The 70,544-nt window shown below is 36.1% G+C and overlaps 8 protein-coding genes and 1 pseudogene across 11 annotated transcripts; 5 read left to right on the top strand and 4 right to left on the bottom strand.

Annotated features, from left to right (window-relative positions):
- Nucleotides 1–551, top strand: part of LOC116160841 — a 3,109-nt pseudogene extending 2,558 nt beyond the window's left edge.
- An 11,891-nt stretch (nt 552–12,442) lies between these two features.
- Nucleotides 12,443–14,575, bottom strand: LOC116159755 (protein ALP1-like). Its single transcript, XM_031472833.1, has 3 exons — nt 14,186–14,575; nt 12,794–13,265; nt 12,443–12,681 (listed from the first exon to the last, which is right to left on the bottom strand). Exons 1-3 carry the CDS (start codon nt 14,429–14,431, stop codon nt 12,443–12,445), a joined length of 957 nt encoding a protein of 318 aa, XP_031328693.1. The 5' UTR covers nt 14,432–14,575.
- Nucleotides 14,576–20,314: 5,739 nt separating this feature from the next.
- On the top strand, nt 20,315–21,779 carry LOC116159745 (THAP domain-containing protein 1-like). The gene is made up of 5 exons (XM_031472824.1): nt 20,315–20,619; nt 20,990–21,227; nt 21,285–21,585; nt 21,645–21,708; nt 21,764–21,779. The coding sequence occupies exons 1-5, from the start codon at nt 20,549–20,551 to the stop codon at nt 21,777–21,779; spliced, it is 690 nt and encodes a 229-aa protein (XP_031328684.1). The 5' UTR covers nt 20,315–20,548.
- A 3,716-nt stretch (nt 21,780–25,495) lies between these two features.
- Nucleotides 25,496–26,694, bottom strand: LOC116159737 (putative nuclease HARBI1). The gene is made up of 3 exons (XM_031472815.1): nt 26,480–26,694; nt 26,136–26,422; nt 25,496–26,064 (listed from the first exon to the last, which is right to left on the bottom strand). The coding sequence occupies exons 1-3, from the start codon at nt 26,692–26,694 to the stop codon at nt 25,496–25,498; spliced, it is 1,071 nt and encodes a 356-aa protein (XP_031328675.1).
- A 4,032-nt stretch (nt 26,695–30,726) lies between these two features.
- LOC116173205 (protein ANTAGONIST OF LIKE HETEROCHROMATIN PROTEIN 1-like) lies at nt 30,727–38,307 on the top strand. 2 transcript variants are annotated; one of them, XR_004145887.1, is made up of 5 exons: nt 30,727–31,241; nt 31,542–31,943; nt 31,989–32,227; nt 37,924–38,113; nt 38,260–38,307. XR_004145887.1 is itself a non-coding variant. In XM_031490546.1 (3 exons), exons 1-3 carry the CDS (start codon nt 30,770–30,772, stop codon nt 32,222–32,224), a joined length of 1,110 nt encoding a protein of 369 aa, XP_031346406.1. In that variant the 5' UTR covers nt 30,727–30,769; the 3' UTR covers nt 32,225–32,259. The 2 variants fall into 2 exon arrangements, 1 of the variants encoding a protein (XP_031346406.1); XM_031490546.1 differs by lacking the exons at nt 37,924–38,113; nt 38,260–38,307 and having other exon boundaries at nt 31,989–32,259.
- Nucleotides 32,280–33,272, bottom strand: LOC116173215. Of its 2 annotated transcripts, XM_031490566.1 has the most exons (3): nt 33,093–33,272; nt 32,973–33,041; nt 32,280–32,925 (listed from the first exon to the last, which is right to left on the bottom strand). In XM_031490566.1, exons 1-3 carry the CDS (start codon nt 33,244–33,246, stop codon nt 32,318–32,320), a joined length of 831 nt encoding a protein of 276 aa, XP_031346426.1. In that variant the 5' UTR covers nt 33,247–33,272; the 3' UTR covers nt 32,280–32,317. The 2 variants fall into 2 exon arrangements, with proteins under 2 accessions (XP_031346426.1, XP_031346419.1); XM_031490559.1 differs by having other exon boundaries at nt 32,973–33,272.
- A 4,087-nt stretch (nt 38,308–42,394) lies between the features above and the next one.
- On the top strand, nt 42,395–44,583 carry LOC116173176. The gene is made up of 3 exons (XM_031490497.1): nt 42,395–42,892; nt 43,117–43,411; nt 43,494–44,583. The coding sequence occupies exons 1-3, from the start codon at nt 42,770–42,772 to the stop codon at nt 44,516–44,518; spliced, it is 1,443 nt and encodes a 480-aa protein (XP_031346357.1). The 5' UTR covers nt 42,395–42,769; the 3' UTR covers nt 44,519–44,583.
- Nucleotides 44,584–45,524: 941 nt separating this feature from the next.
- LOC116173194 lies at nt 45,525–47,849 on the bottom strand. Its single transcript, XM_031490530.1, has 2 exons — nt 46,833–47,849; nt 45,525–46,750 (listed from the first exon to the last, which is right to left on the bottom strand). Exons 1-2 carry the CDS (start codon nt 47,014–47,016, stop codon nt 45,726–45,728), a joined length of 1,209 nt encoding a protein of 402 aa, XP_031346390.1. The 5' UTR covers nt 47,017–47,849; the 3' UTR covers nt 45,525–45,725.
- An 18,551-nt stretch (nt 47,850–66,400) lies between these two features.
- LOC116173183 lies at nt 66,401–69,652 on the top strand. 2 transcript variants are annotated; one of them, XM_031490510.1, is made up of 7 exons: nt 66,401–67,518; nt 67,642–67,887; nt 68,013–68,174; nt 68,230–68,453; nt 68,807–68,959; nt 69,344–69,476; nt 69,530–69,652. In XM_031490510.1, the coding sequence occupies exons 1-7, from the start codon at nt 67,236–67,238 to the stop codon at nt 69,574–69,576; spliced, it is 1,248 nt and encodes a 415-aa protein (XP_031346370.1). In that variant the 5' UTR covers nt 66,401–67,235; the 3' UTR covers nt 69,577–69,652. The 2 variants fall into 2 exon arrangements, with proteins under 2 accessions (XP_031346370.1, XP_031346380.1); XM_031490520.1 differs by having other exon boundaries at nt 68,807–68,966.
- The last annotated feature ends 892 nt before the right edge of the window (nt 69,653–70,544 follow it).

Genomic DNA, 70,544 nt, shown 5'->3' with positions numbered 1-70,544 from the left:
AAAAATTTAAGTTCTTTTTTACTCTAAAAGAAAGTTCTCAAGAACAGTTGATTGAAAGTGCCAACTACCTGCAACAATGTTATAAGGACGATCTGGAAGATGTATTTGCAACAGAATGTTTGCATTTCGCGGAACTTTTAAAAGAAACAGACACGAAACACGAAAAATGTACCTTATCAAATATGCTTTCATACATTCGATCTCACAATTTAGAAGCAGTTTTCCCCAATGTTGAAATTGCCTTACGTATGTTTGTTACTATGGCGGTCACAGTTTGTTCAGCGGAGCGTTCATTTTCAACACTTAAACGTTTAAAAACATACTTAAGAACAACAATGCAACAAAACCGTTTAAATGCATTGACAATTTTGACAATAGAGTCTGATATAACAATAAAGTTAGATTTTGATAGTCTTATAAACTCATTTGCGTCTATAAAATCCCGACGAAAAATAATATAGTTGTGATAATAAATAGGTATACAAAATTTTATAATCTAGTTTTATTGCTCATACTACCTTACCTACTAAACTGAAAGCGGCACTTTTTGGTTAGCGTAGGGCGGCAAATTGGTAAATCCGGCACTGCATGTTTGATGCATTGTCAGTGTGCGACCGCGCTTACGGCGGCGTAAAATTATGAGGCAATGTTGCCGTTAATCAGTCCTACAGTTACACGCGCGTGGGTGCAGTACTTTTTAATTTATTGGGAAATTACTTTTTTATGGTCCTCGAAATTTTTCAAAGTGTTTTTCGTTGTTGAGTTATTTCACTTAAGGTAAGTTTTAAGTAGAAATTTAGACCACTCATAGGCAGATATGTATTCCGAAATGCACTTAACCTCGAAAACGCTGTGTTCAAGTAGTTGCATTTCAACAGGATTTACTGGTCCATCTATCCTTCACTTTTAGGAGAGACGGACCAGTACACTATAGGTGAGATGGACCTATATCGTGTTGTTCCAGGATAATGCCGAATGAGTATACGCGTAAGCAGAATACGCCTAAAAGGGGTTGTTGGTCCGCAGAAAATTTTGTAGTGGTAGGTAGTTAATAATAAGTAGTAGGGGAAAATAGTGCTAGCATGTAAGATTAGAATGTAGGCAGTATTGAATATAAGTAGTATTGTAGAAGTAGTCAATAAATATCGACTGGTCGCAGAAAGTGTGTTTCCTTCGGACTCCAAGCGAGTCCGAGCAAGGGGAATAAATCCCGTAATATTACATGGCGACCGTGACAGTGTTTTTGTAAGGAATGCTGGCACCGTAAAAATGTGCGGCTCAAAATACTCAAAAAATCGCGAGGATGTCGTTATCCAGACGGCCGGTGTAGGGACTAACACCGCGATTAAAGAAACAGAAAAAGAATTGGCGACGACTGAATGGCTGTTGATTGCAATGCTGGTGTTAGTAGCTGTCGGTATCATATATTTCTTGTTGAAAAAATTACAAAAGAGCATATTACGAACAGTTCGTAATGAAATACAAATGCACGAACTAAATGTATCAAGAAATAATATCGACGGTAACTAGCGTGCAGACCCCAAAAAATTTTTTTTTCATCTGGACCCAGGACAGGATTTCGGCAAGAAGCAGCACCGCCCCGGTATAGCAACTTAGGTGAAGTGTCGTGATAAAGGTCATAATGGTAAATTTAGTGATGTGTGGAGTGAATATTAGGGAATTTGATGGAAATTACACTTAGTAACTTAAACGACAATATTAGAACTTTTAGGGACAATTTAAAAAAGGACAATGCAGCACGACGCCAAGATGCGGCGCTGACGGAACGTAAGTTGAAAGAATTACATAAATTTAGGCAAAATTATGAATCTGTAGTAAAGGACGTGCATATTGCTGTAAAAAACAAAGAAATTTTAGCGGAAAGCATAGGTTTAATTAATAATGTTGTTGCCCGCATTAAATTTAAATTAGAGGAGTGTCTCAGTATTTTACAAGCACGCACCATTACTAGCGATTCAAATCTAGAAAATAAGGAACAACAAAAATTAGACGATAAGGTAGGGGTGAGTACTGTGGCGGTGCTTTCTTTTTACGGATAAACACAACCACCTCAGGTACACGTACCCGCTTCTCCCTTCTCTCCTCTCTCACCTCATCAACCCTTTTGGATAGCTTATCTCACCAAAATTCGCTAATTCTTAATAAAATCACAAAATCTTTACCTCGCTTCCGACTAGCTCAAATACTTACACACAAAATTTCTACTGTCTTACTTCCATCGAAAAATCAGGTATCTAATTCACTTTTTACTGGTGTTAATTACTCTACTTCTCATCTAACTTCTCGTTGAAAAATCATCAACTCAATGGCCATAATTTCATTCATTTATTTTAATGCAAAATCCAATGCATTCCAGAAAATTGCGATCTTTACAATCAATATTATAAAAATTGGGAACTATGACTAAAACCTTATTAAGCTATCAAAAAATTTGAATATTATTAGTTCTGTTGGCCAACTCACAATATGTTCTTTCCCTTGAAGAGGTGAATATTATTTTTTATACTGAATTTTCCTTGACACAAATTCCACTATTTCAAATATAATTAATTACCTTCTTTAAGGAAATTGATTCAATAAACAATCGATTAAAACATATCATAAAACATATAAATACACACAAATTGACTTTATTTTTATTACAATGAAAATATTCAAAATAGACTAACCTTTAAAAATCCAGGACTTCGATGAAGATTGGGAAGCCCTTTACATGCTAGTTGATTGATGGATGGGGTAGACTGCAACTTTTGGAATGCCAACTTTACGTCGTCGATTGTTTTTTTTTTTTTTTATATAGCTGATGATTACAGTTGAAAAATCCTTGGCTCGCTGTTGAGTAGGTTATTTTCCTTGTAGAAGGTAGACGAGATTTTCCAAAAACATGTAGTTTTGTAGGTATAATCCCACAGTGAAATTTTATTGATGTAAACACCTTATCTTGCGTAAGTTCGTGAATTAATTTGCCTGATTTTTTGGTCGATTTAAAGAAGTTTTTTCATAACAAACTATTACATTGAACTTTTAAAGCACATTACTTTGATGAAAACGGCTATCCACACTTAAAAAACTTTGATGGTTATATTCCAAGGAGGCACAATAGTAAATTTTAACACAACGGCAAATGGGTGAAACGTTCAAATTTGTTCCGTCGGATAGATGCCAAAAATGCGCTCGTATTATTTTCCTTTAAGAACAATGGTTCATATCACACAGCTATTATCGCTCGAATTTACTTAGCGCTTTATATTTGATACGTAATGTCCACGTCTAATTTTAATTTCAACACTACGTGGATGATTTCCTAGCACAATGCGCTTGACAAATTTTTAACTAAGATTCCGCGATTTACTTTTTCTCTTCGGGCGTGAAATTTACCCAATGGAAATTTCACGTTTTAACTAATGGTGCAAAACTGTACTTAAACTCGGACTAATATCGACCGTCACTTAAACGGAATCACTTATTTGGTGCTTAATGCACGCGATTGAAAATTTACGATCTCTTCGGCCCGGCTATGCAGTACCAATCTTTTTTAAAAATTTTTTCCTCTTAACTCTCTCCTAACAGATTCACGCCCCTTAATCGTTGCAAAATGGCTGATCTTTTTTATTACTGGTACTTCTCATACAATGGCCTCCATCTAAACCAATTAACTGGGGAATACTTATCAACTAATTTTTTCAGCGTTTGCAGAACCAGCTTTCCCAAGCTTGGCTGGTGACTCAATGATAAAAAACTTATCTAAAGAAATCCGATATTTATTCGTTATCTGCATCCTGTTTTGCACTGAGAATTTTCTGTGATCCCATTTATTGCGAATCGCGGCACAAGGAAGTTTAATACAATGAACCCAACATGATGTCATACTACAATAGTTACAAAGCGAAAAAAGTTTTATCCCCAAAAGGAAGAAAGGTTTATCCAATTTTAGTACAAATCCAAATCGATATCCGAAAAATTTGCAAAATTTCGACCGGCCATTACTTTACCCGTTACAGTACTAGCGTTAGCGATAAGAATTTAGCAATAAATAATTCTGACGAAATGGTGGACAAATTTGATTTCAAAATTGCTGTAAATTTACTACCAAAGCTGACGGACGATATCGAATCTATATACCAATTAATCGAAGGTATCGAGTTGTACGAAGCAGGTTTAAATGCAGAAGGTAAAATTGCTTTAATTAATTATGTACTAAAGGCTTGTGTGCAACGTCGTGAAAGAATTCGTTTGCGACAAACTTACACCACAATAGACCTTCTAATTACCGATCTAAAAAAATATTTTGTTCCCAAACAAACGTCAGGGATTCTCGCGAATAGGCTACAGACCATTAAACAAGGGAATTTGAGTATAGAAAAATTTGGTAAATCCGTAGAGACCTTGATGTCAGATTTAACGTTAGCGCAGGCAGAAGATCAGCCAAACTCTTTGGAAACGTTTAAAAACGAAAACGAAAAAATCGCTGTTGATGTTTTTAGTCGAGGTTTGAAAAATTCGCAGACCCGTACAATTTTACAGGCACGTCAGTATAAAACTTTACGTGAAGCTATTGTAGGTGCCACGGAATTTATCCCGCATGAATCCGAAAATTCATTATTTAGTATGCGCGGTTCTTAATATAACTATTCTAGAGGTAGGAATAGGGGTAGAAATAATCATTATCGTTCCAATTACAAAGGCAATCGAGGATTTAACTATAACCAAAATCGTGCGCGCGGTACCTTTACTTATAATAGGCCAGGGGACGCTCAGCGAAATAATACTTTGCGGAGGAACATCAAAATCAGAGGCAACAGGATAACAACGAAGCTTCGGATCCTACACAATTTTTTCGAGGCCAATAGGGAAACTTCAAGTTTTAATACTAGTAATTTAAATTATATTGAATTAGAATACGGACAGGATAAGATAAAATTACTTTTAGATAGTGGCGCTTCTATGAGCGTTATTTTTGAGGATAGCGTAATTCAAAATTTACAACACATTAATTACGACAATAAGATTGAGATTTGTGGCGTCAGCGGAAAAGTAACATCTTTAGGATCAACTGAGTTACACCTAAGCGCAAATAACACGGAGTTTACTCATTCATTCATAATTTTAAAATCCTTTACAGAGGACGTAAATGGTGTGTTAGGTTCAGATTTTTTCGAAGAGACGGCAGGAGTTATTGATTACGAAAAGTTTGAATTTTCATTTTATGTTAATAATGCAAAAATTTCATTACCAATGCACTCGACATATCAAAATAATATTACTATTCCACCGCGATGCCAGATCATAAAAAATTTTCCCTTAAATGCAAATTCCGAGGTAGTTGTACTTCCGGAAGAGGTGGCCAATGGCACGTACGTAGCCGGTGCAGTCACTTCAGCATGTCAGCAAAATACCTTTCCGGTATTGTTTCTCAACATTACAGAACGTCCTGTAATATTGAAGAATTTTCAACCAAAAATAGTCGACGTTAGCGAGTATAATATCATTTCCTTTGGAGAAACTGAACACAAATCGGTTAATCGAGTTGATGAACTTTTGAAATCAATTAATATACAACATCTGCCAAAATATGAACAGGAATTAATTTGTAGAATATGTGCGAAATATTGCGATGTTTTTCATTTACCCGGTGATCATTTAACTGTTACAAATATTTTGAAGCACGAACTTATACTAAATAAAGATGCGACACCGAGTTATTCCAAACCTTACCGAATTCCAAACGCACAAAAAGGAGAAGTTGACAAGCAAATTAGTAAAATGTTAAATGACGGAATTATAGAACCAGCGAAAAGTCCTTGGAATGCACCGTTTCTTTTAGTTCCTAAACGGCAAGATAGCCAGGGCTCAAAACGTTATCGTATCGTTTTCGATTTTCGAAAGTTAAATACTAAGCTTACAGACGAGAAATTCCCATTACCGAATTTGACAGAGATTTTTGATTCATTGTTCGGCGCGAAACTATTTTCACATTTAGACATGGCGCAAGGCTACCATCAAATTGAGTTAACTTCAGAATGTCGACCTTGTACAGCATTTAGCACCGATAAGGGTCAATTTCAGCATACGAGATTGCCAATGGGGACGAAAGTTTCACCATCGGTTTTCGCTCGGACAATTGCCATTGCTTTGTCTGGTTTGCAATACGAATCTTGTTTAGTTTATTTAGACGATATAATAGTTTTTGGAAATAATTTAATTACACATAATAGGAATTTAATTAAGGTTTTAGATAGATTGCGTAAGGTAAATTTAAAATTAAACCCGGAGAAGTGCGACTTTTTACGCCAAGAAATAGTTTATCTGGGGCATGCCGTCTCAGGCAGCGGCATCGCTCCGTGCCCAGGAAAAATTGACAAACTAATGAACTACCCTGTACCAAAAGATGCACAATCAGCAAAAAGATTTGTGGCTCTTGCAAATTATTATAGGTCTTTTATTCCCAACTTTTCAGAAATTGTAAATCCGTTACACAAATTATCGAGAAAAAATGCTATTTTTAACTGGTCCAAAGAATGTCAAAAAGCGTTCGAGATTTTGAAAGATAAATTGTGCGATTATCCAATATTACAATATCCTGATTTTTCAGAAAACAATAAGTTTATTTTGAAGACCGACGCATCGAAATATGCGTTAGGTGCTGTATTATGTAATGGTAATAACCTCCCAGTAGCTTACGCAAGCAGGGCATTGAACAAGGCAGAGTTAAATTACTGCGTTATCGAGAAAGAATTACTGGCAATTACGTGGGCAGTCAAACATTTCAGACCTTATATTTTAGGAAGAAAATTCGAAATTCAGACCGACCACAAACCCTTAATTTATCTTTTTGGTATGAAAAATCCGAGTAGCCGACTTACGAAATTTCGGTTAACTTTAGAGGAATACGACTTCAATGTAGTACACATTAGCGGCAAAAGTAACGTCACCGCAGATGCTCTCTCACGTATAATTTTGACGTCAGAAGAGTTACGTTCGATTGGTAACCAAAATAATAATTTACATGTACTCACTCGCGCTCAATCTCGATTGAACTTGAGTGATGTCAGGGATAAGGATACCGCATCAGCTAAGGTCCGGGAGACTGATCAACTCACGGTCCGACAGTTGTTAAAGCGGCCTAATAATGCTACAGAAATTAAACCGGTACTTCCAAAACAATTACTAATACTTTACAAAAAATTCATAAAAGAAAAGGTTGATGACATTTATACATGTGGCAATAGAATTATTTTTAATGCAAGCTTGCAAACGATGTACATAGCGCTAAACAACGACGAGACGGATTTGAATCCTGAACTTCGGTCAGCTTTAAACGTCGTCATCGATATATGTAAAAGAGAAAAAATTGAGGAATTAGTTCTGTGCACAGAACAGACAAATGATTTGCCACAAGTTTTACTTAAACATTTACTCTCAATATCCAAAGAATTAAAAGTCAATAATGTAAAACTTTCTATCATTAAAGGAGTTGCTAATATTTCAGACCGTGAAACTCAACAGTTAATTTTGAACGACTTCCATTTATTGCCCAGTGGAGGACACTGTGGTATTTCGAGGATGTATAATAATATAAAGAAGTATTACTTTTGGTCAGGATTACACCGCGACGTAGAGAAATTTGTAAAAAAATGCGATGCGTGCCAAAGGTATAAACACTCAAAACCCATAATAGAACCAATGGTAATTACGTCAACATCTGCGTACGCATTTGATAAAATCTTCTTAGATTTGGTGGGACCGCTTGAAACGGATGTCAGTGGAAATAAATACATTTTAACCATACAGTGCGATCTTACCAAGTACGTAGAGGCATACCCGATAAGAAGTAAGGATAGCTTAACAGTAGCCACAGCGTTTGTAAATAACTTCGTTTTGAGATACGGAGTGCCAAATACGGTTGTGACAGACAGGGGAACCGAATTTTTAGCCGAAATTTTTAAGGATACTTGTAAATTATTACAGATTAAGCAGCTAAATTCTACAGCTTATCACCATGAGACGCTAGGTGCGCTAGAAAATTCACATAAAAATTTGGGCGCGTACTTAAGAATTCAGGTAAATACATTCAAAAATGCTTGGAGTTCATGGGTACCTTTTTGGTGTTTTGCTTATAACACAACGGTGCACACAGAGTCAACGTATACACCTTTTGAGTTAGTTTTTGGACGAATTGCGAAATTACCTTCCCATTTAATTACTAATTTCGATCCAGTTTACAATTATGTCGATTATCCTAAAGAACTTAAATTTAGGTTACAGCAAACCCACGCAGATACACGTGAAAAGTTAATCAAGTCAAAAAATTTTAGGAAGTGCGTCTATGACAAGCGCACGGATAATTGTAACGTAGGAATTAAGTACAGGCCTGGTGATTTAGTATTAGTAAAAAACACTCCGGCCAATAAGTTACAAGAACTTTTTAAAGGTCCATACGCGGTTGTGGAGGACCATTCTCCAAATTTAGTGTTGAAGGTTAAAGACGGTACAGTGACAGTTCATAAAAATCGTGTTAAGCCATACCTAGATTAAGTTAAATTCTAATTTCTTTAATTAAGTTTGTAAAATTAAGTATGTAACGTAGGATATAAATTACAGTTAGACTAAGTACAAAAAAAATCAAATCTTGTAGAATAGATTTTTTTTCCCTCGCTATGGAGGTGTAGTGGTAGGTAGTTAATAATAAGTAGTAGGGGAAAATAGTGCTAGCATGTAAGATTAGAATCTAGGCAGTATTGAATATAAGTAGTATTGTAGAAGTAGTCAATAAATATCGACTGGTCGCAGAAAGTGTGTTTCCTTCGGACTCCAAGCGAGTCCGAGCAAGGAGAATAAATCCCGTAATATTACAATTTAACTGATGCCGTTAATGCGGTAGTGTACGGTCAAATGGGTGTCAATGAAGCAGCAAAAGCGTTCGGCATTCCAAAAACCACATTTAAACGCAGATTTGCAGCTAGTAATCTGGATAAAACCGACCGATTGGGCCCTGGTAGTGTACTTGGTAGAGAAGCAGAAATGAAGCTCTCTACCCACATAAAAAAATTGCAGAAAAGTGGTTTCGCACCCACTAGAGGGGAAGTGCGCGTTATGGCATATAATTTAGCCGAACGTCTTGGAATTGAACACAAATTTAATCGAGAAGAGGGTGAGTTACATGAACTCTTACTTGAAATTTTAAAACTTTGTAACAAATTGTTGTGCACATTTTTAGGTAAAGCTGGTAATGTATGGCTGCTTCAATTTTTGAGACGAAATCCAGATATTACAGTTCGCAAAGCTGAAAATACCTCAATAGCTCGAGCGTTGGGAATGTCTAGAAATATTGTAGAGAAATATTTTAAAGAACTCGATGCTGTACTCTCTCAAAATAGTTTATTTGACAAGCCTGGCAATATATACAATACAGACGAGACAGGACTACAGCTGAACACGCGAGCAGGTGCTGGCTCAGAAAGGATCTAAAAGTGTACCTTCAATTAGCCCGTGCGAAAAAGGTGAAACAATTACAGTAGTTGCCTGCTGTAATGCAGAAGGGGTTTATTTGCCTCCTTACTGCGTGTTTAAGGGGAAAAATGCTAAAGCAGAATGGGCTGACGGAATGCCACCTGCCTCACGTATTCGCATGTCAGAAAAGTCGGCATACGTGACGTCAGACATTTTCCTGGACTGGCTACAAAACCACTTCTACCCCAGAAAAGTACCCGGGAAAGTCTTACTAATAGTAGACGGACACACTTCTCATACAACCAATCTTGACACGTTGCAATTTGCCGAGGACCACGATATAATTTTGTTTTGTTTGCCTAGCCATACAACACATTATTTACAACCGCTGGATAGGGCATTCTTTAAAAGCCTGAAGGGGCATTATTATGAATCGTGTAGGAGGATGATCAAATGCAACCCCAATAGAAAATTAAATCGGTTGCAATTTGGCAAACTTTTAGGGGAGGCTTGGGGCAAATCGGCTACAGTCAACAATGCCGTATCGGCCTTTCGGTCAACAGGAATTTGGCCTTACAATCCGAATGAAATTCCCGATCACGCTTTTCTAACCCAACCTCCAAATGAGGCTGCAATACATGCAAGAGAAGAAGAGGAACAAACTGGCTCTACAGCAAAATTAAGGGAAACTGAGACCCTTTCTCGCGATGGTGACTCACCTCAACCAGGCCCTTCCGGAATGCACCTTCCTCTCTACCATGAATCGCCTCAACCAGGTCATTCAAAAAAACAGTTGGGAAGTGTTGAAGAAGAAGAAACACCTGGGAAGCTACTTCAAGAACTTTCACCTGTACCCCAGATAACCCCAGCTATCAGAAAAGCTCGTGTCAACCTAATGGGTGACTTAACTTCACCCAATCACAAAGCCCTTGTTCGTCAGAAAAAACAAAAACAAAGCCAAACACCTCATCCAAAGGGACAGAGAAAGGAAAAACCTTCCAAAAACAAATTACCGAAATCTACAGATCAAAAGTTGCAGAAGAAACGCAGACACGAGTCTACTTCTTCAGAATCTGATGGAAACGTAATCTTGGATGATTCATCTAGTGGGGAAGAAACGTTGGATGATATCGAAAATCAGTGCGTCGGGTGCCTCGAAGACTATCGCCTTACAAAGAAAAAGGAGGAATGGTTACAATGCATTGTATGTTCCAGATGGTTGCACATCCTACACCAACACATGCCAACGCTGCGGTGCCGCCCCCACTTTAAAAAAAGGGACAAAAACCCTAAATTAATGGATGGTCCATCTCTCCTTTTCATATAGGTCCATCTCTCCTATCCCCACTAGGATAGATGGACCAATTACGATTTTTAGTTTTTTAGAATTTATAATTATTTGTCAAGTTATATTAACCATTAAACTTTACCAAAAGGACCACGAATGTTTATGTTAACGTTGTACTGTTTTGTAGACTTATATTCTTATAAATAAAGAAGTTATCGAAAAATGTTTAAAAGGTGGTCCATCTCTCCTCGATTTACCCTATACAAGTAAGTTTGCTATCGCATTTCTTTTTTGGATGCCTTGATTTACATTATCGTGTGGTTCTATATTGCCATCATCTGGATTATATTTTATTTCGATGTCTAACGGGTGGTCATTGGGGTCATCATCATTTTCCCCGTGTATAATAATAAAATTATGGAGAACACAAGCAACTATAATTATTTGAGTTCCAAAGTTCACATCTCCGATGTCTAAATATTTCAGTCGCCTAAATTTTCCTTTTAGGCGACCAAAAGCACGTTCTATGACAGATCTTAAGGTGGGTTTATGCAAAACTTTTAAGCATTTATTTTAATTTTAATTTTATTTTAAGAAAGTACAATGTGCAGAATTTAATGACGCGTTTTATGCCAATATTTAAGAATTTAATTTTATTTTAAATTGTAAGGAAGTTGCCCAACTTTTAACTTCTTAAAATAAAATATGATAAAATTAAGTGAAAATGCTAGTGCGCATGTATTAAGTGGGTATTACACTGAGCGTTTTACCCATGGGCAAGACGCTGACTTCAAACCCACCGGCAAAATTATAAGTGTAATCGAGCAAAACTAAGTGGGTAAGACGACATCGTCAAACCCAAGCAATATCCGACTTGTTGGATATTTACGCTGCCGCTGCGATATGACGGCAAGTGTGATAGGTTTTGTGGGCAAAACGGCGCCTTTTTCTGTTTTGCGCATGTACCTACAATCAGCTGACTGCGTGTTTGAGTTATTCGTAGCGCTAGTTTTCTTTTATTTATTGCACGTGTGCATGTAAATTTCATATAGTGGTAACGGTAAGTTTTCCATGATGGATTTATGCAAGTAAAGAAATTAACATGAATATCTGTGCATAATCGTAACTTCTACTTGTATAAATCCGTAATACAATGCTCTGTGTCAATTATTTTTACTGATTTGGAAAAATTTCAGAGTTTGAAATGTCTGATTTACGGGGGATAACCAAGGAAAATTTGGTTGCAGTTATAGGACTGTATCGCAGCATGCCGTGTCTTTGGAAAATAAAAAGTAGCGAATACTTAAATAGAATAGAAAAAGAAAAGGCTTGGGATGAGGTACTGAAAATGTATAAGGGGTTTGATAAAGAGGCCACCAAAGAGATAGTTATGAAGAAAATAAATTCTTTAAAAAATTGTTGGCGAAAAGAAAATAAAAAAGTGAAACAATCCCTGAAATCTGGAGCTGGTGAAGATGAAGTGTATCAACCTAAACTGTGGTACTTCGACCTTTTGCGATTTTTAGACGATCAAGAAACTCCGAGGGAATCTATCACCACTGTGGATGAGGTAAATATTTCACGCGAAACGATATATGAAAATATGTATTGGTCTACAAGGAAACACTTTGTTACACAAATGCGTACAGCACTACAAATAAAAATAGACCAAGGTGCAATTATTTATTTTGAAATCAGCTGGTAATCAGGTAAACTTATTTTGAAAATGAACAGCACCTTCGTTGTTGAAGTATTGAACAAAATTGTCTCTAACTTCTTTTGCTTCAGTTGAAGGATTTCTATTTGGTCCTGATTGTAAATTGGCGAGGTTGGAGTCATCTGCCACCAGTCCTGTTCGTGTTGTTCCGTTTTCAGTATCCTCTGAATAGATAGCATCTCTAGGTAAATACTGACATCCAGATCTAGAACGGAGAAAATTATGTAGAACACATGAAGCCATCACTACTTTTTCGATATTGTTTAAATCCAAATTTATTGCAGTGTGAAAAATTCGAAAACGAGAAGCCAATATACCAAACACATTCTCCACTACTCGTCGTGCTCGAGACAATCGGTAATTGTAGATTCGCTTTTCAGTTGACAGTTCTCTCACATTAAATGGCTTCATGAAATTACTTTTCAACGCGAATGCTTCATCTCCCACAAATACATACTTCAAGTCCCGATTACCAACTCGTCTGCAATTTGGAAGGTTGAGTTTTCCGTCGATAAGTTTTTTATAAAATTTGGTGTTTTCAATAACGCCTCCATCCGAAACGCGTCCATTTGTGCCAAAATCTACCATCAAAAATTTATAGTCCGCATCTACAACAGCTAGAAGGACTAAACTGTCGTAGCCCTTATAATTTCTGTAGAAAGCACCACTGTTTTTAGGAGGTGTGATACGAACATGCTTGCCATCAATTGATCCAAGGCAGTTGGGAAAGTTCCACCTGTCTTCGTATAATGAGGCAACCGAAGCCCATTCTTCAGTAGTTTTTGGGAACTGAAATGAACCAAACAATAATATAGCGCAATTGATAAACATACTAAGACACTTATCAGTTAATCTCGACAAACCCCAAGTAGATATGTAGCATGTAATTATTTTTATGTTTATAGAGCGAAGAAGAAAACAGTCAAGAGGATGACAACGAACCTTCCACTGAACACCCTGAAGATGGGATGCGATCAAGGTCGCCAGTTATATTATCACCAGGTACTCCATCTTCGGTAGCGTCATCATCCTCCATGACAAACAGACAGACAGCGCGTCTACAAAAGCGCAAATGTGCTATTGAAAAGGACAGTGCTAACGAAGTATTGGGCATTATAAAACAACGTTTTTCCCAACCTCCCCTACAAGACCCTCAGCTAACGCGATATGATCATATTGCACGGAACTGGGCCGAAAAACTTACAAATTTGAATGAAAGGCAAAGAATCATAGCGGAGAAGCTTATAAATGATGTTTTATATTCAGCCGAATTAGGTACTCTATCACCTAATCATGTAACGGCTATAAGCAACGTTATGTCATCTGGACCAGAACTCTCACCCTATCCCGTTTCATTTAACCCAAATTCCGTCCCACAATCCACATTTTCGACGCCTAGTTCCACGGCAGGTTCGTCGCATTATCCAAACTATTCTGGGAATTCTGATCCAACTCCCACCCCACATCATTCTTCTATGGTACATCAAAATTCAAATTGTTCAAGCTCATCGTATGCAAATTCAACCGAACATTCCGCTTACCCGTCATATCTAGAATTAGCATCTACATCACAACCACAATATCAAACTTTAGTTTCACGCGGACAAAATGGAAAATTTTGTTAACAGAACTTGTGTTCCTTTGACTAGCTATCCTTGGTAATAAAGTATAAAAACCTAAGATCTTTTATTTCGATCTCACATTCTCACCTTTATAACATCCTTGAGTAGGACAGAACATATTGCTTCACAGGTTTCTGGTATAATAATGCTGAGGGATGGCTGAGAGATTCCACACGTAAACTTTAAGTCTGTGTAATTCCTCCCTGTCGCCAAAAACCTCAACGTTGCCGTCAGTCTCTCATGTGCAGTGATCGCTTTTCTCAATTGAGTGTCACATTTTTGAATCCTCGCGGATACAAGACTTAAAAGATGGGTATATGTATCTTCGTCCATACGAAGATAGTTCCGAAAATCATCCGCCTCTAATTCGGGCAAAATTGTCGTGGTATGGGAAACTTTATCACGTTTAGACAGAAATTTTCGCACCCATAAGCGTTTCTTCTTCCTTTTCTTGCGTAATTTTAAAATACTGTATAAACCATATAACATTAACAAATCATCATATTCGCGTTCATGCATTGTGACAACTGTTCAAAAACTGACAGCGGTGTCGCTGTGTCTTTCCCACCATCGAGCACCACGTTAAGTCTAGATGCAAAACGGTAAATGTAATCATGATTTAAAAACAGCGTTTTGCCGGTGGGTTTAAAGTCAGCGTCTTGCCCATGGGTAAAACGCTCAGTGTAATACCCACTTTAAGATTTCTTCCACCAGCTGTTTTTGTAGTCACGCGACCATCAAATTTATTGTTTACTGTTTTTTGTGGTTATGTCGTTTCACGTTTGCGTAATTTTGTATTTGTTTTAATTTCAAATTGCTGTTTGTTTACTTATTATGGACAACGCACTTCTAATTACTTTGGTAGAAAAATATACGGCTTTGTATAATCGAAAAAGTGAGGACTTTAAAAATAAAACAATGAAGGCAAATGCATGGGCCACCATTGCCAGCGTTTTGAACGTATCACGTAAGTGTATTACATTATGGAGTTCCTCAATTCCATTTTACTTAAGCTGCTGATGCAAAACAACGATTCCTTACCCTACGAGCGAGGTATAATATAGAAAAAAAAAAAATGCAAAGTAGCAGATCAGGAGATGCAGGAGGCATTGAAAAGAAATTGGTGTTATTTGATGCGATGTCTTTTCTGGATACATTTATCATATCCAGAAGGTACGCTAACACACTCGAGAGAATATTATACTAATGTTAACAGAACACATGGTAACGTACCCCCTATGTCATCATGTGCAATACCGTCTGCAAACACGGAGATGCAGGGAATGCAATCCCCTACAACCAGCCAAAGCCCGGAATTACAATCTCCATTGTCGCCAGAATGGGATTCGTATTCACAGATAACACAAGACGAGCACCTTAATTGCAACAGTTCTATTATGGAGGAGAGTGAGAGGTCTCCATCAGTAGACATTGCACCCAACAGCCCTCAGCTAGCACCCAATGTCCCTCAGGTAGCACCCAACGTCCCTCAGGTAGCACTTCGGGTAAAGAAGAAGGCAAAAAGCACATCTCAAGAAATGATGCAAACCGCAATTAGTAAAGCGTTTACAAGGTTCAGCGCAATAATGGAGAACACACCAACGGAAGAACTTGATGAAGACCAGTACTTCGGCAAAACCATTGCTGCATCATTACGGCACATAACTGAAAGAAAAAGGAAAGCTAGGGCAAAAATCCAACTTTTGGAGGTATTGGAGCAATATGAAAATTAAGAAGTGCTTACCAGTTATTTTATTACTACTTTGAATTTAATAAAGTTATACAATCATACACTAATTAATTTGTTAACATTTATGAAGGTAGACTGCCCTCAAAAATCTTTTCCATTTGCCATGGCACACTTCCTACATCGGACACAAAATAATCTGCTAAATTGTCTCTATTTTGACCCACTCTTCTTGTAAAATTGTTGCTACCAATTCTTCCCATCGGTTGCAAATGTGGCTGACGATTTCTCCAGTGACCTTCATGGATATTCCCTTGTGTGTCCACATAATCTCCATATCCATGTGGTAAATACCACTTCGCATTTGCAGAAGCCTTATTTTCATAATCAATTATGAAGTTGTGTAGTACAACAGTAGCCTTCACAATTTCCTCGCATGTTGTCACGTCTCCAATGATAGTTTTTCTTAATATTCTCCATCTTTGGGCCAAAATGCCAAATGCATTCTCTATACATCGACGAGCTCTAGATAATCTATAATTAAAGATGCGCTTTGTTTCCACGAGATGTTCACCAGGATATGGTCGCATTATATTTGCATGTAGAGGGAATGCTTGATCCGCCACTACAAAATAAGGAAGCACAAAATCACTTCCTGGAAGTGGTTTTGGATTTGGTATGAGAAGTGTCTGATTCAGTAGTGCACTACCGAACCCAGACTCCCGGAAGACAAGGCCATCATGGTTCGAACCTGCAGCACCTATATCTACCATGTTGAAACGATAGTTGGCGTTGCAGGTAGCCATTAAGACGATACTACAAAATAAATTAATCTACATTATTTTTTCTTTAATAAGTTTCATACCTGAATGTTTTTTTATAGCTGAAAAATTGGGAGCCAGTACGGGGAGGACATTGGATGGCAATATGTTTACCATCTACTGCTCCAATGCAGTTCGGCATGTTCCACTTTGCGTAGAAGTCCAATGCAATTTGTTCAAAATCATATTGTGATGGAACTTGTAAATATACCCACATAGCACAGAACATCTAATGGATATTGAATGGAAGCACCAGTTATCCACTGGTAATCCAGACTATTATTGATATCTAATAAACGTCCATTGGATCTTAAAAAGTAGCCATCGGTACAAAATTTATAAACAGTTAATTATGAACCCTATTTGGTATTTTGATATTACTTAAAGGTGCTGCCCACTGTATAATACCTAGTAATGATTTTTATTTTTCTACCGCCTATAATACTCTGATATCCATTAGATGTACATTAGATATCCATAATCATTATTTTTTCATTATTTCGATCTATGATCTGATAAGGTATGTAATTCCCTTAAAAGTGTTTTTAAATTTTGCATCAGAATGTACGGTCTAAATTTCTAGCGCCCTCGGACACGCCCTGTCAGGGACTTTCTGAGCGTGGTGCCACTGTATGTACCTATACTTTCTTTAAGGCTGGAACCCCATGTACGGAAAAGCGGAAACACGTATTCCGCGTATTTTTTACGGAACGTCCCTTATGAACTCTGCTTTATTTTAAAAGCGCAATAATAAACACAGCTTGACATAACCTATGTTTGTTTTCTTATTTTTATCTGTTGTATGAAATAGTGATAAAAAATGAATACTATCAATAGCAACACTTTGTTGTCAGTAATTGGTGCAGTTGTTGCCAAACAAAGAAAGTCTCCTTTATTCTATAAAAATGATAAAAATCGCAAAAAGTTACTGTATTTATATGTACTATACATCGAAAGGCAACAGGATGAGAAAGTCACTAGGAGATTTTGGGTTAGAGACTTTTTGAAAGAAGAACAAAGATATTTGCAAGGAGCTAGTGACAACTTAGTAAAGGAAATGTACAGCCATGATCCTGAAAAGTTTTTTAACTTCTTTCGGATGACACGAGAAACATTTGATGAATTGTTAAGATTAGTTGGTCCAAAAATTGAAAAACAAAATGTCATACGTGAATCTGTTCACCCTTCAATCCGTTTACAAATCACCTTACGTTATCTAGCTTCAGGAGATAGCATGATGTCTACCTATGCATTATATGTTTCGTGTTGGGAAAAATACTGTATCACAAATAATAGCAGAGACTTGTCAGGTGATATGGGATACCCTTAAACCAATTGTATTTGTTGAACCTTGTGCCGAAAACTGGAAGAAGATTGCTAGGGAATTTGAGGTGAAATGGAATTTTAAAAATTGTATAGGGGCAATTGATGGGAAACACGTAGTTATGCAGGTAGAACTATATTTTTGGCTTTGTCAGCATCCATAATATATATATTTTATTATAGGCTTTACCAAATTCCGGGTCCACGTACTACAATTACAAAGGCAGTCATTCGTACAATTTATTAGCAATAGCAGATGCTAATTACCAGTTTGTCATGGTGGATATTGGTGGTGAAGGAAGACAAAGTGATAGTGGTATTTTTAAATGTAGTGCAATGGGACAAGGTTTTGACCAAAAAATATTCAATTTACCAGATCAAGATGAAGTACCGTACGTTTTAGTGGCCGATGAAGCCTTTCCTTTAACGGAGTACATGATGCGACCTTATCCACGTAGAGGCCAATTAGATATGCGTAAAAAAGTGTTTAACTATAGGTTAAGTCGCGCTCGTAGGGTTGTGGAAAGTTCTTTTGGATTACTGGCAGGTAGATGGAGAATATTTCGCAAACCAATTATAGCAAGTTCTACAACAATAAAAAAGATTATACAGTCGACTGTCTGTTTGCATAATTTCATTTTAATGAAAAATGAGGCAGATTATAATATTCGTGTGACAGAAAATACGGGAGACATTGTAATGGGTAATTTATGCGAGATTAACAGCACTGGCAGTAATACTTATAGTCGAAATGCTTCAACAATCAGAGAAAAATTTGCAGATTATTTTTCTGGTTTGGGAGCAGTGGAGTGGCAATGGGAAAAAGCATTGCAAAATGATTTTTAAATATCCCAAGTAGCACAGATATGTATAAAATAGATATAAAACTTATATAAAGATGTATTATGAATAAGTCTAGCATTTGTATCTGTTTTATACCTTCAAAAAATGTATTTTATTTCTACAAAATATATATTGAAAGATACATATTTAGTGTTAGTGTAATACATATTAAATGCCTATTTTGTTACTCTTTGAGAAGGTATTTAAAAGAAGTCTATAATATATTTTTAATACCTTTAAGATATACATTTGATACTTATTTAACACCTATTTTACATATTTAACATAAATTGATTTAATATCTAAAAAATATATTTTTTGAATCTTGTTTTGAATAATATACAATACTAGAAGAAGAAAATCAGGGCTTAAAATGTAGGTAAATGAATTAATGAATAGAAGAATTAACATTTTCTTATCTACATGGACCTAAGCAGGAGAGTTTTTGTATTTAATGAGGGTTTAATGGTCGGGTCGCGATAAGAATTGCATATTTTTGTATTTCTATAACAACAGTTGACCTATGGCAGCATGCCATTAAAAACAGGATACGTTTCTCTGGTTTGCGTAAAGAATTAAACAATGGCGGGGGTGGCTCCTACCCTTAAGCGAACTCTATTACAACCATACATTTCGGCAGTGGCGTAGCTATCGGGGTAGTAGGGGTTGCAATTGCTACCCGGCGCCAAGTACCGAAAGGCGCCGCGGTTAGTATCGTTTATTGGTTTATTTATTATATTACTTACATTTACATCGCGGTTGGGATTAATCAGAGTAGCAAAAATTCAACAAAAATAATCTTACAAGATTTAAATTTAATTATCTAACTGTGATACAGTAAACCTGTATGCTTATGTATAAAAGAAAGACCTTTATTTAACATAAAGGCCTATTGTATCTCGAAACTTGACAATATCACATTTCAACTAAATGAAGTCATGCGAGGTGCACGTGCAAGGATGCGATGCGAAGTATTGAACGTTATCATTATTGCCCTGCACCTGCATGTGTATGCGAGTTATCTTTATTTTTTATTTTTGGAGAAAGGCGCATTAATTGTTTTGCTACCCGGCGCATCGTACTCTAGCGACGCCACTGCATTTCGGTTTTACCATTTACCATTCGGAAGTTTGCTCTGCAAGTAGAAATAAATTGTTTTAGGGCCGGTTTATTCAACTACCCAACAAATCTTAAGTAACTACTGGTTAGTTAAATTTACTTATGAAAAGTAAAGCAATTCTGTCTATTCATGTGCTACTGGCTGTTAAGTAGATACTGAAAAGGTTGGTATGTTTTTAACCGAATAGTCACGCACACCAGTAGGTGAGCGTCAACGTTTTTAAACGATCTGTAATTCTTAGAGAGAGATGCGGCATACGAATGCTAGTATTAAACAAAGATAGTGACAACGTTTACGTTACTTTCTAAGGTGGTTTTGTTAGGTTATATACCGTTTGCGCTTTTACCATAGAACTGTATACGTAGTAACTGGAAAGGACTCGCGTATACCTACGCTCGCGCGAAATTGAGACAGGGGCAACAGACAAAGACGGGGCTTACTTTAGGATTCTCGTCTCGCTTGCACTCATACTTTTATATGCAAATTAAAAGACGATTTCCCTTTGTTTCATGTTGTTTCACCTAATGGGCATATATTTGACTTCGAATGTGTTTGAATCCGTTTATGTACAAATCATTTATTGTAGTGACACTTGTGATTATGAGTCATACATTTGTTTTTGTTTGTAATCAAGTGTAGAACTTGCAGTAACCATCATGGTGCTCAATTGTGTAGTTGTTGGATGCACCGTTGTTCACGGCACAAATAATCCCATTTCTTTTCATGGGTAAGTATTACATCTTAAAAATTACAATTTATTTTTATTACCTAAACCAGGAATTTAAGTTTTAGAATTAGTTTAAGTCATGTGTACCTAATTACTAAGTATAGTTAAGTGTGTGACTAATGATCCTTTCTACCAACAAATTTAAGCATATTTTACATTCGTGGATTAAGATCCATAATAATAATTGTTGGAACTTGATTTAACTTTTTTTGGTACAAATGGTAAAAGGCATTAAAAGTTAAAGTTGCGGTTTCTGCAATCGTACTGCATATCGTGATCAACATACAATTGACTTATAATAAATAATTAGCAACTAATTCGCAAATTTTGTACTTGTACCATACATGACGCGTTTGGTTTTATTTTTTAGATTTCCATTTAGGAATCACGAAGTTTTTGAACAGTGGGTTCAGGCTATTAGAAGAGAAAACTGGACACCTTCAAGAACCAGTAAAGTATGTAGTCGGCATTTTAGAGAAAGCGACTATAAAGTCAGGCCAGGAGGAAATCTAAAGTTATTAAAACCAGATGCAGTTCCAAGTATTTTTCCGGAATACCCAAAGCATTTAATAAAAACATCTTCTGACCGAAGAGTCTTAAAAATATCAGTAAGTTTTTTTACAACATAATGTCTCCCAACCACTTCATCAAAGATACATTTGTAGAAGTCTACTGACGAACCAATTCCTTCTACTTCCGTTTCAACAGATATTGAGATAAGCATGGAGGTGGATAGTCAGTTAGATGAAACTAAAACCAAGCAGGAAACATGTGAACAGGCAACTCAAACATCTTGGAATGTGGATGGAGAATTGCAATTCCTTCGCAGAAAAATTAAATCCTTAAAACAAACGGTAAAACGCAGAAACGTGAAAGTTGCTAATGTGAAGGAACTCATTCAAAAACTGAAAGACAATTCATATATAAATGACGATTTAGAAAATGTTTTGAGGCACCACTTTGAAGGTCAGTATTTCAACTGTGACAATTTCAGTTGACTAATCACTCCATTGGTTTCATTTTAGGAATGCCATTAGAGATTATACTTCACGAGAAAAAATTTAAAGAAGTTAATCAAACACAGCGAAGGTACAGTACTGCCATGAAACAGTTTGCCCATACGTTATACTTTTATTCACCAAAGGCATACAATTTTGTAAAGCAACATTTTATTTTGCCTAATGGACGAACCATACGTAAGTGGTTGACCAACGTCAATTGCCAGCCAGGTTTATTGGATGAAGTATTCCATTTTCTAAAAACAAACTCCAAAGAAAAACCGTACTTGAAAGATTGTGCACTAATATTTGACAGCATGTCAATTCGAAAACAAATTATTTGGGATGACTGTACAGGGAAATACACAGGTTACATAGACTACAATGGTATTATAGAGTCCGAAAGCCAGTCTCCAGCAACTGAAGCTCTTTTTTTCCAAATAGTTAGCTTAAGAGGAAATTTCAAATGCCCTATAGCATATTTTCTCATCAATAAATGCGATGCTAACGTACAAGCACAAATAATAACAGTATGTTTAAGGAATCTTTTTGATGTAAATATTAATGTAAGATCAATCACTTGTGATGGAACTGCCACAAACTTACTTACATTTAAAAATTTAGGAATGAATTTTTCCTCCGATAACCATAAAAGCTATATGAAACACCCATGTGCTAACTACAATGTTTATTTTATACTTGACACCTGTCACATGCTAAAACTAGCACGAAACACTTTTGCAGACAAGGGTCTCCAATCTGAAAAAGGTATAATTAGTTGGAAATATATTCAAAAATTGGATCAATTGCAAGAAGAGCTTCAGTTAACATTTGCTAATTCTTTAACATCTAATCACGTACTTTTTAAAAACAAAGTAATGAATGTGAAACTTGCAGCTCAAGCGCTTAGCAGTGGTGTAGCTGATGCTTTGCAATTTTTACAACATAGTAATCATAAGGATTTTGTAGACTGTTCAGCGACAATCGAATATATACGAATAGTAGATAAAATATTTGACATACTAAATGCAAGAAATCCATTTGGTAGAGGGTTTAAATCGCCAATCAGGCCAAACACATTAAACTACTTTCGTACTATTTTTGAAGATACTATAAAGTATCTTTCATCCTTGTATGTCGACAATATTCCAATTCTAAATCATCCCAGAAAGACATTTGTGGTAGGCTTTATTATTACAATGAAAAGCACTCTAGCGTTGGCTAACGATATGTTTAATTGTGAATCGCCTTTAAACTATTTACTGACGTATAAATGTTCGCAGGATCATATTGAATTATTGTTCTCATGCTTGAGAAGCCGTGGGGGACGTAATAATAACCCAAATACGCAACAGTTAAAATGGGCGTTACGCCAAATGTTGCTTAAAAATTCTGTAAAAGCAAGTCAATCGGCAAATTGCATAGATTATGACAGTCTTTGTTCTCCAATTTTTGAATTTCAGTCAGAGGAAAGACGGTTGACTGAAAACATTGGTATGGGTAATTCTACTTCGGCCAATGAAAGTGATGCATTTTTATATCAACTTGGTAATGTACAATTAAACTACTACCATGAAAATATTTTGTACTATATAGGTGGATATGTAGCTAATAAATTACTAAAAGAAATAAGATGTGTCGCGTGCGCTGAAATATTAACACATCAAAGCTCAGCCCATGTAAGGGATCACAATTATATATGTTCTTCAGAATCTGAGAAATTCTTTACCATTATAAATAGAGGAAACCTATGTAAACCTTCCAAAATTGTTGTAAATATTATTACATTTTTGGAAAAAAATTTTCGGGTCTCTACTGTAGAGAAAATTAACAAATTAAAAATTAAAAATTCCACAGTAAGATATTTTAGTGATAAGTTGCTTTTGTTTATACCGCAGCACCCCATTGTTGAAGAGTTTATATCAGAGGATTTGCATGAATTGCAATTAATTAAAAAAATAGTAGATATCTACATGAAGTGCAGGATGTATCACCATGCAAAAACTATAAATCTTAAAATGCATGGCAATGCAGCTCCTATACGCCATAAATTAACCAAAATGGTTTTGTTCAAACATTGTTAAATGTAAGTACTTACATTACCTACCTATGTGTTTATTATGATTCACTTGTATATTTAATAAATGTTGACATTCTGTTTATTTATTACCTAGTATATTTTCCAAACCCAAGTAAGTATAATTAAGCTCTCATTGTAGTAGGTACATTTCTTTCGCATAATTAACTACAATTATTTGCTACATAGAAAAAACGAAACAGCTGATCCTTAAATGAGTAAGAGCGCGATGACGGTGGAACTTTAACCTTTACACGCATTAAATAGTATAAACTGGAAGTAATTTCTGCGTATACTTTGTCGTGATAATACCTTAAAGTATTTAGATAACGTAACAAACAAAACTAAAATATTTCTACCATTATTTGGTTAAGTAATTATCGATTTTATCTCGTGACGCAACAACACTTCCATTAAAGCGCTCGTGTAAAAGTGAGATGGGAATCCTAAAGATTAACGAATTGCCTAAGCACGCGACTTGCCTCACTTTTCGGTTGACGCGAGTCCTTTCCAGTTACTACGTATACAGTTCTATGGCTTTTACTTGTTCGGTATTAGCATTGAATAAAAACACTATATTCAATGGTATTAGTTATTCTACGTACCGGTACCATGGATGCAAATACAGGTAAGTTTTACCAATTACGGAATATTCACTACTATTACAACATCTTTTTACAGCTAGTGATAACAAAAAACGGGCACGATCTTCGAATTTTACAGTGGCTGAATCAAGGTTACTAGTAGACGAAGTTTGCAAACGGAAAAAAATTATTGAAAATAAACAAACTGATGCTGTGACATGCAAACAGAAAGAGGACGCGTGGATCAACCTCGAAAGTGCATTTAATGCAAACAGCGGATCCACGTTTCGATCAACTAAAATGTTAAAAATAAAATACGAAGGCATAAAACGAAGTCTCAAGCAGAAACGTAGTAAAGAGAAGTGTGGATTATATCGGACTGGTGGAGGCCCTCCCGATACAGTGACCTATACTGACTACGAAGAGAAGCTGCTAGCTATTATAAGTACGCAAGTGGACGGATTACACACGCAAAATGATTGTGATAAAGGTAACAATTAAAAAGACCCTATTACATTATTTACAAAAGTGCTGCAGATTTAGAAATTCCTGTTATTCCACCACCAGAACCAGTCGAATGTACTCAACCGATTGTAATCGATGCACCAATGTCGACAGCAGAACTTAGTGAAGATGAAAGTAATTTGTGGTAATTACAAAGGGATAAATAAGACCTGTATACTGTATATTGTAGGGTGTAATAACATCACCAGAGCTACATCTCATTTAGAACCCGTTGCATATGTTTTGGATATCCCCATCGAGATAGATATGCCAAATGAAGAAGCAACTCCAATTGAAGCAAGTGCAAGTGATGTCGGTAAGTGCTTCCTTTCATTTTAATTCCTTAATTGAAATGAGTATTTATTGTATCTAGCAACAAATGCAACTGGTTGGCAATCGTGGACCCCACAAAAAATGAAAGAACCACCTCACAAAGCTTTGCAACAAAAAACAAACCGTAAAGCAAATCTAGAACAAAAATTCAGTAAATTAGCAAACAGTAGAGAGGAGCTGGTTAAATTGCAGTTGGCAAATGTGGAATTGGAAAAAGAAGTGCGACAGGAAGAGTTACAACTCATGAAAGAAAGGCGTGAAAGGGAAACAGCAAAGCATGAGTTAGAAATGGAGATCTTAAAATTGAAACAAAAATTATTACAAAAGCAATTTTGTTTGTAAAATTTGTATTAAAATTCAGTTATTTTATAAAGTTACTTTTAATTTCTATGATTGTACAACTGTTCAAAATATTCTAATAACTCTCTTCTATGATGGTGGTTATCATTGTCATTCCTAGGTGGAGGAGCCAGTACATTCTCTATTAGTGGGTCATCCTCCAAATCGTCAATGGCATCTCTCTCTTGACGTGCAATGTTATGTATTACTGCTGTGGCGACAATAATATTTTGTGCTAATTCAACACGACACCTCATTCCTACGGATAGTATAGGGAAACGCCGCTTCCAAATGCCAAAAGTTCTCTCCACTACAGTTCTCGTGCGGATTAACGATTCATTAAACAGGGTCTCTATTTCACCTTGGGGATTGTTAATAGGTGTAATTAGATACGATCTGAGGGGGTATGCACTATCGCCTAATAGCAGTCCATTGCCCATTTCCCCATTTTCAAATTGCATTCGAATGAGTGAATTATCAAATATATTTGCGTCATGGCTTGATCCAGGCCATCGAGTGACAATATTTCGTATGTAGTGCTTTGCATCACTGATAACATTTAATGAGAAATATCCTTTCCTATTTCTAAATGTCTCGGCTTGTTGCCCACCTGGTGAAAAGAAATTATGTATGTATTATTACATGTAGGTAAGTAGTTAGGTACTTAAACTTTGATCATACCTGGTGATTGAATCCGGATGTGGGTACCATCAAGGGCTCCAAGAACTCTTGGAAATGCTGCAATGTTGCAGAATTTTGCTTTGACATTATGTTGCTCTTCTGGATCTCTTGGGAAATAGATATAGTCCCGGCGTAATTGACACAAGGCAGTTACGGTTCTCTTTATTATTTGTGCCGCAGTACTCTTATGTATTCCGCCGAAATCTGACACGGTTATATAAAAGCTTCCACTTGCAAAAAAGCGAAGCGTAAGAAGCAACTGCTGCAATGGAGCTATGGGATTGTTCCTGACAAAAAACACGTAATTACATACCATCATCACAGATGTATACTTTTGCACTTACCTGTTAGTACGAGCCCGAATATCACCTTGTATTAACTCTAATACTACAAGGACGGAAGCTTTAGACAATCTAAACCGTCTTACAAAATCAGTTTCATCCCACTCGTGAAAGTTATCGACGTGACGAAATGTATTAATTGTATTATAGGGTCGCCTTTCAATGTTATTAATAATATCCATTTCGTTAAATAACAAAATATCGTCGATAACGTCCATTGTTTACATACAATACAAAGTGTGAGATTAGAATAACTGAAGTAACACCTTACTGGCGCATTGAAGTAGCCTATAAGTTTACTTTACCAGTAAGCTATTTACACGCCCCTGTAAATTTACTTGGCTGTGAATATACCAGATGTCTCTCTTACTTGAACCAGTAACTTACTTTGAACTTTACTTGAGCTTGAATAAACCGGCCCTTAGTGTGTGTTTTTGTGCAATGAGTATGAACAATCTCAGTCAACAGGTAAGTCCAAAATTCGGATGCATTTAAAACTACAATTCTTATTTCCAATTCATGATATCGCTTTCTTGCTTTGATACCTCGTTTGATACCCACTAGGGAATGCAATACCGAGATAGCGGGATCCCGAAATACCGGGATCCCGCAGCATTTTTGCGGGATTAATCACGTACATAAATGGAGCGGGATCCCGCGGGATTGAAGAATTTGTCGACCAACGGGACGACTCTGTTTACTTTATTAATGAAACGCATAACGAAGAAGTCATTTTCAAAATAATCGTTAAACTTTCTTTTGTTAGAAATTTATTATGATTTTTGTGTTTTACAAGTAAGGTTTTTTTGAGTTTTAATTTAGGCTGAAGGTACTTTTCTGTTGAACTTTGTGTAATAAGCGATTTAATTAAATACAGAAGTTAACCGCACAAAATTGCTTATTTGGCAATTTATTTAAAATTTTGCGGAATCCCGCAAATACGACCCGCGGAATTAACATCGAACGATCTCGCAAATATCGGGATTGAGATTTTGTTGCGGGATTGCATTCCCTATACCCAACCTTACATTTTACTCTATTAGCTTTAGCAATATCATTGTTTAAATACCTACTTTAAACAATTGGCAATATCTACCTAGGTAATTTAGTAAATAATTATTATGAATGCATATTAATTATGGACGTGTAGCGGACGAAACTTCCGGAATTAACCTCTTGTGATTACGTTGCACAAATGTGCATAACACGCTGAACCGACAAGTAGTTTAAATATTAAGGGTATATTCTTTAACCGACAAGGGTGTTATTTACGAGTTAAGAAATAGAAGCTTTCATATAATTCATGACTTCCTTGGAGTCATCCGAAATGTAATTTGCTGCACATGTGGTACACAATCGGTAGTTTCGGAGAGTAGGTATACACAACACTTGTAAAGATAAGGCGAGTTCGGTTCAGCGATTCATAAGATACATTTTTGATTCTAAAATAAATTATATTTAAGTATTTATTTTACTTTCACCCGTATCCACAACACAAACCACAGACGTATAAACTTTAGCGTTAGGATTAGTATTTTGTGACTAATACCTATAACCTGGCTTTGGTAATAAGAATAACAAACTGACCAGCTCAACAGGTAGAATGTTTCGGGGGAATATTTCATCATAGTCGACTCTTTCAGATTCTCTTTTAATAATGGATAATAAACGACTGACACAACCATACCATTTATTATCAAAATCAGGGAAATGGAAACGCTTAAAACGTCAAAGCGATAGAAACTACCATACGGAAGATTCGTCTTCGTCTAGTAGTGAAAATAGTTCATGTTCCCATTCACCATTCCATTACAGTAAATCTTCTCCTGTCCATGATGTTTTTCCTTCTTCATCCGAAACTGACCCGAGCACAACCGTAAATGAAATATCCACTGCTATTCATGCCGATGAGCTTAATACACCATTTTTGTACAGTAGTGATAGTGATACATCCGAGGATGCAGGGCATAGTGGTCCCCTTGATATAGCTCCTTCATCTGATGACGATTATAAATCAGAGGAATGTGGTAATGCTACTACAAAAGCAGTAATAAATTTTCTTAGGAACTGGAGTTTAGAGGAGAATATTCCGCATTCCTCATTGTCAAAATTATGCAAAGGATTAAAAGCAATTCATCCTCAATGTTATTCTGATTTGCCAACGGATGCAAGGACTATACTGAAAACTCCTAGAAGTGATTTAAATATCTACCCTCTTCCACCTGGTGAATACTATCATGTTGGCTTAAAAATTCAAATAAGTCTTGCTTTAAGTTTGTTATCTCGTCCAATTAGCAATATACATGTTTTATTTAATGTGGATGGTTTACCATTATTTAAAAGCGGCAAAGGAGAGTTGTGGCCCATCTTGATGGAGATCCCATCTTCAACAGAATTAAAAAATAAGGTATTTCCTATTGGTATTTATTATGGCGATGGAAAACCACATAATTTGGGTTTATATTTAAATAAATTTTTAGAGGAGCTGGTGGATGTGTTAAATAATCCAATTATTTATAACAATAATGCAGTTAAGGTTAATCTTTTAGGATTTTGTTGTGATGCTCCTGCTAAAGCGTACATATTAGGTGTAATAACTCATACAGGTTTTTTTAGTTGTACGAGGTGCACTGTAGAAGGCGAAACATTCGAAAATCGCAGAATATTTAAAGATCTAAATTGTGCAAAACGTACAGATGAAGGTTTTCGAAATCGGATTGATCCTCACTATCAACCTGAGAATCGTTCTACCCCACTGGTTGCAGTACCTCAATTAGATTTTGTTAATTCGTTTGCCTTGGACTACATGCATCTCGTTTGTTTAGGTGTAGTTAGGACGTTATTATCCTTTGTAACCGGCTGGTTACTTTCCTACTCTCTTTACAATCTCTTCTTAAAATCCTTTCCTTGGGGGTGGTTCTTCCTATAAACATTAAGGGTTGTTGGGCGCCGGCTAGCTTCAGTCGATAATTCTTCTGGCCTCAAGGAGAGGGGAAAGGATAAATGAATAAAAATCAATAATCTTTATTAAAACCTGTTGGGTTCTTTTTGTCTTAGAAATCGCCTTTTATCTGTAAGTAACACATATTAAAAGAAATGGGGGTGAGGCGGTACATCCTGTGAAAATAGAGTTAACTCATTCATACACAAAAAGTCACTGCATATAAAGGAAAATATGTATTTATTATGTGAATTAAATCAAGGTATTTACTCTCAAAACCGCCGAGTACAGAAAGAAAATTAATTCGTATTTCATAAATTCTTATCCACTTTAGTCGAAAGTCACCACAAAACTGCTGTAAATGCGTGTAGTAACGCTTTTAGGTTCGAGTCGTTTAAATGAATGCAAATAGTGCTGATAAGCACTAAATTGAACGCAACACTAGTAGGTAATTTAAATCGCCTTTACAAACATACCAATTTATAATAGTTTTGTAATAATAAAAATACAACGAAATAATGAATCTACAACGGGGCGAACTACAACGAATTAATGAATCTACAACGAGGCGAACTACAACGAACTATTGTCTACAAATACCTCGAGTTCATAAGTGCACCAGGACTTGGTCACTTTGTCGCACGATCGATGTGGAAGTCGAATGAATTCGGACCGCCCACTGCAGGTTGCTGTTCGCTTTTGAGCTGGACCAATCACAGGCAGGCTGGTGTATCTCGATCTCAGTTTGGTACTCTCCAGCTGGATTGCGCACGTACCGACAACGGAATCCTTGCTTTCTGTAATTTCGTAAATTTCCAATTTTCTTCGGCGCGCTGGGAAGAAACGTTTTCGTCTCCTATGCTGGCTCGATGGAGATTATTTCACTCGGTTCTTTTGCTTGCTTTTCTTATAAAAGTCGCCTTAACGCTTTATTAAACTGCACGCTTGTAATTTGCGGGCGCGACTGACATAGATGTTGCTCCGAAAAACGGCGACGGGCAACTCCCTTCTGGTGCTTGAAACCCCCGTATTTATACTTTCTCACTTAGTATCCACTGACCTCAATTTGCTTTATCGCGCAAACTCGCACATGTATAAATAGTTTGAACGCCCGTGACTTAAGCTTTTGACACTTTGGCAGCGGAAGAGAATAGACAGATTTGAATCGCTCTACTAGCTCTCAACTAATTATTTACAATGGGCGCGTTCAGGGACGGTCAGCAGCTGACGGCTGATGCTTAGATGGCTAACAAGTTGCTAAGGTTAGCCACCCATGTTCCCTGAATGACACACTTAAGCTGATGAGTGCCACTTGCATTTGAGGTTATGTTATAAAATATAAATTTTTTAACATGATCGAACCAAATATTGTGGATTTCTTATTCAACGACGATGTAAACTTAAACGGCGTAGTGTATATTCTAGATGATAATGCGGTTGATGATGAGGCCAATCATCATGCGCAGCCTGTGCGTAATGAAAATTACGTTGAAGTTACAGTACCCCAGTACACAGTTAGTGAGTTCAAGAATCACTTTCGAATGTCCCGGATGGCAGTGGAGCAGCTAATAGGTCTTGTTAGTAATCATTTACCCGATAAACATTCGGTTCCGATTGAAAAGCAAGTTCTTTTTTCCATTTGGCTTCTGGCAAAGCAAGAAAGCTTCTTGGCTGTCGGGGACAGATTTAATCTGTCGAGTGGATCAGGCCACTATATTTTTATGAATTTTATTTCTGCGGTGGGTCATTTAACGCACCAATTTATTGAGTGGCCAAATGCGAGAACATGTAACGAAATAGCATCAAGAATAGAAACAAAATATGGTAAATATGTGTAGTTAGAGTAGGGCTCTGGGGTCTCATATAGTACCTGTAATAGGAGTTGCCCCAAAATTTCACACGTTTGCCACTAGGACCACGTATAAAGGTAGTACTGAGAGTTGGGGAGAGGAAATAATTACTTTAACCCAAAAAGGGAAAGCATGTGTAAATCTTGGGGCGGCCCCTACTATCGCTACCTTTGAGTATACTCCTAGGAGTATGATGAAAGTCGCTATTATATCACACTCCAGAGTCCCACTCTATCCCCAATACCTATAGGTAACTAAATAATATATTTACCAGGCATACCAGGTGTCGTGGGTGCTATAGATGGAACCCACATACAAATAAAACAACCAACACATAACCCCGTAGATTTCTTTAATAGAAAAGATGTACACTCGGTGGTTTTACAAGGAATTTGCAACGATAAATTAATATTTACAGATGTATATATTGGTATGCCAGGCCGACTGCATGATGCGCGAATTTTTAGAAATAGCCCAATCTATAATAGACTTGTAAACAATCCTGCTTTATTAACACCACAGCAACACTTACTCGGAGATGCAGCTTATCCGCTGCTTGATAATCTCTTAAAACCATACAGGGATAATGGCCACCTTACAGAAGTACAAATTCGGTTTAACGAAGTGATGAGTAGCATACGGTCGATGATCGAAAGGTGCTTTGGTCTATTGAAAGGTAATGAATATGCTCAAAAGAGAACAAACCTGATTCTTTTTGCAGGAAAATGGAGAAGACTAAAATATCTTGATATGTCTCTAGCAGATAAACTACCTCAAGTTATATTGGCAGCTTGTATTCTGCATAACTTTATTCTGATCATCGATAATGATGCAGATAACCAGAATGACAATGGTCACAATGGTGATGACATAGGTATACAGCATGCAGAATTTTATGAGGAAGATGTTGGAAGAAATGCAGAAATAAAAAGAGATTATATAGCTTCACTATTGTAATAGGTATATGTACTTATAATAAAACACATTATTCGTTCATAAATATGTCGCTATACAAAGTAAGCATAAGCATTTTACAAAACATGAGAAAAGTTATGTTTGTGAATTTGGAGGTGAATTTAAATATTTTTCGAACAGATCTAATTTTTTCTTCTGAATTTCATTAAAGGTCTCCATTTGAATTCTAATGTTTTTAATCTCTTCTACCTTCTTGGCTTCTATTTCTAATTGTTTTTTACGAAAAACGTCTAATCGTTTCCACTTCGATGAAAGTTGTGGCGTACATGCTTGTACAGATGAGGCATGCGTTGGTGTCGATTGTGGTGATGATCCATTTTCAGTAATAACAATTGGTGTCTTTGGCGGCTGTGAAGAGGCCACCACATTGACAGGTTTCACACTTTTATCACGGGCAAATACTTCCTCGAAGCGATCGAAATATTCCCATGCTATCCTACCTCTACCTGTAGCGACCTTAGTCTTATTATTATCTAAAATTTTTATGTAGGTACTACGCATATTACGCATTTTTTTATCAAGTGCGTCAGATGACACTGTATATCCTTTGTTCTTCATTTTCCCTGCGATCTCATTCCACAGATCTTTTTTTTTATACTTCGGATTTCTAAATTTTTCGATTAACTTTTCGTATTCATCTATGAAGAACAGAATGCTTTGGCGACTCCATCTAAATTTTTCACCTTATAAAATATGTTATTAGTACATGTATTAATTGGTATTCACCTACCTTCTTTACTAGCTTCTGCATCTTGCACAGCATCCAAATTGTTTGTGTCACCACCTTCTAATTCGATCTCTAAAACAGTCGTAAGTAATGCATTACAGGAATAACGTGTATAGTTTGCACCTTCATTATACATCGCATCAACTTCACTTTCATCGACTGTAGTATCGTTTTGGTAATTTAAATAATTACTTGTTGAAGGTGTGGGTACCGGCCGCAACCGTATGGTATTATTTTTACCGACGACGTAATTTTCCACAATAACTACCTTGTTCATCTTGTCCTGCACACTGGTCTACAAGTAATAACTATTTGGCGTGAAAGGTTTAGGTTATTTTTAATGCAGTTCGCATATGAGTTTGCACTTTGCAGTTCTTTTGTGAGGTTATGACGAGAACGCTGACGGCGCTGAGTACAAACAGCTGAAAACTTAAGTGCTAACCTATTTTGTCAGCCGCTGACACAGAATTCTAAGTCAGCGGACGCATTCAGGGTAATTGCTTAGTAAGCTACTTGGCCGCTGACCGTCCCTGAATGAGCCCAATGACTCGGACTTTGACCTTAGCGTTAATACTCGCTATTTCTATGCAGGTTTGTACCCTAATTTACCTATTTACATACGATGAATGCAATTCTAATTACGTCGCGATATTTACTTATATTCAATTCTCCTTCTGCGTCATAGCGGCTATCTTTGAAATGCACATTCAGCTACAATAACTTAAAATAAACAATTCTCCTTTAAATGCATTCCCATTCAGTCACATCATTCATACTTGGGAGTCATGATTACATTTAGACTGGACACTTGAATCACGTAAAAATAACAGTTTAAATAAGCTGTACAGAAATACTGTTACACCTTGTGGGCGTTTGGACCAAGACCCTTTTTAGTACGTGTGGAAATAAGAATGGCCATGTCTGAAGGTTTAATTAATCTTAAAAATTATATGCCATCTGAGTTTGCTCGAAAGCCACGAGAACTGAAGGCATTACCAAGGTGGAAAGCTACTGAATTTCGTGCTTTCCTTTTATATTTGGCTCCCGTTATTCTCAATCAATCTCTTTTTCCAAAGAAACAATATTTTCATTTTTTGAGCCTTCATGTTGCCATGACTGTGTTGTTAAGTCCACGTTTTTGTGCATCACACTCAATGCGTCAATATGCCAGACAATTATTAATAAATTTTGTGAAACTAACATCAAAATTATATAGTCCTAAACTTTTGACACACAATTTTCATAATCTTATTCATATTGTGGATGACGCTGAATATTTTGGTAATTTCATTACTCATTTCAGTTTAAATGATGTTTCAAGCTTTCCCTTTGAAAATTTCCTACAAATTTTTAAAAAGTTGGTAAGAGGAAAAGCGAAACCCTTACAACAGATTGCGCGCCGAATATCAGAACTATTTTCGTTCGGTCACATTAAAAATATGTATGAACAGCCATCTGCAAATTCGATACCGATCTTTAAAAATCCACACCACAATGGTCCATTGGCTCCTTCTTGTCGGGAACCGCAATTCAAATCAGTTCTGTTTCCACTTTATCAAATAACGATTGCAAGTGCAGATAGCTGTTGTTGTGTTGATAGTGATGTAATTATTGTTGAAAATATTGCCTTCTCGGACGAATTGACAACAGAAGTAATAATAGGACGGAAGTACCTTGATAAAACTGACTTTTTCTCGGAACCATTATGCCCTAGCTCTAACCTAAATATTTTTAAAGTCTGTAATTTATCAGAAAGGCAAATCTGGAAAGTGACAGATATTTTATACAAGTTTGTGCGATTGCCATTTGAAGAAGGGTTTGTTGTATTTCCCTTATTACATTCAAATACATTTACCTCTCAATAAATTCCTGTCATTACTCCTTTCATTTCCTAAGAGTTCCTTAGTACAACAGATGCTTGTGTAAGTAAAGTTAGTTTTGTCCAATGTTATACTATGCTTAACCATTTTTTTTTGGAATAGCTAGCTATATGTTTTTCTTTAAAAAACACTTGTTAAGTTATGAATTTTTAAAAAGTAGGGGACGTCCGCCAACAGTGGCCACCCTAATTATTATTTTAGGATAACTCAAAAATTGGAAATATTTTGTAGTGTTTCTGTATTTTAAATATTAATACACTATGTACCTATATATCATGTACACACGGCTGTCATTTAAATTTACTGGCCCATTTTGAAGAAAACTTAAATTATGAAAATATGACTTCTGTGGCCACTGTACCAATCCTGTAAGGTACACTGGCCACAAAAGTTAAGGTACAATGGACATATGCTATATTTCAAAATTCAAAGCATTTTAATAAAAAAAATTAATGTTACAGAATATCTACTCGATAATGCAAAAAAAACATTAATACAAATTAAAACGTGATAAATCAACTGAAAACTGAAGGTTACGTTTAACTCTTGCCGTTCCACCCGTTGATACTGGAGCTGGTAATAACATAATTATATCACTTTCAGACACAACCGACTGATCAGCAACATCAGGAAAAGAAAACTTGTTCTGATTTCGCTTACGTAAAAAGTTAATCACATATTCGTTATGCAAAGAGTCAATTTGAATTACTTCGCCTGCACAAAATTTCACCTGTTTTTTTGTAGGAAACTTAACTAAAACAAATCCTCCAACTGTAATTTCAGTTGCTTCGTTTATATCTGTTGGATCTTCAGCAAAATCAACATCGTCAGAATCAGGAAGCGATAAATCTTCGTCACTAGACTCGCTGCTACTGCTTGGATGTTTATCAGAAGTTTTTGGGATTACGTTTTCCTTTTCAGAATATACAGGATAAATCTTCCTTCTAGTGTTTGTGTTCACCTTTACTAAAGATTGTCTTCGGTGTTCTTTCGCAATCTCCTGTTCTTGTATCTCTTTAAACACTGGAGTGCTGGTTAGTATTTCTGTGGTTTTTTTTTTGCCTTTTTGATTTATTTGTGTTCACAATCTTTGCTTTGGGGTAAGGACGGAGAACTTCGGGACTTATAATTTGATGTGGCGGGGGCTTATTTTCAACATTTTCTGGATTGCCGTGATTTGGTGGTGCTTCTCGTGGTTGGTTGGTTTCCTGCGTCTGAGAGTTTTTCTGAGATGGTCCTGCTTCTTCCTCTTGGTAATTTTCCCTTTCGCCAGTTATCCTTGACTCTGTTTCTTTTACCTCGTTGCTTGGCAAATCTGTCACTGTTGCAGCCAAAAAATCATCTTCAATAAAAACATTGCTGTTAAACGGCCAAATTCCTGTTACTTTAAAACCCGACACACAGTTGTTTGTTGAGAACGCAAGGTTATAAATTTGACCCAAAATTTCGGCGATGTCGTATATAGTGATGCGTTGACCTGGATGGTTCAGTAACCATGACTGGCAGGCGTTATTATAGTAGGATTTTAAAGGACCATAGACAGCCCTGTCTAGGGGCTGGAGCTTATGGCTGGTGTGAGGAGGCAGACTTAATAGCGTAATGTGATTCTCTTTGGCTATTTTTATACATTGGTACGAAACATGGCTAACGTGATTGTCCATTATGAGAAGTATTGGCATCTCTTTCGTTGGCTGGGTATAAGATATGAAATGCCGAAGCCACTGGATAAAAATCTCGGACGTCATCCAACCTGACGGTGATGCTACGCCAACACTTCCATTGGGAGCCCCTTTTAGCATGTGGTCCTTAAAAAACTTACGAGGAAACACAAGAAGGGGCGGAATACTGTTGCCATTAGAATTAATTGCACCACACATTGTAACAAGGGTTCCTCGTTCATTTGAAGTTATCTGACCCACTTGTCGCTGGCCTTTCATTGCTATTACTTTTCCCGCCTCTTGAACTGTGGTCAAGGCAGTTTCGTCAACGTTATAGATTCTGTCAGATCTAAAATTGTGTTTCTCAAGTACCTCCCTCAAATTTTCAAAAAATTTTTCAACAACAGGTCTATTAAAGCCCATTGCACGTCCCAATGAGGTTGCTTCAGCTTTTCGCACAGAAAGTGGATTTCTTTTAAGGAACTCGGTCATCCAGTACTTTCCGGCCATCTCGTTTTCATGCCAAGATTGAGGAATGCGTTTTTTGTTTGCTATGGCTAAGGAATACGCGAACTTTCTCACATCCTTTGGGGATAGCCCATGGTGTAATTTGGCGCACATTTGGAGATAGCGGCACAATTCGTCTTCCTCAGTAGAAGTAAATACCTTATTAATTTGATAATTAGGAGATAGTCCATGAGTGATCATGGTTACATCTTCAACATCTTCAAATTTTTTTTGATATCTTCTTAAGGTAGTTCTTGGTATATTATATCGTTTTGCAGCGGCTTTTGCGGAAAGGCCATGTTCCCTTATACTGAGAAGGGCAGCTCTCATAATTTCTGGAGCAATTTTCCCAATTCCCGTCTTTCCAGGCTTTGGTCGGGGCATATTTTTTCTAGCATAAGAAGAATATGTTTTGATAGGAACAATGGCCACCAATTTTTATTCGTAAAACCAGTGGCCACTGTTGCTGATACACAATGTGGCCACTGTATCAAAATTGCCTCGCAAAACAAATTGTGCAATAGCAAAACAAATAATTGTATCTCATCAATTTCCATATGGCTATACAAGTACTATGTATTAAGCTACAAGAGGGATTAAAATGTGGGCGAATTACTCACCAATTACTAAAATAAAGACTGACGAAATTCACATATAACGTTACTTTTGCACATCAAAAACACAAATGGTGAAAGCGTCTCTTCATGCGTTGTGCGATTGACATTTAGCTTCGTTGTAGAACACTACCCATCAGTGTGGCACTTTTAGTGCAGAGGGCGCAAGCATTAATAAGTTTATTAGAAATTAATTTTAAGTGGCCACTGTTCGTGCTATGGCCACTGTTGGCGGACGTCCCCTACATCTTAAGTTTCTTTTGTGAATGATTTTTATCTCGATTTTTATTTATAGATAACGTGGACCGTTATTCGAAAAAACGATGATGAACTTGACGCAATTCCTAAGAATTGGATTACGTTCCCTAACATAGCAGTTTATCCAGACAAGGGAACAGCAACAGTTACCAAAATGGCAAAGAATGGGACACCTCCAGAAAGTGATTGGTTACAAGTGCCAATCACTGTCGTAAAAGAAAATTATGGTAAGTTTATGAATAAACCCTCAAAGAAACCATGGTTTCAGGAACTGAAAACAAATGTTCGTTATCCATCCACATAAGTATAGTTTTTTTTTCTTTGAAATGCCGATGTTAGGTTTTATTTCTAGTAATGGCATTTTATTTTTCAGCAAGTTTCGATCGCTGCATGAAAGATGCGATTCGGTTTGACAGGGGGGGGGGGCGGTCTATTAGCGCGTCCGAAACTGAGGAGAGGGGTGCTGGACGAAGAATCTCCCGTGTTCGCAAACGTTCGCCGTCCATTGAGAGTGATTCAACGGAAGAATATCCAGAACCCCCTCGTAAGAAAACGCCCAGAACATCACCACGGTACAAAAAAAATTTGTCATTTTCAAGTACTGAGACATCTCATCCCGTGATCAATTATCCGGCTACTTCAGAAATTCGACAACCTTCTCCATCAGGGAATGCAAAAGTCACTCAAGTACGAGTATTATGTGAAATCTCAAAAAAAAAGCATTTTTGCTCGTTGCAAAACCCAGTGACATTGGAGTCATTGGCGCGTGGCCTTTGCGAGCTTTCAAGTAAACAAAACAACTTCATTAATATAATACACTGATTTTTCTTTTTTTAGAGAGTGTACATGGCTTGCAGAGTAAGGTTAGAGATTTAAGGCAGGAGATAATGAGCAAAAGGTCGGAGGCATCATCAGTACCAGATATATGTAGAAGAACCAGGTCCCGGATCGGATGAGGACACTTATGCATTTCCCTTACAATCACTGGACGATGTGAACACTTTTGAGGGAAGACTAAAGGATAAAGACTTTTTTATGAAAATCGTAAGTAGTCATGTTTGCTCGTAGTAATAAAAGTATTATCAACCTGCTTTTAAGAGCGTTCTGTCAGTTATCAAGGGAATTATGGAAAAATGATGAATATTTGTATGTCACGTTCATTTTGAAACATGTCAATAGGTAATAGTTCTTCATAAAAAATTAAAACATGCGTTTATTATATCTGTTGCTTGACAGAACGTTATTTATGTTTATTTATGTTTTATAATTGTAACAAAAGACTTTTTTCTTTATAGCTACAACACCTTCTGCAAAATGTAGAAAAAACGAATATCTCGAAAACTGCTAGATCGACCTTAAAGCAATTAATGGCAACTTCAGTGGCCCAGAAGTTCAGTTGGAAGGGTCAACAAAGGCGTGACCAGGCTGAGTCAAAAGAATGTTTTTCAACATTGCAAATGGCAACATTAATTTACAGTGAGTTTCTAAAAATATATATCTTTTATTCTTTTGTAGGTAATTCTAAAATTGTTTACTATATGTTACAATATTTAAAAAAAAATGTTTAGTATAATTGTTCATGCATGTACATACAGGTTGTCTCACGACGGATGCCGGATGTCTAGAAAAGGAGGCTTTAGAATATTTTGAAAATTTGACAGTATGTTAATATGAGGAATTCATCTAAAATATTTTAGAATCTAATGTTCTATACCTATACCTAAGCCCTTTTTGACATATTGACATGAAAAATCCAATTGAAAAAACTGAGTACTGTTTAAAAGAACACCCTTGATTTTTTTAACTGTGTTGTATAAAGTAGTTTATTCCAAAAATGTTTAGTTTTTGAAATGTTAGCTACTTAATATTTTTCCTATTGTAGAGCTTTAAAAATGTCTGTAGTTGACCATGACCTATACTCGTCATGGGGCATCCTGCATAGTATAATTCAATTGGTTGACCACATCTTACAAATTTCATCATTGTGTTGACTTTCCGTATTAACTAATATAAATCTTTTGTTTCAGAGTGTGTTAAAACTGTGTGGCCAAATGAGACTGAAATTAAAAGAAAAATAGAGGCAACTTTGTCAACTTTTCTATCGCAACAAGGTTCAATATATTTAAAAAGGTAATTATATACAATTCAATATCAATTAATGGTTAACTAAACGAGTAACTAAATTTGAACGTTGGATTCTCTTTCTATGGTACTTTTAAATTATCGTGTATGTTTCTCATAAAATCTATTCATTTCTGATGAACACTTAGGTAGTGTTCGAAAAATCTTAAAGTTAATTCCTGGGTTTTAGACTTTGAAAATCGCATTCTATGAAATTCTAGTTCATGTCTTTGCACAAATGTTGTCTAAATCGCTAAGTGACTACTCAGTACAATGATTTAGTTACACAATTTTTAGTTCACTTATAGTTAATAGGAATAAACATTTATTCATGAATAAATTTTTTTTGTTAGATCAAGCACCGGTACTGCTCCAGCAGACAGTAATGATCAACTTTCCAAGGTTCAGTAATTATTTGTAAATATAGGCGTTTTAGATATTTAGAGTATTTTTAATCTGTATTTTGTAGTATTGATTTATGTATAGTATATGTATTCTTTTAACTTAAATATTTATTTCAGACTTATATAATATCTATTTTGTAAGGATCATGTATTTACTTCATATGTATTTTTTAACTTTTAAATATGTTTTTTTTTTGGCACTTATATGTATTTTGTGAATATCTTTTATCTATATTATACATATTTTGTTACTATTTTACATCTATTTTTTTTTCAATTAATAGAATATTTAGTGTTATGAAAATATGTATTTTATTTGAATTTAGTAGTTTTTAAATATATGTTTGAAATGAATTAAATATGTTTTTAATAGAAGAAAAATATTATATTAATAGGAGAAAAAAGTTTCCTCAGAATGTATTTAATACATTCTTTATACATTTTATGGCTCATATTTAATATCTATTATATATAAGTTTGTGCTACTTGGGTAACAAGGCACATTTATGTTCGTCTTATTTAGAAATATACTTAACTAAATATGTAACTTATTACTATAAATTTAATTCACACTCTCTGTCATAAATCATTTGAAGTATATCTATTTCTAGTTTTGTTCTATCTCTATAAGGAAATCTCCTCAAGCTGTCACCTATCCGAATCAATATTCCATCCACACCATCATTTGTTGTTGGCGTTGTCAACGCTTCCAATATACCCCTTTGTAGATCTTCTGACTTTTTTCCTAAATAGCACAGTAAATTATAACTTTTGCATTAGAGATTAAATATATGTTTACTTTTTGCTGGTATAGAATCCAGACTGGGCGAATGTCGAGGGGTCGAAACTGTGCTCTGTAAACTAGTTGATTGAGGACTTGCTGGCAAAGAACTGACAGTCCTGTAGCATCACTAATTATTTATAATTTATTATTACAATTATACAATTACTTACGGTTGCCGATCACTGGAATCATCTAAAAATTTCATCAAGGAATCGAGGATCGGGAATACCAGCTGCAGCCGATCCGCTTGGTTTGTATTGATTCATTTTTCTTTTTGCTTTTAAGTAACAATCTCTCAGGTATTTCCATTTGGCTTTTATTTCATCTACACTTTTAGCTCCTCCTAGCAAATTGTGAATTTCAACCCATAACATGTTTTTCTTTGCTGCCGTTCTCTCCTGCAGTGGCAACCGACAGTCATATAATGCTTTCCTATCTTGAACATGGTTTATTAGTAACTCTTCCCAAGAAGCGTTTGATGATACTTCAATACTTGTACAAGGTATAACACTTTTTGATATTTTATCAACTAAAATGTGAATGTTCAAGAAGGATAGATTTTTCAAATGGTTCCAACCTACCTACGGTTAAGATATTGTTTTCGTCGCTTAACAGATCATGGTCCTCCTCCTCATACATAGAAAAACATACATGTTCTAAATAATTATTGCAATTGTAGGGGTGTCAGGATTAAAAGCCTTCATAATTATATGATTATATATATTGATGTTAAATATAAAAGTGAATTGTAACACACAATCGGACTACATATTTATGGTGCCAATTCCGACCGACTACTGTCCAGGGTGGTCGGGTCTAATCCCTCAACTACCTGCTCTCTTGCCATCTGCGAAAGTGAGGGTAGCTGCTGTAGAACTTATAATTATAATGTTAGGGAATAATCATGCTACAGCTCGGCTATCCTGACTTTAGCTTGACCTCAAGCGTACAAATATGAAATCGCATAATTCCAAGACACAAAGAAATACATACACGAGTATAATTAATCCTAATTAGTTATAACTTACAATTCGAAAACACAATTTTACATACAAAAGTGAGATTAATACTATACTTATAACGGTATTTTCCTATATCTATCTTACCATACGAAATACAACAAAAAAACAAAAATTTCAAATGTGAACCTTAGGCTCAAAACGGGGTTAGGAAAAAAAACCACTGGAAAAAAAACCCCGGAAATAAAACCCCCGGAATAAAGACCCCCGGAATAAAAACCCCTGGGAAAAAAAACCCCAGGAAAAGAAACCCAGCAAAATTCAAATTCAAAATAATTTCTTATACAACTGCAAATTTTATTATTTTCAATGTTCATTAGCTCATTTCTTCCCTTAATCCCAGACATTCCTAATGAGTTTTTGTAGTTAAATGGGTAATTAATGAGCGCGGTAAAATAAAATCTCCTATTATTATTGCATTTTGCAAATCTTGTTGATAAGTGCACTTAATCGTAATTAGGCATTCTTAATGGGGTTACATTCTTTTCAATCCCATTGACGATGGTTTCTATATAAATTAATATTTTCAAAATAATTGTTACAATTTAACAAACTATGGAGGTGATAACTTCAAATAAAGGTGGTCAAAAGTTATGTTTTGGTGGTTACATGTACGTTGTACATAAACGATGTGCTAACAATATTCGCTGGAGATGTAATAAATATACTTCATTAAAGGTAAACCTTTTTTTATTTTTTGCCATTATACCACTATGGTCTATAGCGCAATCAAAACCGAGAACGAGACATTTCGTGGATTGCCACAGTAGAACGGTCAGGTATTAAAGTGTTCTACTTTGGCAATGCACGAAATATCTCGTTCACGGTTGTGATCCTACTATAAGTGTTAGGTATAACTTCAATAAATGAATATTTTAAATAAATTTATTTACTTTTTATAGTGCCGGGCGATACTCGTCACGTCGTTGGACAATGAGGATCCAGATTTACGGGCAGAGCATAATCATCCTAATAATGCCGAAGAAATCAATGCGGTCAAGTGTATCCAAGGTATGAAGGTTAGAGCTAGGGATACATTGGCTAAACCTATTCAAATATATGCCGAAGCTGTGCAACAATTGCCAAACTCGACACGTGCTGTATTGCCAACTGAAGATGCAATTAAAAGGACGTTGCGAAATCACAAGGGCGCTAAATTTCCAGATCCACAAAGCTTGCAAGAACTTCTTATTGAAGGTACGGTAAATTTGTAGTTTATTGGTATTTTGTAGAAACGTATTGCGTGAACATATATTAATTTTCCTTTCGTTATTTTTAGGCGACTGGCGTACTACAGGAGAGCCCAACAATGAAAGGTTCCTCCTACATGACAATGGACCAAATTCGGACGAGCGGGTGATAATATTTGCTACTGATGGATGTTTGGTCCATCTTGCGAATTCTACAGCGTGGTTTGTAGATGGGAACTTCTCTCTAGCGCCAAATCTTTTTTTGCAACTATATGTGGTGCGTGTCAAAATACAAGGACTTTTTGTAACATGCGCTTATAGTTTGTTGCAAAGGAAGACACAAACCAGTTACGAAATCATGCTCAGGGCACTAGTAAGCAGTTGCGAGGAGAGAAATCTGTTTCCAGATCCTCTATCAATAAACATGGATTTTGAAAGAGCTGCAATTCAAGCATTTCAGGCTGTATTTGGAGATCATATTACTATTCGCGGGTGCTTTTACCATTTGTGTCAGTCTACCCAACGAAAATTACAAGAACTTGGGTTGCAACGTCGCTATCGAGAAGATGAAGATTTTTCAAACTTTTGTGGTATGCTGGACGGCTTAGCCTTTCTACCTTTGGAAGATGTTGCCAGAGGTATGGAGTTTTTAAGGCAAAACATCCCCGAAGGTGCCGAAGACCTCGTGGAGTACTTCGATGCCACGTACGTGTCAGGGACAAATAGACGAGTAGGAAATGTCAATGATGATAATGTGCGGATACGAAATGTCCCGCCGGTTTTTCCTCCGCCTTGCTGGAATGTACATAATACCACCCTTCAAGACGATGAGCGGACTAACAACCATACCGAAGGTTGGAACCATCGATTTTCGACCTTGGTCGGCCAAAACCATCCCACCGTATGGGTGCTCATACAAAAAATGAGGCAGGAATTATCGACGGATGAAACCAAGGTGCAGCAGCGACAAATAGGAAGACAAATGCCGAAAAAGAAAAAGCCAGCTTATGTTGTTATGCAGGCTAGGCTGAAACTGTTATGCGAAGAGTATCGGGATGGAGTAAGGAATTTAGTAGATTTTCTAAATGCTGTTAGCCATAACATAAGATTTTAATAACCATACATGTACATGTGTTCAGTGATCTCACCTAATAATAACTGTTACCCTGTACCATAATGTTTTTTTATTCTATTTCAATAAATATACTTTTTTCATTATTGCATTAATTAATTACCCATTTCAATGTACCAACTCATTATTATGAATTGGGTTAAGAGAACTTATGAGTTAATCTACAGTTGTTACCAACTTCGCTTAAATTTTGTTCGGGTTTTTTTTTCCTGGTGTTTTTTTTCATAGGGGTTTTTATTCCGGGGGTCTTTATTCCGGGGGTTTTATATCCGGGGTTTTTTTTCCAGGGGATTTTTTTCCTAGATTCGCTCAAAACATATAATTAACAAATTACTTACCAACGCCGTAAGCGAACCTCAAGTTCTGTATCAACAAATGATACAATAAGACACACAACATACGAGAGACAAACTACATCGTAAGTGAACACAAAGTTCATATCAACCAATGGTACAATAAGATACACAGCATACGAGAGACAAACTACATCGTAATCGAACACAAAGTTCAATATCAACAAATGATACAATCAGATACGCAGCATACGAGAGACAAACTACATCGTATAATCGAACACAAAGTTCATGTATAAACAAATGAATCAATTTATTGCATCGCTTTCTCGAATCATACGTGAGATTAACGATACAAATTACGAAAGATATCTTTCCACTATTTTACGCACAAAATAAAAGATAGATCATAAAATAATTAACAAATACTCCTAAAGTTAAATTCCTTTTTGGATTGTCAAGGCAATGTCCAAATCACTCATCATAAATAACAAACAACTTTCAATGGGTAAAGTGGGCGAACACTTCCTTACCTGCTTTACGTTAAAGAATAAGTTATTTGGTTGAGATCCATCTCCTCATGTTTTCGGGGGAACATATGGAATCTAGGAAAAAAATCCCCGGATATAAAACCCCCGGAATAAAAACCCCTATGAAAAAAAACACCAGGAAAAAAAACCCCGAACAAAATTTAAGCGAAGTTGGTAACAACTGCAGATTAACTCATAAGTTCTCTTAACCCAATTCATAATAATGAGTTGGTACATTGAAATGGGTAATTAATTAATGCAATAATGAAAAAAGTATATTTATTGAAATAGAATAAAAAAACATTATGGTACAGGGTAACAGTTATTATTAGGTGAGATCACTGAACACATGTACATGTATGGTTATTAAAATCTTATGTTATGGCTAACAGCATTTAGAAAATCTACTAAATTCCTTACTCCATCCCGATACTCTTCGCATAACAGTTTCAGCCTAGCCTGCATAACAACATAAGCTGGCTTTTTCTTTTTCGGCATTTGTCTTCCTATTTGTCGCTGCTGCACCTTGGTTTCATCCGTCGATAATTCCTGCCTCATTTTTTGTATGAGCACCCATACGGTGGGATGGTTTTGGCCGACCAAGGTCGAAAATCGATGGTTCCAACCTTCGGTATGGTTGTTAGTCCGCTCATCGTCTTGAAGGGTGGTATTATGTACATTCCAGCAAGGCGGAGGAAAAACCGGCGGGACATTTCGTATCCGCACATTATCATCATTGACATTTCCTACTCGTCTATTTGTCCCTGACACGTACGTGGCATCGAAGTACTCCACGAGGTCTTCGGCACCTTCGGGGATGTTTTGCCTTAAAAACTCCATACCTCTGGCAACATCTTCCAAAGGTAGAAAGGCTAAGCCGTCCAGCATACCACAAAAGTTTGAAAAATCTTCATCTTCTCGATAGCGACGTTGCAACCCAAGTTCTTGTAATTTTCGTTGGGTAGACTGACACAAATGGTAAAAGCACCCGCGAATAGTAATATGATCTCCAAATACAGCCTGAAATGCTTGAATTGCAGCTCTTTCAAAATCCATGTTTATTGATAGAGGATCTGGAAACAGATTTCTCTCCTCGCAACTGCTTACTAGTGCCCTGAGCATGATTTCGTAACTGGTTTGTGTCTTCCTTTGCAACAAACTATAAGCGCATGTTACAAAAAGTCCTTGTATTTTGACACGCACCACATATAGTTGCAAAAAAAGATTTGGCGCTAGAGAGAAGTTCCCATCTACAAACCACGCTGTAGAATTCGCAAGATGGACCAAACATCCATCAGTAGCAAATATTATCACCCGCTCGTCCGAATTTGGTCCATTGTCATGTAGGAGGAACCTTTCATTGTTGGGCTCTCCTGTAGTACGCCAGTCGCCTAAAAATAACGAAAGGAAAATTAATATATGTTCACGCAATACGTTTCTACAAAATACCAATAAACTACAAATTTACCGTACCTTCAATAAGAAGTTCTTGCAAGCTTTGTGGATCTGGAAATTTAGCGCCCTTGTGATTTCGCAACGTCCTTTTAATTGCATCTTCAGTTGGCAATACAGCACGTGTCGAGTTTGGCAATTGTTGCACAGCTTCGGCATATATTTGAATAGGTTTAGCCAATGTATCCCTAGCTCTAACCTTCATACCTTGGATACACTTGACCGCATTGATTTCTTCGGCATTATTAGGATGATTATGCTCTGCCCGTAAATCTGGATCCTCATTGTCCAACGACGTGACGAGTATCGCCCGGCACTATAAAAAGTAAATAAATTTATTTAAAATATTCATTTATTGAAGTTATACCTAACACTTATAGTAGGATCACAACCGTGAACGAGATATTTCGTGCATTGCCAAAGTAGAACACTTTAATACCTGACCGTTCTACTGTGGCAATCCACGAAATGTCTCGTTCTCGGTTTTGATTGCGCTATAGACCATAGTGGTATAATGGCAAAAAATAAAAAAAGGTTTACCTTTAATGAAGTATATTTATTACATCTCCAGCGAATATTGTTAGCACATCGTTTATGTACAACGTACATGTAACCACCAAAACATAACTTTTGACCACCTTTATTTGAAGTTATCACCTCCATAGTTTGTTAAATTGTAACAATTATTTTGAAAATATTAATTTATATAGAAACCATCGTCAATGGGATTGAAAAGAATGTAACCCCATTAAGAATGCCTAATTACGATTAAGTGCACTTATCAACAAGATTTGCAAAATGCAATAATAATAGGAGATTTTATTTTACCGCGCTCATTAATTACCCATTTAACTACAAAAACTCATTAGGAATGTCTGGGATTAAGGGAAGAAATGAGCTAATGAACATTGAAAATAATAAAATTTGCAGTTGTATAAGAAATTATTTTGAATTTGAATTTTGCTGGGTTTCTTTTCCTGGGGTTTTTTTTCCCAGGGGTTTTTATTCCGGGGGTCTTTATTCCGGGGGTTTTATTTCCGGGGTTTTTTTTCCAGTGGTTTTTTTTCCTAACCCCGAACATATGCCATTATACGGTACCTGCGTTAGCTGGTGACCCTCGGGGTCTTCTATCACATATCTATCCGCATCTAATACCTTCTTGACAACATATGGCCCTTTAAACTTAGGCAATAATTTTTTGCTAATCCCTGCGGTCACTTCAACGTTTTTAACCATTACATAATCTCCAATAGAGTAAGTCGTAGGGGGTTTATGCCGCTTATCGTAATATTTCTTATTATATTCACTAGTTAATTGAATTTGCCTACTTGCTAAGTTACGCACTTTTTCCAAATTTCGGTCATCATTATCAAGAATTTCCTTTAACAATACACGCAATTCGTGCGACGTACTGCCTACTTGTTCTACTCCAAATAACAATTCTGATGGTGTCTTACCTATAGCTCGATTAACGGAATTGTTGATAGCGAATTCTACGTCGTGCAATGCTTTATCCCAAGTCGCCGTACTGTTGGATAATTTTGAAAGAATAGTGGTAATCGATCTGTTAATTCTTTCGATTTGTCCGTTGGCATGAGGCGTACCTGTAGCTATTAGCACATGCTGTATGTTATTTTCTTTCACAAATTCCTTAAATCTATCGGAGGTAAAAGTCGTACCTCGATCTGAAATTATTCTTCGCGGTCTACTATAAGTTGCAAAATAATTTTTCAAATGCTTGACAACCTCTTCTGTTTTAGTCGAACTAGTGGCATATAATTTCACAAATTTAGTGAACGCATCAATTATTTCAAATATGTATTTATGACGATACCCAGTCCTTTCGAGAGGACCGTAATGATCAATGTGTATCGTTACGAAGGGTTTATCATTTTTATCTAGACAATGCAATCTACCCTCAATTCGATTAGCGTTCGTAGCATAAGTGATACACTTTAAACAATTCATTATATGATTTTGAATTTTCTTACGTGCTTCCGGGAACCAATAAATGCGTGACAAATATTCGTGCGTTTTGTTAATGCCCTGATGACCCATCTGCTCGTGGCAGGCTCGGATCACATTTTCTTGCATCGTTTGAGGAACGTAAAATAATAACCTGTCGTTAATTTTTCGATAGACAAGTCCGTTGTTCAATTCATAATGTTTTTCTTCCTCTACTTCTAAACGCTTACGTATGTCAATAATACTTTCATCTAAGTCCTGTAGCAAGCTTAAGTTGCGTTCAAAAGTATTTTCAGTAATTATTAAGATTTCGAATTCGCGGCTCAACGCATCTGCATGTTTCATACGATCCGCGGTTCTGTGTTCAAGTGTATAATCGTAATTTCTTAATATTAGTGACCACCTCAAAATTCGCGGGTTAATGTCCTTTTTATCCAATGTTTGCTTTAGGCTGTTACAATCAGTAACAATTTTAAATTTGATTCCTTGCAGATATATTCGAAAGCGTTCCAATGAATATACGATTGCCAATGCCTCCAATTCAAAGCTATGATATTTTGATTCACAAGCAGTCGTACGCTTACTAAAATAACAAACGGGGTGAAACTTATTATCAGATTTTTGCCTTTGCAACAATACTGATCCGTAACCATGTGAGCTTGCGTCACAATGCAATTCTGTCTCGGCCACAGGTGAATAAATTGATAAAACTGGTTCAGAAGTTAGCAAGTCTTTTACCAATTCGAAGCATTCAGTGGCTTCTTCGCTCCAATAAAATTGATCTCTGATTTTTCAAATATCATACAATGGTTTGGTTATACAGGCAAATTTATTAATGAATTTCCTAAAGTAAGACACTAATCCAAGAAAGCTATGCAATTCTTTGTTATTGGTAGGCAATGGATACTCGGTGATTGCTTTTATATTGTCCGCGTTCGGCTTAATTCCATCTTTACTTACGCGGTAACCTAAGTAATCAGTTTCTGTCAATAAAAACTCACACATCTCAAATTTTAACTCCAAGCAATTGGCAACTAAAACATCTAAAACTTCCGCAAGAATAGTAAGATTCTCTTCTACCGTTTCTGTAGCTATCATAATGTCATCTAAATATATCATTAATTTGCCTTCGTCTAAAAGTGATCTAAATACCGTATTTATAAATCGCATGAAGAATGAACTTCCGTTTACTATTCCAAATGGCATTCTCATATACTCAAACTGACCTAAATGGGTAACAAATGACGTATACTTCCACGAATTTTCAGTCAATCTGACTTGATGGAAAGCATCTTTGAGGTCCAACCGTGTAAACCACTGTTTATCTTTTAATTGATCGATTTGATCCTCAATATGGGGTATGGGAAAATTATCTTTCTGCATAATTTTATTTAGCTCTCTGTAGTTCACCGCTAAGCGATACTCACCGTATTTACGCTTAACTAAAACGATAGGACTGCTGTACTGAGAACGACTGGATCTAATAATTTCCCTATCTAATAAATTGTCAATTATTTCTTTTACCGCTGCCTTTTCATCCACTGAAAGTCGTCTAGGGTTAAACGAAAAAATTTGGTGATTAGGTTTTACCATGATTTCCAACCGTAAATCTGTTAATGGTTCGTTAGGCCGTAAAGGCTTAATATAATGTTCATCAATTATGGTTTCAATTCGATTTCGCAATACCCATGCAAGATCATCACTAAACTTAATTGCAATTTCTGATGACTTATCATCGTCAACTTCAATTTGAAATATTTCATTAATCGAGGAGTTCAACTTTGATTTTACAATTACGGATTCGCCAAAAGTAATTTCGAGATTAGGGTTTGCGATAAAATCGCGTCCCAGTAAACATAAACGTGACATAGTATTTCTAGTAACAACGTAAAAATCTATAATAACATTAACTTCTGTTTCAATAGCTATTGTTTGAGACAATCGGCTTAAAATTTGCAATCTACTACCGTTAACACCTTGAAATTGATTGGAATCTACATAAGGTTCAATTATGCAACTACTAGGTATCGATGTCTCACACAATAACGAAATTGGACTTCCAGTATCAATAATAGCGTCAACCTCGCCAATTTGCATACTTAACTTTATTAAGTATTCAGGTACCAACTGTACGGATGAATTCCTTTCGACCAGATGTGCGGCAGATGTCGATGGCTTTATGGGCGTGTTTCCTTGTTTGAACTTGGGACAGTCATTCCTTTGATGTTCCGTTGAGCCGCAGGTAAAGCACGACCCAATTGCACGTTTAGGCTTCAAACACTTAGCCGAAAAATGTCCCCGACTTCCACAATTGTAACAACGCACCAATCTCATGCCACTTTCACTACCGGACACCGGTGATTCGGATTTTACCACACTTTTGATCTGAGATGAGGCCGCGCCCTGGGACTGTGATTTAACACTATAACACTGTTGTCTTTTCACGCACTTTGCGTACACTTCCAATTTGTCCTTCAATTCTCGGAAGTTTTTGGCTTCGTACATTGTCATTTTTTTCGAGGCATCGTCCGGAATTCCATCCACAATGTACTGAATCACTGCTTCCTGTTCAATATTACCCCTGGAGGCGAGTTCTTTCATCTTGTGCATATATTCAAGCACGGATTCCGTTTTTAACATCTTCCGCCGGCTCAAGCTGTGATGTAAATCAGCACTGCTAATTCTCTTGCCGAATTCACTTTTTAAGCTTCTTTTTAGCGCCTCCCAGTTGTTTAATCCCCTTTCACTTTGTACATGTAATTTCGCAAGACCAGTTAGTGACTTCTTAGCGAAAACCAACTTCTGAAGCATATTAAAACCCATTACCTCTGCTACTTCCTCAAAATCGGTAATCCAATCGCCAATTGGGTAGGAATTTTCACCATCGTATGTGCGAATGGAATCTTCGATATCACGAAAATTCATTGTGAATCGAGGACCATCAATGGCATTCAACTTATTTTCTCCGATACGCGAGTTTCGAGAAGGCAATCGCTCGACCAATTCGTCATTCTCGTGAAATTCCCTGTTATCTTCCGTATCTTCTGCCGAATCTTCTCCACTATCGGCGTTACCTACTTGTATACCACCCATGATATTGAAATCTATAAGAAACGACGTTATGCGTTTGCTTAAATCATCGACGGTCCCTTGATAATTAAGACCTAAAAGGGTACCAATTGCAACCAAATCGCTCAATTGCATTTCGGCATTGATAGTAGCGATGTGTTGTTCATAATTTTCATCTCCTTCCACAAAGTTAAATCCGGTGAAGCCATACAAATTACGTCGATTTAGCCTACGTTGTTCAAGACAAATAAAGAAATCAAGTGCTTTCGCAACTTTAACTGAAGCATTACGGACGGCCTCAGCCAAGCCCTCAATTTCATCTAAACGTGGCATTTTCAAATATTTCAATTGGCTACTCACGGTTAACTTCTTTTACAATGTTGAACGGCACTTGTTACAATTCTTCGCAGCATTGCTTTAAAGTTTTGAATGAATGCACCAAAATATAGAAGATTTAAATACCTTTGACATTTCCTTCATATATGCCAGCATTATGGATGCATTTAAGACTGTATTCGTAAGTAACTTCCTATTCATCCATGGAAACAACTTTTCATATTCTTTATAATAGGCGTTACTGGAGTTGGATTTTACACCTACCAACGTTTGTTTAGATTTTACAACAACCGATTTAATGGACGGTGTAGGTAAATCGAGGAGAGATTGCCATATAGGAGAGATTGCCTTAGGAGAAAATTTAAACTTCCCGCGATTTTAACCTGTTCATGACCAGTTAAGATCATACTGTTAAGTCATCAGTGTGTTTATGTGGTGTCAACAACGGCAGATATCGAGTTTCTGAGCGCGGTAAGGCCACTTTCTTGTTTTTGCTAGGCTTAAAATTATTTAAGTGTTTATATAAACACGAATTTTTGGGGTTGTTTTTAACATTTACACAATTCTGTATTCCGTCTTTTTGGGGTTGTTTTTAACATTTACACAATTCTGTATTCCGTCTTAAATTAATACAACTTCGTCATTCCAATGTAACCTAACGTCGTTGCAATATACATAGTGCTTATTTTGATATGAATTATTTTTCACAAGGCCGGCATTTAGGATAGATTGCCATAGGGGAGTTTAGGAGAGTTTGCCATATGGCAAACTCTCCTAAACTCTTTATTACTAAATACTCCCAAGTATGATTTATAATGTATAATCTTTTAAGATGCCGAATTTTTATACTCGAAAGTCTACACGAGGAAAATGGACTAAAGAGGACTTAGAAAAGGCGATAGAATATGTGGAGACCTGTAAGTCGATCAGAAAAGCGGCAATTCGTTATTCCATTCCCCGTAAAACGCTGGAGTATAGAATCAAGAAAGGAAACAGTGAGGGTCCACAGCATATGGGGCCACCCAGTCTTTTTGGAAAGGCAAATGAAATAAGGTTAGTGAAGCATATTAAAGCTATGCAAGCCACTGGGTTTCCAATGGGTAGAGACGATGTGCGCAAACTTGCCTTTAATTTTGCTGAAAAATTAGGACTGAAGCACAAGTTCAATAGAGAAAAAGGAATGGCCGGATACCCATGGCTTGCCAGGTTTTTGAGAGACCACCCTGAGCTCTCAATTAGAGCAGCGGAAGGAGTAAGCTCAGCACGAGCTCGAGGAATGAATCAAGAAGAGGTCTCTAAGTACTTCGCCCTTCTTGAGTCAATATTAAAGGAGCACGCGCTTTTTGATAAACCTTCAGCTGTGTTCAACGCCGACGAAAGTGGGCTGCAACTAAATAATAAGCCTGATAAAGTTATTGTAGAAAAAGGCTCGAAGGCTGTATCAACAATTACTTCTGGGGAGAAAGGGGAAACTGTGACAGTTTTGGCATGTTGTAATGCTGAGGGCACATTTATTCCGTCATTCTGTATCATGAAGGGCAAAAACTTAAAAAAAGAGTGGGCAGACGGAATGCCACCCGGTTCGTCCATAAGGATGTCCGAAAAATCGGCTTATGTAAATAGCCAAATTTTTTTTATTGGCTCAAGAACATTTTCACACCAAGAAAACCGAATGGCAAGGTCATTTTGATATTGGATGGACATTCTTCGCACTGTTCATCAGTTGAGACGTTGGAATTTTGCATTAGTAATGACATCATTTTGCTCTGCTTACCGAGTCATACGACTCACTATCTCCAACCTCTTGACCGAGGTGTATTCAAGGCTCTTAAGAGCTACTTTTATTCCGCTGCAAATTTATATATCAAAAGTAATCCAGGTCGTAATATAAATAGATTAACTTTCGGAGCTTTATTAAATACTGCTTGGGGAAAGACAGCAACACATCAGATTGCTTCAAATGCATTCAAGGCTTGTGGTATCTATCCCTTTAATCCATTTGCAATCCCTGAATACGCCTTCCTTAGTAAATCTGGAGAACCTTCCATAGAACCGCCTCCTGTAACTCAAACCAATCCATGTACTGCAAAAAGCACTATGGCATCACCAGCAGAACCAGATCCTTCAACGTCAACAGAATCTGTTCTCCCAATTTCAAAAGCACGACTTTCTGCAGCATCTTCTGTTAGGAAATGCAATAACAGACACTTATGCAACTCATAGTACTTGTAATGTTTAATGTGGTGACTGTTTTCAGGGGTTTAGATGTCCATGCTTTTCATTTAATATGTATGCATGCGCACATATAAAAACAGCTGATTTATTAGGTGTGGTTGAAATGTAATGTAGGTCAACGTGCAAGTGAATATTAAGTTTATGTGTAATCTAAATACATGTTTATTTTTGTATCACCTTTCTTAAATAAACTGTTTGAAATACGCTGCGATCATCATCTTCGGAGCCAGTTCCCACGACATCAAAGCAGGCAAATCTCACAACACAAGAAAATCCAGATTCATTAACTTTTATGGAACCAACACCGTCAACCTCAATCGAGGAAACACCAACTGAACTGATCTTAGAAATTTCACCATTACCAAAAATAAAGCCTGCAGGCACTAAAAGAAAGTTGCACGCCACTGAGTTGACTGGTTCAGCAAATATCACACTTTTGAAAAGCAGAAAACTTCCTCAACGGACGGTGAAGAAGCACGTTTCTCTTCCTGAGCCCAATCCGGAACCTCAAGAAGATTTTTCATGTGGTGAAGATGACGACGATGAGTTTTGTATCTTCTGTGCTGAGCCATATAAGTTATCGAAAAAAGGTGAGAAGTGGATACAATGCTCCCAGTGCAAAAAATGGAGTCACACCCTATGTGCTGACGTAGGACCCAAAGTGAAGAGTTACACATGTGACTTATGCGTGCCAGATATTTAGTCGACATTTTAGTATTTTTGCATCTTTAATACTATTAAACTGTTCTAATTGCTTTTTTTCGTTTTAATTGTCACCAATACCTTTGCAATTAGTATGGCTGTCTGTCCTAATAGATATGGCAATCTCACCTCGCTGGTGGCAATCTTTCCTAAAATTTCTGAAATAGATTTTTTCCATTATATTACTAATTGGTTTTAAAACGAGGCTAATAGTGTTTAAATATTGATTAGAAACATTTTGATGATTAAAGTAAGTGAAAAAAGACAACGGATTTCTTATTTTAAAATAAATAAATCTGTTCAAAAAAACTATGGCGAACTCTCCTCGCTTTACCCTATTATGTTTTTCAACGGAAATCGTTTAATTCACAAAGACGATGATTTTTATAAGCAAACGTCAAGTGACATTTCCATGGCAATCGTGAAATTACGAACACCCAGCCCACTTAATTAGACATGTATTCGAGTATAACGTCAATATGACTTCAATGTATTTCCTATTTTTAAATTATACTGCAGGTATAATAAAAAATACTATAAGATACACGTGTATAATTTGGTCTTTAAAGCACTTGCAACGTTAAAGGCACTCCGCTTTGCGTCGTGCCCTTAAACTCGTTGCGCGTGCTTTAAAGACTTGATTATACACTTGTATCTTAATATACTATTCTAAGAAAACATGAGAAACCACTTCAACAACTACATAGGAGATATAAAGAAGGCGAATTTGTAAATAAGCAAGAACATTCAGTGGTAGGGCACAACAGCTGTGGCCAAGAAGAAGCATTGCAGAAACAAGTTATGCAATTACAATTTAAGAATTCTTGTCTCAAAAAAAAAATTTCCAGATAATTGTTGCATCACAAAAGAGAAAGAAGTAATTCTGATTGAGGATATCTGTACTGATGTAAATGCGAGCAGCCCATTATTGGTTGTGAAGAAGTTTCTAAATTTAAGTGATATTTACACTACACCATGTCCATCAAGCTATGTTGATTGTTTTTTTGCTACAGAGTTATCTGAAGCTACATATATGATTCCTGTTAAACATCTCTATGCAAAATGTGTTAGATTTCCCTTTAAGAATGGATTTGCTGTCTTTCCTCTCTTGCATAACGCCGAGCTCATAGTTTAACATTGTAAATACAGGGTGATTCCTATAGTACCTGCCACCGTTTGGGAGCGTGTAGGTGGTGCGTAGGGGAGTATTTTGATATAGGACACTTGGGGTCGGAAATCTAAAATAAGGGTGCCAGAGCCAAATTTACCTTCTGGAATTTCGCGCCTGTAGGTAGGCAACCCAACCGGCCGGCGGTGCACACGGAGCGATCTCAGGCGGCGATGTGTGGCTGACACTTGATCAGAATTTTGTTTAAACCCACGAAATCCCGTCTGCAACGACGCGTATCAAGTGAATAAACACTATGGCACGTTTTACTAACACGGAATACGCGGACATGCACTTCATGTACGGATTGGCAAATGGTAACGCACGAGCTGCACGACGAGCGTACGCTGAGCGGTATCCAAACCGTCAGTTACCCTGCAGACAGGTCTTTCAAGAGTTCACTTCCGACTGTGCGAGACAGGGCAATTGCAGGTAAGCTGACGGAGGCTTAACTTTACACACAGATTCGTGATGCACATCGATACTTGGGTCATTTAAGCACCCATTTCGAAAAGTTTGTTTGTTTACACCGACCTCCTCCTATTTCGCAGCCCACTAGCGCCCGTGATCGCGATCGCCCGTTGGTAAATGCCTTAGAGGAGGATGTGTTGGAACGTTTCGAGGCAAACCCGCGTACTAGCATTCCGTGTTAGTAAAACGTGCCATAGTGTTTATTCACTTGATACGCGTCGTTGCAGACGGGATTTCGTGGGTTTAAACAAAATTCTGATCAAGTGTCAGCCACACATCGCCGCCTGAGATCGCTCCGTGTGCACCGCCGGCCGGTTGGGTTGCCTACCTACAGGCGCGAAATTCCAGAAGGTAAATTTGGCTCTGGCACCCTTATTTTAGATTTCCGACCCCAAGTGTCCTATATCAAAATACTCCCCTACGTACCACCTACACGCTCCCAAACGGTGGCAGGTACTATAGGAATCACCCTGTATGTATATTTATAATATTTAAGATTTAGTATTTTCTTTAAAACGATTTCGTATGGTACAATTTTGCAGATTTCTCAGATTTAGTCTGTTTAAAAAAATTGATTTACTTCCCAACATATCTTTGGAAATGGATACTAGTCGTTGGAGTGTTGTTGAGTTCGATGATGGAGTTCAGCTAATTCCAAATAATTGGATACATGGGAATAAGAGCTATTGGCCCACATTTAAAAGTAATATACGATTTGAAAAAGCAGTGTCTTCGTGTGAGAAACCTGTAGAAACATGGCCTTCATACGACATGCGTGTTTTGGGAGCATATCCCAGGCAGAAGCATGACGTCGTAATCACGACATTTATTCGTAATCCAAGACGTCTACTTAACCAATAATATGACGTCTTGACGGCGAGAAAATGACGTGAACATGTCACAGGCCATCGACGTCATTTTTTAACGTATTTTAAACGTCCAAAGTGACCTACTTTGGACGTCAATGTTAACGTGATATGGACCATTCTTGGATGTTTACGTGACGTGGTATAAACTTCTTTTGGACGTGTACTTCTGACGTTATTTAGACGTCTATATCGCGTATTTCTGACCACTTTTTATATTATTGCCGTCTGCACGTATACTTCATTAAAAATTAGGCATGAAAAAATTTATTTAAAAAAAATTCAATACAATGTATAATCAAAATGTATAAAATGTGTACAGTGTCACAGGAAATACGAATGAAGTAATGGAAATGATACCCAGTAATCGGCTGCAAATGATGGAATGACAATGCACTTTGCTTGTATGTCAATATGAGAAATTATTTTCATATTGGTCGACAAATTTTTCATTTTGTATACAGGGTGTCCCTAAAAGGTCTGTACAACGCGCTACCAGGGGTTCTTGGTATCAAAATAGGACGATTTAACCCAACTTACCTCTATCCAAAAGTGCTTCGGTAAGACGCTATCTACCGCCAAAGATTTTTTTAAAAAATCGTTATTTTTATTTTATCGGAAAATGGTTTTGCCGATTAAAATGAAATTCGGGATGTGAATGTCTAATGTAAAAAGGGTCTTTTTGATATCATCTTTTTGATTGTAGTTGCTATGTAGGTGGTAAAATACTGACCATCCACATCTGAAGAGGTCTAAAACTTTTTAACTACTATTTTGACGGTTCTGAATTTTTAGACACTGATAGACAGTTTACTTGCAAGCATTTTTTGTCTCTGGATGAATATCGCTATCTGTGATGGTTTACAAAAAAAAAAAATTTAGGCATGATGAATGGCATGCACCATACATGCGATTGTTCCTCAAAAAATCAGAAGATGGCTGTTAAACCTTAGAGTGGCGTAACGTTTGTTTGTTGTTTCTTAAACTTTAACAATTTACGTTTTGCTTGAAGACTTAAAACTTTAAAAAATAACGTACCAATGTTGCAAAGGGCACAGTTTAATTTATTACGCCGTATAATGCTTTGTATGCGTGAAAATCGTGGTCACTTTGAACATTTAGTACGTTTAAATTAATACATTACATTGACTTACTCTGTTGTGTTCGTTTACTCTACATTACTTGCTTGCACTACGGTTTCATAGCCTACTTCTTGCTTGCACTTATGGTTTTTGAGGAACAATCGCATGTATGGTGCATGCCATTCATCATGCCTAAATTTATTTTTTTTTCCTAAACCATCACAGATAGCGATATTCATCAAGAGACAAAAAATGCTTGCAAGTAAACTGTCTATCAGTGTCTAAAAATTCAGAGCCGTCAAAATAGTAGTTAAAAAGTTTTAGACCTCTTCAGATGTGGATGGTCAGTATTTTACCACCTACATAGCAACTACAATCAAAACGATGATATCACAAAGACCCTTTTTACATTAGACATTCACATCCCGACTTTCATTTTAATCGGAAAAACCATTTTCCGATAAAATAAAAATAACGATTTGTTTTTTGAATCTTTGGCGGTAGATAGCGCCTTAACGAAGCACTTTTGGATAGAGATAAGTAGGGTTAAATCGTCCTATTTTGATACCAAGAACCCCTGGTAGCGCGTTGTACAGACCTTTTAGGGACACCCTGTATATACAACTGTTTTGAATTAATGGGATAGTGATACAGTGAATCATATTCTTCAAATTCACTAACAATAAGAAAAGTATTCTTTCGATTGATGCATGCTAAAATATTTTCTATTTGTACAACTGTTTTCTGCTTTGTTAAGCAATAACAATCAGCGATGGAGTGTGATTTAACAGAAATTGTTATATCTTTCCAATGTATTTTTTTATATTGTCTGTAATTATCGTTAATAACAGATGTAGGGGGGAGAGGACCGTTAAAATGTTCAAATTTATATACAATATCAGGGTTAACAATAGGTTTAGAAATATTATTGAATGACATTTCATGTAAACGCCTACAAAGTTGAGCTAGTGGTCTGTTCGGGGTTCTTACTAACTGTTTAAGTTGACCTAGATAATTCTCAAATGGGAATGCGGAGTAATTATCTAAACAACCATAAGACTGAATATCGTCGGACACATGTGAAAGATAATGTACATTATAGACATAATATTCTATGCCATATATCTGCTCAACATGTTTTACAAACATGTTCAAAAGTTCTGAAACAACGGTGGAATTATGTATTGCAAGGAGATATGGAGACACGGCTATAGATATAGCAACATGGAGCAAAAGAAAATGTTCATATGCACCTAAGTCAATAGTATTTGCCAATATTAGTGGTCCATAATAAAGCAAGAATGATCGAAATTCAGTTCCTTTCCATCTTGATAGGTCCGATAAACTCCTAGGTTTCCTGTTTATTTCTGTTGGAATATGCAGTTTTATGAGAATTAGCTTTTGAGATAAAGTAGTAACTAATTGAGAATTTAAGCGAACCTTTAAATTGCCACTTATCCATGTGTGTAATAACTTTCTCATTACACCTAAGCAGATATTGTGTAAATAGTCTATCGGAAATTGTGACACCATACCAACAGAAAGTTTTAGTAGTGGAGACATCCCTAAATGATGATCTTCATCACTTTGTAAAACAAACGATTTGTCTGTTCTGCGTGTTGCATTTATTCCTTTGTAAACAACTTTTCCATTCACATAATCTCCACTTTCCATACATCGTTCACAACATGAGTAGCCACCGTGAGATTTTATGCACTTTATAAATGCTCGCGCAGGAGCATCACAAATAAAACTGTGAATTTTGATTTTATAAGTCACATCAAATAAATTTAATCCATTTGTAATTAACAATGAAAGCTCCTCAATAAAGTTCTTCAAATATGTGTCTAGCGGTTTAGGTTTAGAATCGCCGAGAAAAATTCCTATAGGGAATGGTGAAATTATGCTACTACTACTTTTAGTTAAACATAAAATGGGCCAAATTTGTGTATTTGTGCTTCGATACAGTGGGAGTCCGTCTATATTAAATGATAGTAAAATAGTATTGTTGTCAAATCTAGCACCATCTAGTATTAAATTATGTAATGTTTTTGTCAATCCAAAATGATAATATTCACCAGTATCTAATGGCAGAGTATTAAGAGTTACAGGCGTTTTTAACAAGGTTTTACTACATAATGGCAATTGAGGATGTAATGGATGTAAAATGCCTAAAAGAGATGTAACACTTGAATGAGGCACTTTGCCAACTGTGGCCCATGACCGCAGCTTAATTGCCGTTGCAGTCAAAGCGCTCCCACACCACCATCTGCATCTCGATGTGCACCATCTCGTTCCAGATCGTCTACACCAGCTTGTTCTCGATCATCCACACCTCCTAGTTCCATATCTTCTACGCTGATCCATTCCACACAATCTCGTTCTTCACCTTTTGCACAATCGCGCGTACCGTTAAGGTGCACTGCATCTCAAGAGATGGAAGACATATCGGAGCAACTTTCACATGAGACGTTGAGATCGCAGAATATTCATTCATTTGCGGATGATGGTATGAGCATGGTATTGCTTGTAAGCATTGACGTAACAATTTTTTTGCAGAATTTAAAACCAAAGTGCTATCAGAATTATCCTTTATTAAATTAAAACTTTCCAAAATCCAAAAAACTTATTTTACGACGATTATTTTCGAATGAATTAGCAGCAAAATATAGTTGGTTGGGGGCAAAACAAAAAAAGGCCATGTCAAATCTAAAATTGGCTGCTATTATTTTAAGTAAGACTTCAAGCATATCAGGTCATTTTTTAAATCTGTTATTGTTTAAGGTTCTGTTAGAAGAAACTATATTGTAAAAAATGCCAGTGATAAGGATATAATAGAATGTATAAAAAATTGGCTTCGTCATGCCAATACTAGGAGTAGCAATCAGTAAGTTAAATTTTTATTTACCACGGGTGTGAAATATACTCTCAGCCTTATTTTTTGCACTTCCGATTAGGTAAGCTGTACTAGTCAGTTCATACTACCTATTCAGTAGTGACTAGAGCAAAGAGAGTTAACTTACTTCTCCAAGTTGTGAAATTTTATTTTGGAATCTCAGTAAATGCATACGTTTGGCAATTTACCGTATTAAACAAAAGAACTGCAACCCGGGAAATATCGTAGCTTATAACTCCTGTCACACACCTTGGCAATAGAATTTCAGTTTATATAACACAGGTCAACAAAAAAATAATTTTTTTTTGCGCATAGGATTTACATAATATATTCTGACTATACTAAGCAAAAATAAATAAAAAGTGCAATTAGACATCGAAAATATTTGCTTTTACAAAAGTTATAGCGATTTGATTGAAAGCTTTCAGGGGCGAAAATTAAAGCTGGAATCTTTGTTTTCCCTCAAATAGAAAGAAAAATGGAGGGTGGTATTTTCCCGCGGTTACTTAGCAAAGAGGAAAACATCCTGGAACAGTTTTAAGGCAATAGTCCATGGTTTCCCGTTCAGTGTTTCCTGGGAAACCATAGAGCTAAAATTATGACGAGCTGAGGGGTTTTGGTTTTGTATCATCGGGTATAGAATGTCTCTAAAGATGCACAGGTTACATTCTCATTTAGATTAATTTAAGGATAATATGGGAGCTTATTCGGAATAACAAGGACAACCCTTTCATCAAGACATAATGGAATTTAGGCACATTACCAAGACCAGTAAGCTGGAAGCATGATGGAAGATCATATTTGGGGGGTTGATGAGAGAAACTTCAGTTGAACATGACAAAAACAGCAAAACTGTTCCATTTTTAAACATTTAGACTTTAAGACAAACAGATTATAAATGTAGGAACGTTACCTTATAATAAACCATGCCTACGTAAGTAAGATTTTATAGGTATTTTTATTTTTTGGTTTTTTGCATTTTTTTCGCACAAAAACAAATACATAACCTTTTTTTGTTCTAATTCTTATTTGTGGCTATACAAGCAATACAAATAAGGTATATATGTCCCATGCGCAAAAATGCTGTAGACCGGTGTAATATAACCTTAATTAGAGCTATATTTTATATTATTATATTTATATTTTATAGGTAAATTAATACACATTTTTGTTTTAGGCAGAAGAAAGAAGCAAAATAGATCCTGTGAGGTCGTTTTTCTCATTTATTTTATATATTATTTTCATTATTATAAGTATTTCAGTTAATGTAATAAAGCACTTAGGTATACACTTATAAGAATAGTATTATTAATTACCTCTTCTGGATTTCTTTTTTAAGACTAATGGATATCCACTTAAAATCTCTAATGGATGTCCATAAAATACTGGATATTGGTCGGACATATGGATATCCACTGAATCTCCATTAAATATCCACAAACATCTAATGTATATCATGGATATCTATAAAAAATATCCATTGGAAGTGCACTAGACGTTTGTGTGCTATGTGGGTAATGGTTGAAGTTGCTCCCAAAGTACTCTACAAGTCTCTTTCACTATGCAGTGAACAGTTGTCTTCCCGATGAAGTAATTCCATGCTAAATCCTGCATAGATGTGCCCTGGGATAAAAAACTATCACTACCTATATAAGTATACCTCATAATTATTTCAACTTTACTGTAACGTAACCATCAGTCGTTCTTCCGGACTTATCAAAATTCTGTTGCGTGGCTGCTTCGACAGAAAGGGCTTTACTAAGTTCAATAAATATTCAAACGAATTTATAGTTAATCTTGAATATTCGAAAAATTGCTCCACATCATTCTGTTTTATATATTTGACCAGCGTAGTAAAATGGCCAAAACGCTTCCTCTGTTTATTAAGAGGCTGTACAGCCCAGCGCCTTTTACGTTGTTGTTGCTTTGTTAATACAACTGTTGAAGTTAACAACAACATACAGATCCCTAAACACATCAACTTTTTACGACGATTATTCATCTTCTATCTGTAAAATGGCAAAGTTATAACCACCCACAATGCACAACAACATTGCATGTCTTTACCTTACCTGATGCCAAAGAAGTAGTGATACAAAGGATAACGGATAACACTATAACAATCTTCACAAACAAATTCCTCGAACAGTAAGTCGATATTGATTATTGAGGTTATGTTCGTAATTCAGTTTGTGGAAACCGCGAAAAAAAATGGGGTTGGACTAATTTTGTGCGAGAGCGCATGCCTACAACTATTTCTCTTAAAATAAATTCTTTGGCATAAACCATTCGTTGAAAAGAATTAAAATAAAATTAAAATAAATGCTTAAAAGTTTTGCATACACCCACCTTTATACTACTTAACTTATAATTAAAATTAGTTTGAGTATCATTCAAGTGCCCGTTATCCCTATAAGGTGTTAATAAGTTTTTCATTAAGGGGTATGCCGAGTCTCCAAGTAAATGTTGGTTGGCTGGAAGTAATGGATGCATAACATTTGTTAACTGGGCATATATACCCTAATAACACATGATATCCCAGGGATGTACCATTAGGGTCTCTACAATGCCCCAATGTCCCGGCCCTAAGTGCGACAATCCTGAGATGTTCTCTTTGGTACATTCCTAAGACGTTTTACGTGGGATGTTCGATAAACATTCCATACAAAGCCTAAATAACAATCTTACAATTCTTGAGACGCTTCCGCGGCAATTTAGTTAAATATGCTTAAAAAATGAATTTATGTACATTAATCTTAAATTTTCTCGATTTAAAAAAATTATCACGACGGGATTCGAACCATATCAACCTTTCCATCCATCCTCTATAATTTATTGAAACGGACATTGGTGGCGCTGGTGTCAAGCGTGAAGCGTGGCGTGGTTATTTTAGCGGTCTTTCGTCTCGTGTATCGGTGTTTGTGAGGTTAAGTTGAGTTTGTGTTCAAGTTTCGTTTTATTATTCAATCTTTTTGCCGGCGGTTACGAAATTTGTTTGTGCTGAACGTCGGTAAGTACTTACAAATTACAATATTAACTGCTATACATATAGTTATTAATGTTAAAAATATCTTCGTTACAATTAGGTAATTACTTAAATTACTCATTCATTACCGTTTGATATAGGTACCTATTATTACCAATACCTATCCCATATTCATGGATCCCTCATCAGAAAAAAGAAAATTATTCAATAAGTTCAGTCAACGTTTTAAGCGCTTAAAGCAAAGTAATGAAAGTTCTCAAGTAAAAACTCCCGAAAATCCCGCTCAGAGTAACCCGGATGATTTTCAAGCAGTTGACAAGCTCGTAATTTCATCTGCTCTGTCGTCTCATTACACTGTTGAGGAGGAATCATCTCGTGAGACAGATACGGAATCGGATAACAGTGAATCCCATGACAGCCAAAATATAATTCAGGGAGACCAATATGATAATGTCACAGGCCAACCATCTCTTTATTTAAATAAAAGTATTGAAGAGTCCGAGCAGTGTCGGTCTTTACCTTTAAATATTTCCTTGTCAAATTGGGCATTAAAACATAATATCAATCATACAGCCTTATCTGATCTATTAATTATATTAAAACAAGAACACCCAACGTTACCAAAAGATGCAAGGACCTTTTTAAAAACTCCTCGACATGCTGGTTCACAAATTAGGTGTGTAGCTCCAGGTTCATATTACCATTTTGGTTTAGCGCAGTGTTTACAAAATATACTCGCACAGTTGTTAAAAGAAAATCGGTTTATACCCAGTGTTTTAGAAATTTGTGTAAACATAGATGGCTTGCCTATTTCTCAAAGTTCCAGTAATCAAGTTTGGCCTATAATGATCAATTTATTCAAATATACAAATATTGTCGAGATTTGTGGAATTTATCAGGGAAATGAAAAGCCACACAGTTCTAATGATTTTATGTTAGATTTTGTTATGGAGGCAATTGAATTAATAAATAATGGTTTTTTCTACAATACAATTTGTTATAATGTAAAAATAATTGCATTTATATGTGATGTGCCTGCGAAATCATTCTTAAAATGTATAAAGGGGCATAGTGGATATATGTCGTGTACTAAATGTAACATCGAAGGATCTTATATTGAAAATCGAACATGCTTTCCAAGCTTAGAGGGGTGGAATTTAAGAACAGATTCAGGTTTTCGAATGAAAGAACAAAGCAGTCATCATATTGAAACGACTATTTTAGAATCTATTCCCTGTGTCGATATGATTAAGTCGTTCCCCATTGACTACATGCATTTGGTGTGCTTAGGTGTTACAAAAAAACCTCTAAATAACTTATGGCTCTGTGGTAAACCACCTCATCGTTTTTCATCACAACAAATTAAAAATTTGTCAGATCATTATCTCACATTTAAAAACCAAATACCTTATGAGTTTATGAGAAAGCCAAGGTCATTTCTGGAAGTCAAAAGGTGGAAGGCTACAGAATTTCGTTTATTTCTGTTTTACCTGGGTCCTATAATATTAAGAAAAAGAGTCTCAGATGAAATATATGAAAACTTTTTGACCCTCCATGTATCAATGACATTACTGTCAAAGTGTGATAATTTACTGTATGCTAAGCAGTTACTTAGACATTTTGTACTAACTTACACAATGCTTTATGGAGAAGCAAATGTTTCCCATAATATACATAACTTGCTTCATCTTACTGATGATGTTGAAATATTTTGCAGTGTTGAAAACTTTAGTACATTTCCATTTGAAAATAAGATGATGTATATAAAAAAACTAATTCGTAAAGGTGATAAACCGCTGCAGCAAATCGTTAATAGAATATCCGAAAAAAACACACAAATTCTATTTAATGATAGCAAAACAATTACGTATCCAAAGTTCCAAATTGAACATTCGAAAGGTCCACTAATGGAAAATATATCTGGCGATAGATGGCAACAATTTGAAAAAATTGTGTTTGAAAAGTTCTTATTATCAATACAAGATGCTGATAATTGCTGTTCACTTATTGACAAAAGTGTGGTCATTATTAGAAACATTATAGTAAGTAGTAAAGGTAAATGTATTAAATTAATTGGTAACAAATTTTTAACCTACGAGGACTTTTATACGTCTCCCTGTAAGTCTTCAAAACTTAATATTTATTTGGCAAGTTATTTAGAAAATGAATTGAAATCATGGGATATAAATGAAATTGCCTATAAATGCATGAAGTTGTCTTATAAGACCAAATTTGTAATTTTACCATTAATCCACACAAACTAAGATTTATACAAATTTTTTAGCTTTTTAAGGTGGGCGTACACTGCAAACGAAATATATAAATCAGCTACTTATCGACCTACTTCCATACTTTTAAGGCATTCCAGGTCATCTATGCTAAACTGGACGAAGATTGAAATCATAGTTTCATTTAATTCATTTCAGCCCATGTTAGATTTAAAAGGCTTTTTCAGTTCATATACTAAACTACCTAAACGAAAACTGCCTCCAGAGTTGCTCAAACTTAGTTTAATTGTCCTTAGCTGATTTTAATTTCGTTTATTTCGCAATGCCCGCGCCCCTTTAATATTTTCTTATGTTTATATATGTATAAGAGTTGTATAGCACACACATTTATTAAAAGTTTATGGGACGAAATTTTCACACATGTATCTACGTATAACATCGGTCTATTATAAGGTGTTTCTGTTCTTGTTTTGCCCTTTTGTTGTTTTTTTAGTTCCTATGGCGTCTCCAAATAATACATGGACTGTGGTGTGTTTCACCAATGATGAAACGGTGGAGGCAGTTCCGACAAAATGGTTAAGTGGAGATCAGTGCTTATGGCCAGTGGTAACTAGAGACAAATTAAATACCTACATAAGAAAATGTGAATTTAATTCATGTTGGCCATCACACACTGTGAGAACATTTCGGAATGCAACATATGGTAATCTTCATATTTGTGGTATTAAAAAAATAATTTGTGAAAGAATATGTACCTAATTTTTGATTAATGAAAACAAAAATTTAATTAGATAATAATCAAAGTGAAAAAGGAATTTTTTTTTAGATAATTACTCTGTTGCGAGGAGCAAAGCTAATAAAGCTGAAAATACAAGTGACCTGAACACAGATTGTGATGATGGTCCTTTATCAGGAAAAAGGAAAAGAAAGAAAAAAGTGATCTCTTCATCTTCAGACGACTCATCAGACACTGAATCTATGAATGAGAAGCGGGCCAATAAAGGTAAAATGCCTTCTCCACCAGCATGGACTGATGATGAACATCGGACTCACAAAGATTCACATCAGTTAGGTAAGAGGCTGTCAAAATATTTTTTTATCAATTTTAATATAATGTTCAGAGTCCCTGAACACTTCAAATTAATGTTGCAACATTCTGTTTTATCTGAGTTCTTATATTTTATTTACCTTTTGTAGCTGAACCAGAAGCATGCATAGATGAACTTGAGGAACAGGTGGTTGTGGTACCACCTGTTATTGAATCATTACCTTCAACCTCGATTGCCCCTAGCCAACAAGAAAATGAAATTAACAATATCACACCACGAAAGCCTATAGACTCCATTAAGGAAAATATAAGCAAGTTTATTTAATTTTGTTAGAAATAAATTGATGTCTAATCAAATTTTTTCAGGAAGGGCAGACCGAACAAAATGTTGTTGCAATCCAGCTTTACTATACAACATTCAGGCATTACTTATCGAAATCAATAACAAGCTGAACAGTGTACCTAGGAAAGCTGAGGAAAATGAAGAAAATATCATTCGGAAATCCGGAATTAGTTTTCCTATGGAAACTATTCAGGAATTCGACAAATTTGAGAAATTCTTTTCGGCAAGAGAAAATTATTTAGCTTTGGTAATATTTTTTATTATGTTATTTAAACAATTCATAACCAACTTCGGCTGCACAAATTCCCAACTTTCTTTATATCAATTCTAAATTGGCATCAGCATTATGTTGGTAGTATGGTGCAGCGCTACCAGTATTAATGGTCTGTTGTTGTCAAGCTGCTGTAGATTTGTTTCAAGCATTAATATATAAAACACGTTTTATAACCATTAATTTTAAATTATACATGACATCAATATTGATTGATTATGTCATTGTTGTCTATGACGCACTGCTCTGATTAAAAGACTGCATGAAAAGCAATGCTTTGTATATTTCATTTAAACTTACCAATGTATGATGCAATGTATTTTTTGCAGGTTGGATTTTTCTCATCTATTGGAGGAGCTAATTTATATGAATTTGTACGTAGATGCCTTGCTCCTCTACTATGGGATGGATTATCGGAACAGTTTTCCTTCTTTGGAAAAAAAGGAAATCTTTCCTTTGGGGATAAAAATTTGGCAAAAATAATAATAGGTAAATACATTGTGTTAGTTTAACGAAATTGAGCGAATTAAACAATATTAATTCTCTAATGTCTTAAATATTACGCACATTATACCTACACACTGACCAGTAAATCCTGACTTTCCAAGTTCTGGTGTGCACATTAGTGCGCAGTTCAGCAAAGCTACACATGGAATTTGTTAATCCCCAACATGCAGGTCTAATAGGAACGTTTCATGACCAGGATTTGCTGATCCATATTGGTCTGTACAGAAATAGTGTGCACAATATTTTTAATGGACGAGAGATACTTGATTAATATGTGATATTAACTGTGTTATAAACTGTTTTGTTTAATACATTTTACTGCTGTGTATACATTGGTACAAACATTTGCAAAATTTTAGAAGCCGCTGAAAAAGGTGGACATGCAAAAAATAAAAAGGAAGTTGAGCAGAAACTGGGGGATTGGCTGCGAAGATCTAAGGAACGACGCATTCGGGCAGAACATAAACGTGCAACAAAAAAATAAGAATTTAGGTATGGAGAAGCGTGTTTTTTGTATACATACATACTTATAGAGCTTTATTTAGGTGCTATTGGAAACTTGAGTATCCCAAACACCATTATAGAATATTAAGGCAGAGGGCAATTTGTTGTTTAAGAGAATATTTTGTTTTTTACATGTTTTCTGTAAATACTTTGTATCAAACTCCATATTAAATCTTTGTTATTTTATTAAAACAAATTTTATTACTGCTTTTGAAAATCCCTGTTTTTATAAATTGGAACATTCCAACATCATCTTGTGAATGTCCCCGTGTAACATCTCGCATACATGTTTCTGTAACATCGCAAATGATGACATGGCTGTTGCCAGACACGTCCCTGGGATGTCTATAGGAAAATAGGGACCTCTTAGGGATGTTTGTATTGTCTCATTGGAATGTTTTTAGGATGTTTGTGGGATGGAATTGTGTTATTAGGGATAGGGCTCACTCGTAAAACTCGCGCATCATGCACTCGCCCAGGCATCCCAACATGTACATTTAAAAATCGTAACTGATGATCGCAGATGCCTGAAGACAAATGATACATTTGGTCAGAGGTATCAGCATTTATATTAGAACTGTAGGTACCTTGTAATATTATAGAATGAAACTGTTTTCGATTATAATAATCCTGCGCATTGTACGGAGGCTGTTTAACAGGGATATGGCATCCATCAATTGCGCCAACAACTTCTGGAAAGCCACCTGAACGTTCATAAAACACCTACAATTATAAATTTACCCAAGGCTCGTTAACAGTTTATAATGGTTACATTAATCGTGTGTTCGTTATTTTGTGGCCACGTAATAAACTGTGGCATCATCTCCAATATTAAGAAAATAATTTCTTTGAACACCCCATGTGCTGTACTTCGTGCCAGTCCAAACCGATCACCTGCCGCTAGAAACGTTTCCGGTTTGGCCAATATCCAGATTGAAAACATACGTTTCTTCTCCAGCGGGATTGCATGGTTTGCCATGCCATTGGCATTTCCAACAGTAATTAGTAATTGCTGAAAAGTAACATTAGTATTATAAATGAATTTAAAGAATACTT

Source organism: Photinus pyralis, unplaced genomic scaffold (genome assembly GCF_008802855.1).
Source record: "Photinus pyralis isolate 1611_PpyrPB1 unplaced genomic scaffold, Ppyr1.3 Ppyr1.4_LG1, whole genome shotgun sequence".
Classification (NCBI taxonomy): domain Eukaryota; kingdom Metazoa; phylum Arthropoda; class Insecta; order Coleoptera; family Lampyridae; genus Photinus; species Photinus pyralis.
This window is presented reverse-complemented; position numbering and strand designations above follow the sequence as displayed.

What these genes read in the sequence shown, in the direction of transcription:
- LOC116173215 (XM_031490559.1), bottom strand. Translation starts at nt 33,246, where the DNA reads ATGAACAAGGTAGTTATTGTGGAAAATTACGTCGTCGGTAAAAATAAT. An exon ending in TGCAGAAGCTAGTAAAGAAG is followed by an intron (nt 32,926 to 32,972) that starts GTAGGTGAATAC and finishes ATATTTTATAAG; the next exon opens with GTGAAAAATTTAGATGGAGT.
- LOC116173205 (XM_031490546.1), top strand. Translation starts at nt 30,770, where the DNA reads ATGATCGAACCAAATATTGTGGATTTCTTATTCAACGACGATGTAAAC. An exon ending in AAGAATAGAAACAAAATATG is followed by an intron (nt 31,242 to 31,541) that starts GTAAATATGTGT and finishes TATATTTACCAG; the next exon opens with GCATACCAGGTGTCGTGGGT. An exon ending in GTGCTTTGGTCTATTGAAAG is followed by an intron (nt 31,944 to 31,988) that starts GTAATGAATATG and finishes TTCTTTTTGCAG; the next exon opens with GAAAATGGAGAAGACTAAAA.
- LOC116159745 (XM_031472824.1), top strand. Translation starts at nt 20,549, where the DNA reads ATGGTGCTCAATTGTGTAGTTGTTGGATGCACCGTTGTTCACGGCACA. An exon ending in AATCCCATTTCTTTTCATGG is followed by an intron (nt 20,620 to 20,989) that starts GTAAGTATTACA and finishes TTTATTTTTTAG; the next exon opens with ATTTCCATTTAGGAATCACG. An exon ending in TTTGAGGCACCACTTTGAAG is followed by an intron (nt 21,586 to 21,644) that starts GTCAGTATTTCA and finishes GTTTCATTTTAG; the next exon opens with GAATGCCATTAGAGATTATA.
- LOC116173176 (XM_031490497.1), top strand. Translation starts at nt 42,770, where the DNA reads ATGGAGGTGATAACTTCAAATAAAGGTGGTCAAAAGTTATGTTTTGGT. An exon ending in ATAAATATACTTCATTAAAG is followed by an intron (nt 42,893 to 43,116) that starts GTAAACCTTTTT and finishes TACTTTTTATAG; the next exon opens with TGCCGGGCGATACTCGTCAC. An exon ending in GCAAGAACTTCTTATTGAAG is followed by an intron (nt 43,412 to 43,493) that starts GTACGGTAAATT and finishes CGTTATTTTTAG; the next exon opens with GCGACTGGCGTACTACAGGA.
- LOC116159755 (XM_031472833.1), bottom strand. Translation starts at nt 14,431, where the DNA reads ATGGACGAAGATACATATACCCATCTTTTAAGTCTTGTATCCGCGAGG. An exon ending in TACTCAAGGATGTTATAAAG is followed by an intron (nt 13,266 to 14,185) that starts GTGAGAATGTGA and finishes GGTTCATTTCAG; the next exon opens with TTCCCAAAAACTACTGAAGA. An exon ending in AGTAGTGGAGAATGTGTTTG is followed by an intron (nt 12,682 to 12,793) that starts GTATATTGGCTT and finishes TCTCCGTTCTAG; the next exon opens with ATCTGGATGTCAGTATTTAC.
- LOC116173183 (XM_031490510.1), top strand. Translation starts at nt 67,236, where the DNA reads ATGTATCTACGTATAACATCGGTCTATTATAAGGTGTTTCTGTTCTTG. An exon ending in CTCCATTAAGGAAAATATAA is followed by an intron (nt 68,175 to 68,229) that starts GCAAGTTTATTT and finishes AAATTTTTTCAG; the next exon opens with GAAGGGCAGACCGAACAAAA. An exon ending in ATAAAAATTTGGCAAAAATA is followed by an intron (nt 68,960 to 69,343) that starts ATAATAGGTAAA and finishes GCAAAATTTTAG; the next exon opens with AAGCCGCTGAAAAAGGTGGA.
- LOC116159737 (XM_031472815.1), bottom strand. Translation starts at nt 26,694, where the DNA reads ATGGACGTTATCGACGATATTTTGTTATTTAACGAAATGGATATTATT. An exon ending in ATTCGGGCTCGTACTAACAG is followed by an intron (nt 26,423 to 26,479) that starts GTAAGTGCAAAA and finishes GTTTTTTGTCAG; the next exon opens with GAACAATCCCATAGCTCCAT. An exon ending in CATCCGGATTCAATCACCAG is followed by an intron (nt 26,065 to 26,135) that starts GTATGATCAAAG and finishes TCTTTTCACCAG; the next exon opens with GTGGGCAACAAGCCGAGACA.
- LOC116173194 (XM_031490530.1), bottom strand. Translation starts at nt 47,016, where the DNA reads ATGAAGGTTAGAGCTAGGGATACATTGGCTAAACCTATTCAAATATAT. An exon ending in GCAAGAACTTCTTATTGAAG is followed by an intron (nt 46,751 to 46,832) that starts GTACGGTAAATT and finishes CGTTATTTTTAG; the next exon opens with GCGACTGGCGTACTACAGGA.